Below are 58,973 nucleotides of genomic sequence, written 5' to 3'. Positions count from 1 at the left end.
AGTCACACACTACTACAACAAATGCAATACATACTACAGCTTGGAATACCAGAATGCTGAATAGGTCAACTGGCAGTGGAATAGCTGGAATGTAATTAACATATACATGCATGTATACATCAGAAATGGCAAGATTGGGAGACTTGTTACAGTCCCAGTCAGAATGACTTCCGAGTCACAGAGGTTATTTGGCAACTGAAAACAACTCAAGTTGAACAATCATCGATATGATTATAGTCCTATGTACAATCCATTGCTTTTTATATCATCACACACTACTACAACAAGTACAAAAACTGAGTCTGGAATGCTAACGCCGAGTAGGTTGGATTTGAAATACTGCAGCTGGAATGCCAGCATCACCACTGCCTCGACACGCAAATGACTGTCCATCTTCTTGCCATTCGCCGAGCCTTTGGCTTCGCCCTCATCATCTGATTTTCTGCCTGGACGTGGTTGACACTGTCACTCAAATAACGATGTAAACAGGAACAAACACCACAATAACAATACTCTGCAATTCATTTTCGAAACTTTCAAAGTGCAATTCTTATAGCAAGCGAGCGGAAGACGGAAAGAACTGGCTGATAACGTACTCAAAACCACGGATGGTGTGTGAGCAGACGACAGAAAGAACTGGCCTATAAACTTATCCAAAACCACAGGTGGCGCTCTATATGCGAGACACATTTTCAGAAGCCTACTGTTCCGCCCTATACGATACTGGGTGTTGTCTCGCAGGCATGTAGGTCACGATGTGATGGCACCTGCTGCTTGCGCGTTTATGAGAGTAAATTTTGGTCACGACAGAGCGGTCTGTGAGGTGTGTCGCGACGGGCAAAGTGCAAGTTGTCTTTTGCGGGGATGTGCAGTCGAGTCCGTTAACGATTACAGCGTGCAAACCGCAAAGAACGCCTCGGATGCAGTAGTGAGTAGTTTATAGTATATACTAGCAAAGAATAATTGGTAGGGCCTACTATGTGAACTACTAGACTAGAGTAAGTAGTACTAGTACATGTAGTACCTCACTGGCCTCAGTCTCAGCAAGGAGGTGGGAAGAGTCGAGAGCGACTACCGTGAAGGGGCAGGGTGTGTCGTACGCGTACGTGGGACGAGGCGACGAAGTACACACGGGGGACCGGATCCAGCATTACAGGTGTGCCTGGAGATGATGCAGATGGGAGTGCAAATACTTGTAGATTTTCCGTTGTTTAGACTCAAATTAGAGTGTGAGACATGCAGTGATGGAGAAACAGTACTCTATGTAATCTATTTGTTTACTGCATGAGAATACTGAATAGACATTCGTATAAACCGAAAATAATTCCGTTGATTTGATGCAAAGTGATGAATTAAAGAAGCTAGGTGAAAGAGCAAACTGGCCAGTTCAAGAGCCCAGCACTTTCACTGACACTGGCCACTGCATCAGTGGCTGGTAAAATACAGGGGCCGCGGAACGTTTTTCAGTGTGTGTGTGTGTGTGTGAGGGGGGGGGGGGGGGGGGGGGGACTGCGAGACCCCATGACCTAAAATTCTGCAACCTGCTGCAAACTTTTGGTGCAATACTTTGAATTTTTCAATCTCCCCCCCCCCCAAAAAAAATAATAATGGAAATAATTAGGTTTTTTTTTTCAGGGAAGTGTTAATAGCAAAATCACGGCATTTAGCTCTTATAGAATCTATATGTTCCGCGTGTGCATCATCTGTGTGTATGTTTAATGAGGTAGAGGGGGAGGATGTGGGAGGGGGATGCCCCCTCCCGCTCGATGGAGCTTTTGCATTTTTAGAATTGAAATAAAGCGATCTGAAGCAAACTTTTTGTGGGAAATTCGGAAATTGTCATTCCTCAAAGTGTACTATGTCTGTGGCAAGATACCCCTCCCATATTCGAGGGAGCTTTTTTCATTTTAAGAACTGAAATTCAACAATCTGGTACACATTTCTGTTGGAATATCTGGACATTTTTCAATCACAAAAGTGCAAGTCTGTGGAAGGAGACATAGCAGGATGATGTGGGAGCTAGGGGATAAGCGCTATTCTCCCTCCTACATGAGGCAGATTCTGTATTTTCTGATTGCAGTTAAACGTTTTTGTGCACACTTTTGTGGCATATATTTGGAAAACTCTGTGAAAGTGTAGCCATTGTCTAATATACTTGTATATATGCGGGGGGGGGGGGGGGGGGGGTGGGGGCGAACAGGGAGAAATTGTAGGAAAGTGCTATCCCCAACCTTCCCGTACGAGGGAGCTTTTGCCTTTTTAAAGTTGAAATTGAGATAACTTGTATACGCATATTTTTGATGGAACATTTGGGAAATTATATTGAAAAAAATGATCGGGGGAACTGAGTGAGGAAAGGGTTGATTAAAAGGGGATATTCCCCTTGTATATGAGGGAACTATTGATTTTTCGGAATGTAAGTGATAAGTCTTGTGCACTCGGAATTATTCAGAATCTTAAGGGGGGCGACCGCCTCCATCTCCCCCCCCCCCCCCCCCCCCTTTTGCTACGCCGGTGCTTAGACGGGAGCTTTATGTAAGGGCGGAATCTTCTGGAAATTCAAATTCCTGTGCGTTGCGATTTTTCCCCAATTTTTCCCCCTTTTTTTCTTTCTTTCTTTTCTTATTTTTTTTTTCACGAACCAAAAGTGTGGGGGGGGGGGGGGGGCTGCAGCCCCCCCAGTTCCGCGGCCCCTGAAATAGGATATCACAAGCTGTGATTAGTCAGGATGTGGCCAATAATCAATATACTGTAAAAGTGGAAATTTTTGTGTTGTTGAAATTGTATGTGCATTTCGCACAACCAGCAACTAGGGTGAAAATAAAAGCATGCAAATATTTTGCTTACCATATGTTCTGGTTGATATCTTGATTTTGTGGAATTAAAAACAAGCAAAACTCCTCTTAGCTGGCTGAGCGCAAAATATTACTTGCACAGAAATATTCGCTTTTTACACAACATGAGACATGCACAGGGCACATTATACCATTTCAGGTGATCAGATGTGAACTTTTGCACCAAGTTGGTCTTTACAGTGATTTTTTTCATGTTTGCATCATTTTTGTGTGGGATATGATTTTTAAATTTATGTGGTGTGTCATTGATATAAATTAATATCAAGTCTACCATATAATGATATGATGTCTCAATAGAATATGTATGATGTCTTTTAAAAGTACATTTTTTAAATTAACTTTTTAACTTATTTTTTCTTTTATCAGGTTGCCTTCTGTTTGTAGTGCAGCAGAACTGAGGAAGATCATCATGGAAAGGTCATATGTTTTTTGCTTATTTACCATCTTATGTTGGATGTTCAAAGGGAGTGTTGCCACAAACAATGCAGGTACATTTGCATGGGTTTTGTATCTTTGTAAATGACATGTTTATCACTGATCATGTTCACGGTTGACTTTGATAAATAGATGATGTAGTGTAATTTCCACTAAAATCAGTTGGCTGAATGGTCGAGTTTTCATCATATGAAGAAATGAGTGGAAAAATAATTTGGATCTTTGAATGTTCAAATGCTTTTAACAAAGGAATGTTAGTCTCAATCCCTATTAGTATTAAGTATATTCAGATTTGAGGAAGGGATGATTGATGTTATCAGTAATCACATAATAAGTTATCCAGTGACTTGTACATGAATTTTCAGTGAAATGTTGTGGTTAATACCGGGTACTAAATGCATAAAATAAGAATTGTATTGTTGTTGTTGTTGTTGTTTTGTGTTTAGTGGCGTTTTCCATTCTCTTTAGAATATTTACGCCAAACACTTATCTATAAATTTCTTTTCCTTTTATCATTTTTTTTTTCAAAAGAAAATTGTAATGAGTATCCTTGGTCAGCTGTCGGTACGTCTATTTGCCTGCTTAAAATATTGTACCCTAGTTGCCTTGTAGTCTTGCAAAAGCCTTTATAAGGTAACATTTCAGGGGACTGGGGTAGTTTTGTTGTAGATGCTTACTGGTAGTTCTCAAATGTTTCGTTTTGTTTTTTACAATATTTTGTGTAAATCAAAATAATAAACTTGATATATAATCTCCTGACAAAGATGACTTTACTGTTTCTTCCAATATGTGTGATATGTGTAGGTGGTTGCAACTACTGTCACTATTTGTTTGAAACTTGGAAATTTTGAGGATTCCATGATTCCCACATTTTATTTTTGAATAGATGAAAGATATACCAGTCTGATATCCGATATATGTATTATAAAGTCAATTGAGCATGTTACGGATTGATCACTTTAGAGGCGTAGCATCAAATAAAGGAGAAATATCATCTTGAAAGCTGAAGTACGGCATACAGTGTAGCTTAATTAGCAGAGTATCCTCAATCTTGTTAGAGAGGATTGTTGACTTATAATCTCTTCAGTATTTTTTGAACTACTGTAAAACCAGAAATATTCATGTGCATTTAATTTTGCAAATTTGTGAGAGCCAATATTCACAAAATTGAAATGCATGTGAATATGATTGTCTGCACTATAAATGCCAGTGGCTATTCGCGAAAATTTCATACCGAGAACAAGGCAGTTCACAGATCAATTTTGCGAAAATGTTATGCTTTACAGAAAAAGATCAACCTGTTTACTGTGATGATTGTTTCCCCAGTTTTATTATGCTGTAGATTCTAATTTTACATTATTAATATTGATCAATAATTATCAAACTATAAAGAATTGCTCACAGTTTATTATCTATTTATAAGCATATATAGACTTTGTCCAACAACACAGTTCCTGCTATAGCTGAAGCTGCTCAAGTGTTACATTAAATTTCCACGGCTGTCCAGTGTTTCCATAAACAGAGATATTGCATTTTGAGAGTCTGTGTGCCAACCTGACTACCAATATATTCCATATATGTATACACACACATGTACTATCAGTGTATTTTTTTTTTTTCTTGGGGGGGGGGGGGGATTTGCTATTCTCCATTTCTGTATCAAAAACAGTTTTCTTATTGCATCAAATCACTATTAATTTGCTAATATTGTGGGTGACCTCTTTTTGTTTTTTTACTTAAACATGTTCTCAGTGTTTGAGCTCTTGATGTTCATGTCCATGGCTAAAAGGCAGTTCTGCATTGTTGACTCCAACTCTTGCATAGTACAATGGCCTGTACGTCTCGTTGGTGGCATCATGAACTCAACTGGTCGAGTTGAAGTTTTAGTAGCTGACTCCTGGGGTACAATCTGTGACCGCCAGTGGGATATCCGTGATGCTCACGTGGTCTGCAGACAGCTGGGCTACATCGCAGCCGATCAGGCGCTGGTCAATGGGATGCATGGGGAAGAACAAGGCCCGGTGCTGCTCGACAATGTGCAGTGCTCTGGCTTGGAGAATGAACTATCGGAATGTCCACACACCAACACAACACAATGCCCAAGATCTCGGATCGCCAGTGTTATGTGCATGTACAAAGGTAGATACTTGCCATATATATGCATATGATACAATACAGGGAATATTTTTTCCAACTCGACTTTGATGAGCAATTTCAGCCTATGAATGACGTTTCAAATGGTATCCTGTACATTTCTATGGCAGAAAATGACTGCTGCACATAACGAAAGATAGTTTGTGTGGCAGTGTTATAAACAATGCATAGGAAATTTGTGAAGCAATACCAGGAAAATTATTCCCTGATATTACTCCAATTTCATTTAGTTTGTTATTATGTAAACAACCGTTACATGTGCTGAGATGTGCCAATTTTATGTCATGTTTGTGACAGACAGAAATCAATGGGACCAAACAAAATGTAAAATGTGTGTCATTTTGCATTTCAATTTCATTCATTGCTTCTGCATTTTATCAAGACTAAAGGTAAATCTTACAATTCACTTTCTTTAAACATTAAAATTTTTTTTTGAAAGAACATGATCTGAGAAGATCAAAGTAGAGCAAATTCATCGATTTGATACTTTCATGAAACCATCTTGAAAAGAGAAAGTAGTACCCAACATAGCATAGACACATAATACCATTAAAAATGAAAGGTAGTTAAGGCAACATGAGCAAGTATAAATTTCACCTGTGGCATGAGACATCAGGAAAAAGAAAAGCAAGCTTCTTCAAAAAGAGAAGAATATTGGAAGTGGTAATGCCCTCGTCAGAATTGCATTCTGCGGGAAACACAGTAGGACCTTCAATTTGCCAGCACACAAATTGCAGATGAAAAAACAGGAGGCCTGTGGATAAGGTCCCATTACCTAGGATGCACCTGTATTGACTTTCTCCTTTGATTGCTTGATTTAGTTTACTTATCTAGTTAGGTGATACGCTATCAGCGTATCACCTATTGTGATTGTCAAAATTTCTCTTTTTTTTATTCTTCTTTCTTTCTGCCACATTTTGTGTCGTCAATATCTCAACAATGACATTACGGAATAACATAACATTTTCAGTCAACATGTCTCATAACAATATCTAGTCACAATAAGGTTTTCATGACAGTAACATATCTATGACGTCATCTAGGCGCCATTTTGTGATTTTCGGACCTTGTCACATGATCGATCATAACTTCATAACTAGATATCATTTCTGTATCATTTTCGGTGGACATAAAGTTCAGGTCAGGCTCTATCTTACGTTTTAACGCTAGTTACCAAGGTCATCATTACACGCGCGTTTGCGCGCGTCAAAATTTTAAAAGGCTCAAAACGACTTCCCAATGGGAAATCTCGAAGTTTCAGACAATTCTAAGCGTTTCAAACATTTTCTCGCGTGCGCGTCCGTCCGCGCAATTTCGCGCGCAGAGGGCGTAACCAACATGAAAATGCAATTTTTTTGACTGATTTGGATTTCTGATACTTTGAGTAACAATATCCATTGATTTCCGATCGATTTTGACCTATAACAAAGGAATGCACTGGTGTCAAAGTTGAAATTCTGTGCGCGCGTCTTTCTGCAAATATAGTGAAAAAACATGTTTTTGTTTATGTCGCCATAGCTCTTTAAATCGTCCATTGACCCTATATTTCTATTGCATATTACAAAAGCATATGAATTGGAAATAACGTTTCAAGTACCAATATTGCCAGGAAAACTCATGACGTCATCATATCATCATCTGAAATCAAAAAAGTGGAATTAATTTTTTTGAGGTACTCTTTCTGACATTCATTTACTCGTATCTCTATTGTTTAAGCTTAATATCACCCCAAATTCAGATATGTTTTACTTTGAACATTTGCCTTTCAAGTCCATGTCATGGTTTTGAAATTTGATGACGTCATCATACTTTAAATTGTGATTAAAGGTAAAGACGCAAAATCGGACAAGTTTACGTGTTATGTCTATGGGAGGTGATTTTTTTAAAAACCATACATTGACTTGACAACGTTTAAGCACCTTTATCTCAGATGATTTTGCTTCATTTCCTCTGAAAATTAAGTATGTTGTAGCTGTGACAATAAGCTGCAGTAATCATGCATTTTATTCTTTGAAATCTCCTCATCAGGTTGACAATTTTGCAATTTAAAACTGAAAATGAGAATGGAATGCGGACGAAACGATTCCTGATTCATCTTTCACGTACATAAGTTTACGTTCCTCTAATTTTCTCGTCGAGACGTATGGCCGAGTGGTTAGAGGTGTCGTCACAGAAACGTGAGGTTGCACACGTACGGGTTCGAACCTCACAAGAGCACGAAAGAAAATAATATTTTTTTTTTTACTTTTTTTCTTCAATGGAGTACTACACCTTCGTCCATGTAGAAGTCACGTTCGCATGTAAACACACCTATACCCACACACTCACACAGTATCCCTTTGTTTATCGTTGGAGACTGCATTGCTTCGACTGCTGCAAAATATTGCAGGCTGGGCTTTTCAAGCTGATCATGGTATATTGTAACAAAATGAAATTTGTTCATATCAATTCAGTAACACAATGTAGTCGTGGTTACTTTGTGCTGATTTTATACATGTAAGAAGCTATACATTGTAAAAAAAGGTATTTGAATTGTTCCTTTAAGTCAGTCTTCTGTATTGATGATTATTTGTCAATTAGTGGTTTTTGTGGAGTTTCAGATAATGATAAAAAGTATGTATGATAAGTGCAGCGATACTTTCTACAGTTAGTTCAAAGTTGTGTTACAGAGGTTTGATACATACATTTAGCATTGTGTTTGTGTGTCCACGTGTGTATACAGGTTGGCCATATGACACATTCTAGACAATAAATCTTAATTAATTAGCAAACGCGATCAGCTATGGAACTGAATATGGTATTAATGTATGATGTTCATGATTCTCATTAAACTGTGACGAGTTTAAAGAGATAGCTTAACTGTGTGTAAAAATAAAGCAATAATAAGGAAATTTTAAGGGAATTTGATAACCATGCCTATAATAATTTCATACAGGTACTAATAGCTGCCTCATATTCGTGCAATTGATTGTCATGTCAATAGCAAACTGACAACGTACAATTAATATATTATACATTAAACAACTGTCTTTCAAATCCATATCGATGTTTTCTAGTTTGATGACGTCATCATACTTTAAATTGTGATAAAAGTAAAGACACAAAATCGGACAAGTTTACGTGTTATGTCTATGGGAGGTGATTTTTTTTAAAACCATGCATTGACTTGACAACGTTTAAGCACCTCTATCTCAGCTGATTTTGCTTCATTTCCTCTGAAACTTTAGTATGTTGTAGCTGAGACAATAAGCTGCAGTAATCATGCATTTTATTCTTTGAAATCTCCTCATCAGATTGACAATTTTGCAGTTTAAAACTGAAAATGAAAATGGAATGTGGACAAAACGATTCCTCTTGTATCTTTCACATACATAAGTTTACGTTCCCCATATTTTCTCGTCGAGACGTATGGCCGAGTGGCTAAAGGCGACGTCTCAGAGACGTAAGGTTGCGGGTTGGAACCCCACAAGATCACGAAACAAAATACTTAGCTATTTTACTTTTTTTTCTTCAATTTTGTATTACATATTCGTCCATGTAGAAATCACGTACGTATATAAACGCACCTATACACACACACAGACACACACACACACGCCATATCCCTCTTTTTTGTGTGTTGGAGACCACATTGCTTCGACTGCAGCACAATTTTGCAGGTTGACTTTGTCAAACCGATCATAGTATGTAATGACGACGACTGAGGTGTTGTACTTTGAACAATTGTCTTTCAAGACGATGTCATTGTTTTGTAATTTGATGACGTCATTACACTGAAAATTGTGATTAAAGGCAAGGTATCAAAACCAGCCGATTATAGGTTTTATGTCTGCGGGACGTATTTTTCCCAAGTTGCCAGAAATGGCATAGCGACCTCAGTCGTTACAAGGCCGCTTTTCCGTCTAGCAATGCAAAAGATGTTCACACGGCCACGTTGGTTGAGTGGGCATTGACTTTCCCCCTGTTATATCTATACATTGTTTTTTTTGTCTTACCATTTCCGTGGATGACCCGTGGCCGAGTGGTTACAGAAACGGTTTCGCATGTACGCTCAATATAACTTCAAGGTGCCTATATCACATTCTTTTCTTTGTCGATCACAGATGACTGTCATCTGATGACCACAAGCGTATCACCTAACTCGTCCTCAATGTGACGAGTTTTCATGTCTCGTTATTATTCTAGTTTATCTATGATTTTCAATTTGCCCTCACAGCAAGTTTACGATTGGTAAATGGCACATCAGATGGACAGGGCCGTCTGGAAATCATGGATAGCTCTGGTGAATGGGGCACTGTGTGTGGGGTCTCCCTGCATCGTCAAGATGCAAGAGTCGCTTGCCGTCAGCTCGGCTACCCTGATGTCCAGGCAGTCTATACCAGTGACTATCACTCGCCTCTCCTCCCAAACTTTGCTCCTGGGACTGGCATCATTACACTCAATGGGATCATTCGCTGCAGTGGCAATGAGCGTTTCCTCATGCAGTGCCCCCTCGACGACACTTATTCCTGTTCTCATCAAGATGATGCAGGAATAATATGCAAAGAGAAATGTAAGGATTTCATTATACAAAATATGTCCACTCATTGTTTGGTGTTTTATTTTTTTTTCTAATTGTCAAAGTTCTAGATGTGTAATGATTTTGATTTGGTATTATTGGATTTTCACTTAAGTTCTTATTGCCCAATGTGCTTTGTACTCTTTTTAAGCCTTGTTCATTGTCATTTTCTAAGCTGTCAATTTTATGTTTCATTGTTTGCTAAATTAATTCACAGTAGAGTTAGGTTCTCATTAGTTTAAGATATATGTTGTGTGTAATATCAGTTGTTTTGTGATCAATTCTCAACTTTTGGAATGCATGATTAAGATTTCAGATTATTTCAAAATTGATAAAAATTTACTAAAAATTATATGCTGATATGGCCCTAAATTGTTCAGTCAATGAGTCTTTTTTTTTCAGGATTAGTTTAGAATATTTAGAATGTAAAGAGTAACACGCTTGTAGATAAAGAAGGGTATCTGTGATGTATGAATAAGATAAAGTCACCTTTAATAAATTGCAATCAATGTTATGATGCCAAACCAATGATCAAGGTGAAGAATATGGTGAAAAACTTTCCATGACTGACATAATCAATGTTTTTATTTTCTTAACATGTCTGTGGTAATGCTGCAGTTGTCATTGCTGTGAGAAAAGTGAAATTCATTGTTACCATGATTAGGACATTTGTTGAAGAATTTGTAAACTTTCTTTTGTCAATCTGTTTTCAAATGTTTAACCTGGTGTGTTTTACATATACAGTTATTCGCCTGGTAGGTGGGATATATGCTGGTGAGGGGCGAGTAGAGGTGTACCGGGGTGGGCAGTGGGGGCGTGTCTGCCCCAATGAGTGGGATCTACAGGATGCTACTGTGGCCTGCAGGCAGCTAGGCTACCCACAAGGAGCTCTGTCTGCAGAAAAGGTGCCAAAGGGTGATGGACCCGTGCTACTGGATGGGTTACTGTGTGATGGAAGTGAGAGCAGTCTCTTCGACTGTCCCCTGACAGCTGCTAACGACTTGAGCTGCACTACAAATCCAGAATTATCTGCCAGAGTAGTGTGTGATGGTAACACAGATATTTTCTAGCCTCTTCATAGTTATCTTGAAATCGTTCAAATTATGTATACTGTATACACCATAAATTTTGCGAGTCTAAATTTTCACAAATCGTGAATTCCCAACCATTTCGCGAGTGGTTAAATTCGCGATCGTGGAGTCCCGTACTGAATGGAGAAGTGTACGCCAGACATCACATTAACATCGGGATCAGAGTCAATATTTTCGCTCGCATTTAATTTCGCGAATAGCACCTGACTCGCGAAATTTGCAAAAATAAAAACCTCGTGAAATATTTAGCGTATACAGTACCTGGTAATGAGAAGACATAGTAGGGATTTATACGTTGTAATAATGGTCAACCTGAGTTATTCGCTAAACTGTGATTTATTTTTATCAGGCATGAATTATTCAGTTTCTATTGAAATGAAAAATAAATGCATTGTTGAAAAAAAAAAGAAATGAAGAAGCAACGCCACAAAGGCTGTGTCAATGGCAATGAGGGAAGAGAAACAACAAGGAAATAGCCAGTCTTGAAGAAAGAGTGATATTGCAAAACTTGTAGGACCTTCAGTGAAAAAAATTAATAAAAAGTAATAAAGAGCCTATGTTTATGTCATTTTTTTTTTGGTGTGTGTGAATCTTGTGTAAACCCACAGTGCCTGCAGCTCTGATAAACTTACTGAGTGGATCAAGTAGTCTGGAAGGAGTGGTGAGCTACCGAGACGGTCATACTGTAGGGGTCATCTGTGATGCGGATTGGGGAGACCAGGAGGCAGCAGTGGTCTGCAGACAGCTTGGTTACCCACTGGGTAACAGCTCCAAGCCAGTTAACCTTGATCAGGTGTCAGGGACTGTGTGGTATAGGGATTACCAATGCAGTGGGGCTGAAGCTCAGCTGGAGGAGTGTAATTTTGTCGAATCAAGTGCCACACAGTGTGATCCACATCATATTGCCCAGGTCATCTGTGGACCCCCACAAGGTAACGTGGCTGGGTACATCCAGTGATTTATGTATAGTCTTGTTTTCTTTTGCACTTTATATCATTCATCTTACTTTTATATTGATTTGTGTTTCATAGTAATTCATGTTTCAGATTAATTCAGTATTCAATTCTATATTCATTATCCTATGTGTTTATGTTTATATGACAGCGTACATAAACTTACAAAAAAGCTCAGAAATTTGCAGATAATCAGGGCAGAGTGGGGGGGGGGGGGACCCAACTTTCTGGTTTTCATATTCCTCTTGAAAATGCATGGTCAAAGTTTCACCAAACTTGGCAAGAGTATTTGCTAGGAAGACAGAATATATACTTAAGGGGTCCCCAGGAGGTGGCCCAGAAACCCCCCCACCTTTTTTTAGGAATCTTTGAAAGAATTGTCTCCTGTAAACCCAGAATTACTCTTGTTATAAGTGAATACATGCTGTAAAGTTTGCTTATGGCAGATTCAGGGGTGATTGAATACAAATGGACATCATGCCCTTGTGGAGATCCCCCAAAGTTTCCTAAGTTTGCTATGTTCTCCTAGGGTAATAGTATGCAAGAATGTGTAGAAGGCCAACTTGCAGTACTTGGGTGAGCATGGGACCCTCTCTTGTTTGTAAAAATAACACACAAAACCCATTTAGACATGCAAACTCAATGAAATTCCTTCTGCACATGCTGAGATAATTAAGAAGGATTAATGTGTTAGTCCATGATGGAATGATTAGATGTACACTCCAACTATTGAGTATTTCAGTATGAAAGGGAACACCTCCATTTTGTATGTCTCCTCCAGACTATGATCTACGGATGGCAGGCAGTGAGTCCTCGGAGCAGGGTCGTCTGGATGTTTTTCTTGATGGTGAATGGGGAGCAGTAGGGAATTCGCTTTTCACCTTTCAGAGCGGTGATGTCGCTTGTCGCCAGATGGGCTATGCAAAGAGCACTCCTATCCTCTCTAATCAGATGGAGAATTTCGTCTCTCGTGGGAATGGGGAAATCATCCTTAACAGAGTTCTTTGCATTGGCAGTGAATTCAGAATCACAGAATGTGAGTCAACTCACGTCTTTGACGACACTTCATCGGCCAGACAAGCAGACCCGGTGGGCCTTATCTGCAGTCCGTATGGTAAGCTTAACATTTGAATGCTGGTCGTCAAATATAATTAATCAAGGTATGTTTGTTTAGGGTCATAACTCATTTCTTGGCTCCTAAGATGTGATGAAATCAGTCAAGATCAGCCCCATTGATACAAGCAAAGATTCACAATGGTCAATGACCTTTCAATATCTTTTACATATGTACACTTTCCAATATGATTACATGCATGTTTTGTTTCCATGTGTATTCGTATGTTTTTATTGAATGGTTGAATAAAAAGTTGAATTGAAGAAAAAAAAAGAGCAATTATAACCTTATAGTAAGTGGAAGAGAAATGTGAGAAAGATGTGGACAGAAAATAATTTTATTAGTGGAAATTTGAGCAAAGAAAATGGGATTCCATCGGGATTCTAAAATAATTTTATGTAAATTGTGCAGACATATTTTATGTTTAATGATTGGGTTGTTATAAGGAAAGGGGAGATGTATTGTGAGATAAAGAAATGATGCAGGGGAAGAAACATTGATTGTGTGGTTGTGTAGTCACAGAAAAAATTCAAAGAAAGCAGCAGACAAGAAGGACATATTTGATATGGGTTGTCAATTTCCAGATGTTTCCAAAAGATATTTTGATGTAATGGCTTTGATTGCCAAAGTTCACATATAGACAGTTAATTATTGTTTGATACAGTGGGTTTATCTACCTGTCTGGGAGACAGAAGATTATGTTCCCATGCTTATCAGTTTGACAGGTCTGATCATAGAAAGATGTTCATGACTTTAAATACATTCACAAATTTTTCTCCAGCAAACATTTTGACAAGTTCATTTTAACCTGTTGAGGACGGGCTGAATTTGCTTCAACACACATTTCCCATAGACGCCTTCCTGAGAATACTTGGGACTTGTCTTCAACGAGTCAAGAATACCGAACATGTGAAGAAATTGCACCAACTGTCCTAGCAATAAATATTCAAAAATCTGCAATGAAAAGTAGGTATTGCCTTTTGAAAATGGCTAAGTGTTCTTCAAATAATCTTAATTTCATGTGTGTGATCTGTTTATTCATAGAATGTCTTCCCATATGTTGTGTTCTTGTGCAGAACTAGTTGCTAACCACCCTGTACGACTGGTGACAGAGACTGGAGAAGTTAACTCTAGATATGGCATGGTGCAGATTCTTCACGATGGGATCTGGGGAGCTATTTGCAATATCCACTTTGATCAGGCCCGTGTAAGTTTTACAAAGTTGTATTCCATTCATGCCATTTAGATTCACATTAACAGTAAGTCTTCTTTGTTTTGGTCTGCTATTTTCTTAATTTGCCATTTTTATGCCTCCGCAACGAAGTGGCCGGAGGCATTATGTTTTCGGGTCGTCCGTCCGTCCGTACGTCCGTCCGTACGTCCGTCCGTCCCGTTTTGTTTTTGTCGATATCTCAAGAACCGTGTGGTGGTTTTACATCAAACTTGGTATGAGGGTATATCCTTCGGGGATAATACTTTGTGTGGATTTTAGGGTCACAGGGTCAAAGGTCAAAGGTCACAGGTTATTTTGTGAAAAAAACAATTGAAATTTCATGTTTTTCTCCATATCTCGCAAATGGTTCAAGGTATCTTCATGGAACTTAGTATATATGCTTATACCGATGGGCAATGATTATCTAGAGAAGTTGGGGGTCATGGGTCAAAGGTCAGGGGGTCAAAGGTCAAGGTCAACTTCTCAAAATATCACTACTTACCTTATATTTATGCAATGAATGAAGGGTTTTTTTTTTTTTTAACTTGATGTATACATGTATTACCCAATATATATTCTGTGGGAGGTTTCTTGCCAAAAGGTCAAAGGTCAAGTGAAAGTGCTGAATTGCACTTTTTCCTCCATATCTCAAAAGTAACTCAAGGTATCATCATGAAACTTACATATTTATGCATGTTCAACCTAACAGTGATTCTCTTTGGAACTGTGAGGTCAAAGGTCAAAGGCCAGGTTTAGATAATGCTATTTTCCCATTTGATACTGAAATTATACTTTTTCTCAATACCTTGAAAAATTACTCAATGCATAAACTTATAAAAGGGTCAAAAGTCAAGTAAAAATCATCAGTTCCCCAAATACCTGCACTCTGACATTTTAATCATTCATCCAATTGAACCTAGTTCTAGGAAAGTGAACATTCAGCACATTTGTGTCAAACCTGTCATTTTAATATTTTGCCAATTGTTTGAAACTGTCATCACACATTGTCAAGACATTGTACTATAGACCTATTAGGAGAACCATGCATTATGGCGGAGGCATATCAGTCGCCGTAGCGATATATCTAGTTATCTTTAATTTTTTCCTATTCATTTTCACTTATCATACAATTGAAGAGAAAACTGCACAGGCCATTAAATAACTAATGCCTGGAATATTCTTTGAGTTCAAACTTTTCTTTGTGACCCAAACTGCTTTCCATGCAACTGGAAACTTTGTACAGTTGACACATGGTTAGATCTCTAGTTCCTCTTTTTCCTCAAACAAACTTGTTGCATATTCACAGTGGAACACATGCATATAATAATGGATATAATACAGGCACTGCTCTTGTTTAATAGACTAACTTCTTCTGCATGTTGGAAGTCTATCACTTTCAAAGAGCATTTACCTGTAACTGCTACAGAGCACTATTATAGTTGCGTATTAAAGTGAAAACATAGTTTTGGTAAGGGTTTGAAAACCTGTATGGCACCATTTCATATTTGCTTGCAATATATCGAAAGAGTCTATTAAGAAACTTACCTGGCGATTTGCCAGGATGATGAGTCGTATTTTGAGAGTATTTTGAGGATCCAAAACTGATAAAACAATTTACATGTCAGTGTGCTGAGATGCGCTGTCTTTGAAGTTTTGCGCTGTCTTTGAAGTGTTGTTTTTATCAAGCGTCTTTGATTGTTTTTAGAGGTGCTTGATAAGCGCACACTAATTTTGCATGGGCGCCAAAGAGGTTTTTTGATGTGCGCGTTTTAACAACTCGGACCATTACATACTGCGAGTAGCCAGAACGCGAAGTGCTAGTTTATACAGGCCGCTCCATGCCCATAGTACAACACTGTACAATTCAGAGGGACAACCAATACAACTCAGCCCGCCATCAAAGCGAGGCTGAGTTATCCCCGAGTCCGAGTTTAGCCTGACCTGTTCGGGTAAGTTCTGAGACTGAACCTTTTTGGTTAATATTTCGCATTTTCGTCGTTACCCATCGAATATCTTGTTATTACAGCGTTATTCCGCACATTTCCTAGGCATACGTTCACATTTGGGAGCGAAATTTGACAAGTTTTGCAGGCGTACCAGAACTATGTTTGGGCTTTAAGAACAGTGTATGACTGAATGCTGTGGGCATGCTAATACCAGTTCCTGATGAAGTAGCTGTCTCTGCTAAATTTGGTACTGCCAGCTGTGGAGATCGTACAATTCTCATTAGTCCCTCAAATTATATGTAGAGAATAAATTGTTTTTTCCATAATATACTTTTATATGATTACGTTGTATATATTTCAGTTTTATTGTCCCCACCGAACGAGTTCGAGCAGGGGACTATGAAACGGGCTCCGTACGTGTGTGTGTCCGTGTGTCCGTCCGTCCGTCCGTGTGTGCGTCCGTGTGTGCGTCCGTGTGTGATCAAAATGTTCAAAATGCTACTCCTTCGCCATTTCTAAACCGATTTTGATTCTGTTGCTTTATATGATAGCTCTACATGGGAGCTTTGAAACTTCTATACAGAATTTCAATTGTGACCTTTGACCTTGACCTTTGACCTATATTGTACATTTTGCTTCAAAATGCTACTCCTTCGCCATTTCTAACCCGATTTCAATTCCGTTTGCTTTAAGTGATGGCACTAGGTGAGGGCTTCAAAACTTCTACACAGAATTTTGACCTTTGACTTCTTTGACCTTTGACCTTGATTTTTGACCTATATTGTACATTTTGCTACAAAATGCTACTCCTTCGCCATTTGTAACCCGATTTCAATTCCGTTTGCTTTAAGTGATGGCACTAGGTGAGGGCTTCAAAACTGCTACACAGAATTTTGACCTTTGACTTCTTTGACCTTTGACCTTGATTTTTTTACCTATATTGTACATTGGCTACAAAATGCTACTCCTTCGCCATTTCTAACCCGATTTTGATTCCGTTTGCTTTATATGATGGCACTAGGTGAGGGCTTCAAAACTTCTACACAGAATGTTGACCTTTGACTTCTTTGACCTTTGACCTTGATTTTTGACCTATATTGTACATTTTGCTACAAAATGCTACTCCTTCTCCATTTGTAACCCGATTTCAATTCCGTTTGCTTTAAGTGATGGCACTAGGTGAGGGCTTCAAAACTTCTACACAGAATTTTGACCTTTGACTTCTTTGACCTTTGACCTTGATTTTTGACCTATATTGTACATTGCCTACAAAATGCTACTCCTTCGCCATTTCTAACCCGATTTTGATTCCGTTTGCTTTATATGATGGCACTAGGTGAGGGCTTCAAAATTTCTACACAGAATTTTGACCTTTGACTTCTTTGACCTTTGACCTTGATTTTTGACCTATATTGTACATTTTGCTACAAAATGCTACTCCTTCGCCATTTGTAACCCGATTTCAATTCCGTTTGCTTTAAGTGATGGCACTAGGTGAGGGCTTCAAAACTTCTTCACAGAATTTTGACCTTTGACCTCTTTGACCTTTGACCTTGATTTTTTTACCTATATTGTACATTGGCTACAAAATGCTACTCCTTCGCCATTTCTAACCCAATTTCGATTCCGTTTGCTTGATGTGATGGCACTAGATGAGGGCTTCAAAACTTCTACATAGAATTTTGACCTTTGACTTCTTTGACCTTTGACCTTCATCTTTTTACCTATATTGTACATTTTGCTACTAAATGCTACTTCCGGCGGGGACATATATTACGCACCGCGTAATTTCTACTTTTCCTTGTTACTTTTGTTACAACCTAGGTCTCTGATCTCATGCATGATTATTTGTCAATTGTTTGCAGTGTATTTCATTGTACAATCTTAAATGTGGATATTATTTAAAGTTACGAGCAGTTGAGCCTCTGGCCTATTATATATGACTTGAATGAATAAACCTTCCAATACATGAAAAATATATAAGTTTCTCAGAAGAACTTACAAGTAGCCTATAATGCATTGTCTTCACACATCAGGGCATCTGCACAGAACTTGGTCACACTGACATGGATCTGGCCAGAAGTCTATACTCGCAGGATTTCACTGTCACCTGGCCGACTCCTCCACTTTGGTCCGACTTCCCCTGCTTCCCAGGAGATAACACCGACAGAAGCCAGTTTAGATTCTACAAATGCCACCGGGGGCCATGGATTAGGAGGGAGAATTGTTCCAGTGAGCGAGCACTCATCTCTTGTGTTGGCAAGAATGTTGGCTTATCCATGGTCACAGGTAAAGTGAAGATATGCAGGTGCTTTAATTTATATCACAATTATGTATTCTGTACGATGGGGAATGGGGAGAGAATATGAACACACAGAAGTGTGTAGCATAGGGGTCATAGATATGTATGTATGGGCCTAGAAGGGCCTAAGACTTTCATGTTTGTTAAAAAAAAAACAAACAATGATGGTATGATGATTATATCATATGAAAGATCTTTCAAAACTCTTAATTGAATCGTGTCACAAACCAAAATTTGATTTTTCAATCAACATTTCATGCTAGAGCCTTTCTTGGTTTATATTATAAAGTGTGCATTGTTTTTCCAGATAATTATGTAGTTATCTGTCTGCGTATGTATTGTATTATATTTTATGATTTTTTTTTTAAAGTTGCTCAATTCATGAACTGATACATGTATAAATTCATGTATTGATTCTGTTGATGATTGAAATAAATTGAATGGAATTGAATTGAACTGAACTGAAATGAGGCGATGAAACAATTGTATATTCTGATGTTAAACAAAGAAGAGAAGGTGCTGTAGGGATGGAGTGAATATTAGAGGCAAGTATAGGCCTACATGAACTTGCAGACATTCAAGATGCAGCTTATTACCAAACATAATTGGCTAAATTGTATTGTAAGTCATCTCTCAAAGAGAATAATAAAGGAAAATGAAGTTATTACATGAACACCACTGTAGATGTTGTTGACATCTCATTCGTATTTCTCCTTGCAGGGACTCCATCTCATACTACTCCTGGTGACCCCCAAGATGGTCCATCTGGCATGAAAACATGGCATATTGTCCTCATAGTACTTGCAGTTTTGGGGCTTGTGATTCTGCTGGTGGGATGTTTACTGCAGAAAAAACTTTGTGGAGATGGTAATGCCAATAAAGCACATGGAGATTCTACAGTCTACAAACCTGTAACCCAGTCCACAACAAACGTATGAATAGCATACCAATTCACACACTTGTGCGTGTATGTATGCATAGAGTGTCAAACCTGTTTTAGCAGCACCTTCATTATGCAGCCACTGCAAACCACCCAGTGACTGGTAAATTATGCCATGAAGTTCCAGTATGTAGTGGGTACCTGCCGTGTCTCTCATGGTCATTATTTCACATTTAGCGGCCGCAGACCCCAGGTTCAGCAATATCTAATGATGTGCTCCTTTAATGTACATTTGCCAAAGTTTCTGCATCTCCTATAACAGCTTTTGTAAGGACCATCCATAGTGCTGATACATATGAAGGGTTTGTTTGCAAAACCGATAAGTCCATTTTTGAAGATTTTGAAATACGATCTCAGTCATAAAGTACAAAATAATACCTTTTAAATGATATATTGGTCACTGCATATAAAGGTATATATTTTAAGTTATGGTCAAAAGAAGCAAAATTTTTCTTATTATTCTCTTTATTTTTCTTGACCTTTAAAGGGGAAGGCTAGTAACTGATCAGTGGGAATCAGTGGAAATGCTGGGAGATGACAGTTCCAATCCTTATGGGATTCATTCAAGAGTTCATTGTATATCTATTGTTGTGTGAAAATGATTTGCTTCAGAATGGTCTCATATTCAAGTAATGTGCAGTTTAATGCTCCCGGGTTAGCGTCCCTGGTCAGTGACGGAGCATTAATCTGCACATTACTTGAATATGAGACCGTTCTGAAGCAAATCATTTTCACACAACATTAGATATACAATGAACTCTTGAATGAATCCCATAAGGATTGGAACAATCATCTCCCAGCATTTCCACTGATTCCCACTGATCAGTTACTAGCCTTCCCCTTTAATCGCAAATATCTCCATTTGGCAAATATGGACTTATCGGTTTTTGCAAACAAACTCTTCATATAGTTTAAACAAGACTAAAATCTAAACATTTCTGTTATTTTGTTTGTTTGTTTGTTTGTTTGCACAGTCTTTAAGATGAGACAGTATGAAAATAAGACATTTAGAGTGCTCACGTTCGTACATGTATGAGAAATGTATACATGATAAGCTGCCAACCTGTCTATACTGGCCACCTGGTTTAAGCTGCCTGTAAATAAAGGCTGCCTCCCCTCTATCTCTTCAGTAGTTGCCATATAAGAGACTGCATCACAAACCCAGCAAAAAGCTGCCAGATATTTATTTCTTCTTTTTTTAAGATTAGGTTGGGACAGATTTTAAAAGAAGGGATTTTAATCTGGTAATGATAAAAAGTTATCAAAATTTGGTCTACCCAACCTACTGATACAAGTTACAAATATCCAAATTCCCATGCCATTTTTGGAAAAACAGCTTTGAAGCTATTTGTCAATAGACTATTGAAGTGCAATGACTTATTCTATACTATGTATACACAAAACTGGTATTCAAAACTTTATAGCAAGAGCTATGACGGGATTTGCTAAATTTTCCTGAAACCTCGGCAAGCACATTAATTACTTCATCCAAATACAGTGCACTCCCGTTATAACGAAATGCTCAGGACCGGCAGTTTTCTTTCGTTATGACGAAATTTCATTATAAACGAACAAATACAATACATATAACGAAAACAAGGAAACCACGCATATATCCATATTCTGTTTGTTGAATATTCATCATACACTGGAAAGCTATGTGAAATGAGATAGTACCTTTTTGATTTCGTTTTCATTTGAATAAAGTTGTTTGTATTTTCACGCATGTATAGAAAATGACAGTTTAGGATTCGGTTACAGTTCGCTATTCCAAAGGTTCGATTCGTACTAAAGTTCATTACTCCGAAGGCTCCTTATTCCGAAGTTTTGGCATTCCCAGGATTCCGAAGGTTTCTTCATTTGAAGCTTCACTCTTCCGAATATTCGTTATTCCGAAAGTTCATAATTTAGATACAAATATATTAATCTTTTTTTTTTGAAGGTTCGTTGATTGGAAAATGAAATAAGGTCTGTCATACCGAAGGTTTGTAAATCAAGAAATGAGATGGATCACTATTCCGAAGGTTCTATGGTTTTTTAATCCGAAAATGAAATAAAGTTTGTTATTCTGAAGAAGGTTTGTTAATTTAAAAAAAATGAGAAAGGTTAGATACTTCGAAGATTCGGTTATCTTAAAACGATTATAAGGTTTGCAATTCCTAAGTTTGTTAGTAAACTCACCTTTTCACTTTTGGATTAACGAAACCTTTAATGTTCTGATAAATAATTGTTTGGAATACCTATCATTTTCGGACTAACGAACCGTCATAATAAGAACCATATTTCTTTGTGGGAGTAACGAACCTTATTATAACGAACCTTTGGAATAACGCCAGAATGTTCATAATAACAGATGCTATTTCATAATACGAACTAATGGACATTTAGGTGTATCAGAATCTGAATGATTTGTAATAAAGAACCTTCGGAACAATAAAATGAACCTTATTTAATTTCAGATTATTGTATTACAATAACACAAGTTCCTCTCAGAAACTGAGCGTAACACACGGAGCGAACATACAGTGATGTGAAGCGTTCGCCCATGCAGAGACGCTGTAAAATAATGCTTGTTCCGCTCCGTATTTTCATAAGTGATCCGTATTTTGTTCTAATGGAGCACATTTCTTTTGTTTTTCTTTGTCAGTGGTGCTCAGAAAAGACTTTGTTATAATGAAAATTTCGTCATATCCGTGTTCGTTATAAGCGAATTTTGTACCATAGACTTTCATAGCGATAATTTTGGGACCAGAAGTTTTACTTTGTTATAATGAAATTTCGTTATAACCGTGCTCGTTGTAACGGGAGTGCACTGTTTCAATGCTAAGTCTTACTGTGTTGAAAAGTTTATTTCAGGGTTTTCATGTACACTTTAGTGTGCCTAAAAAATGGAATATGGTGAGAAGCCATGTCAATAGTTGGGTTATGAGTCTACAGTGACTGCTATTGTGAAAAGCATTTCTTTCACTAAATTTTTGGCTTACAAACTTGAGAGTTAGATACATTAGTTGTATTACTCTTAGGCATACAGAAAATTTGAAAATCAATATTGATGATTTGAAATATATTTTCTAGGGTGGAGAAATTTATTTGTGTGTTCCATTAACGGCTTTGTGATGCATGTTGAACATGAAGGTTTGAAGACATATATGTACACATATATGCATTCATGTATGTAGTACTCAAAAGTACTTGTTAAATAGAAAATTAATAGCAAAGCTGCCAGCTAGTACACTTTTGCCATGTTTAGTGTTTGCTTCAGCCAGAATATGAAAGTATGGTTTTAGAATTAGTTGTATATATTTCTCAAGTTGAATACAGAATTATTATGTAATATGTGAAAATTTTCATCATTTCCAAACCAAAATGCCCATATCTTGCTAAATGTGCAAATGCTTGCTAAAGTCTGAAACTCTTGCACAAGTATGGGAAAGCATGTCTGCAGTGTTTATTGTCAGTGAACAGAATGATGAGTCTTCTGTTTTCATGACAAAGACACAATGATCTTTCTTAGCTATGTCATGTAAGATACTGAAATATAAACCACTTGTAATGTCAGTGATGTGTCATAAGGGTGTGATAAAACTGTAAACATAAACAGGTCTGTTCTATACACCATACATCACAGATGTGTGACATAGTTTAGGTGTATGACATAGTTTTGGTGTGTGATATTAGCTGTTTGTATGTTTACAAGTCATGATATGACAGACTTGTATTAAATATCATTTCATAAATCAGATGATGTATAGTAAAGAGGGTGAGAGGGAGAGAGTGGAATGTGGCAATGTTTTGTAGTGCTCATCCTGAGTTCTAAAATGTACATATCTTATTTTACTCATCATCAGCCTGTAATAGTTTGTTGACCCTTAATTGTCAAGCTTACCAGAATATTTTTAAGTGCTTTATAGATGTATTCGTACACATGATGGGACATGAATGCATATACATGTGTGTAGACAATTCTTTGATTGTGTGATAAAGTAATCCTTGATGTAATCATTGTGATATTCATACTTGTATATTTTCCTATGAGTAGACTTTAGTACCTGTAAATAGTTTGAATAGTTCATTTCAATGAAAATTCATTATTGATAGAATGCAATCTGCCAGCTTCCTTTCAGATTTGTAGCTGTAGTATTCTTTTTGATATTTGGACTACATTATAGTATTAAGGATTCATAGACCTGCCTATTGCTCATCTTAATTGTCACAAAACATATATCTGACCATGGTACACCATCACCTTTTCATTTAGTGTCCCTATTTCTTTTTATAGCAATACCCTTTTCCTCTTTACTTGTGGCATGTGACCACAACCTTCAGAAAAGTTTTGTTGAAAAGTGTTATGGCAAACCTCACTGAAATATTTTCTAGTCTCCAGAGTTTGCCAGCATTGTATTTCAGTACTGTTGCATTGCTTTATTATTTGTTTATCATCAATATTCAGTAATGTCTAGTTCTTCAGTATTATGGTTTATATTTGGTAAAGCTATCAATGAATTGACTGATAGATTACTGCAAAATAAATCTGGAAGTACCATGCCATGCCATAATGGTGTCAATAGTCTGAAGAACTTACCCTTTCACATCCAAGGGCAACATGTTAATGAACAACATCAATAGTATGTTGGCTCAGTGGTGAAGGAGAGGATTATGGATAGTGTGTCCCTTTAACTGTGTCAGTGTTACTTTTCATGGGATATAGTGCACTCCTGATATAACAAACACGGTCATAATAAAATTCTTGTTACAACAAAGTAAAAAATAAAGTCCTGAAATTACTATGTATGTCTTTTAGTATACTTTATTGTTTGGCTAGAACAAAATTTATATAAAAACAAAAAAAAATGTCTTTTATTATACTCCATTGTTTGGCTAGAACGAAATTTATATAAAACAAAAGAAAATGCCAGTTCAGAGAACTTCCATTAGAGCGGGAGTCGCCTGTAGCATATGACCTGAAGTCGGAACACTGCATTTGATTGCTTTTATCATCAGAAATCCCCTCTGATCTGTCTAAATCTTGTTTGGACTTCATCTCAGCTCAGTATGGATTTATATTGACCAGCAAAGTGTTCATCTTGTCACCTGTGAAAACCATCCCTCAGACTCTGATGGCGTCTTCATTCGTAGTCTTGGCACAAACTCTTCTTTCACTCCTTGGTCATAAATGCATACTGGCTGATGGACAAGAGAAGTGCCAGCTAGCATGTCCTTTTGGTATTTATTTTTTCTGATGAAATATAAGAACATACCTGTGTATTATATATTTCTTTAATATGGAGAAAATGTTTCTTTCTGAAATTTGATTACCATATTTGCCAGTGATAAGGCTGCACTATTTTTAACAAAAATAAAGCAGTAAAGTCGGGGTGAGGCCTGTACGCCAGCACAAACAAATTACTGTATTGTCTCTCCAGCTCAAGAGAATTCCCTGTCTAACCGACACACATAATCATGTCTGGGACTATACAATGTGCCGATTGTTATTGTTATTGCTAGGAAATGTGTGGAAACACATAGAAATAACAAAGTTTCTTTAATATGAAGAAAAATAACATAGAAAAGGAATGAAGTTTTGATCAAAACAAAATCTCTCTGATTTTTTTTCTTCTATTTTTTTCATCACCAATGTCGGAATACGACTTATCCAGCATTGGGGCCTTATCGCTGGCAAATATGGTATACATGCTTAATATGTGCAATTTTCCTATGTTTTGCAAATGAAATATATTTGCTTAGAAAATATATTTGTCTGTCTTGCATCAGTATGTTCTTTGATCTGTAGAGTTTAGCAAAGAGGGATTCTTTTGCAGAAACACCTCTGTCATATGTACCCTTTCAGTAAGTTTCTGGTTTTACCTGCAAATCTTTGTATGCAAGTTCTGTACCTTAAAAAAACAAAAATTTGTGACCTCATCAGATAGAGTTATCTGATCTGAGTAAAAAATGAAATGTTTAAGGCAGAACCTATCAAATTATGTCAAAAACAAGAAATAGAGCTTTAAGTTGTTTATGTGAAATAATGTAGTTTTTATATGTTAGTAACAGGTGCATTTGATATGAGTATATGTGAGTCATTGGATGATGGAAGTCTAGGTACTTATTCGAATGTGACATACTTCCCTTAAATTCAACTGTGCCTTTTTCATTTGTAATTTCCTAATGGCAAGTACCATATAGTGAGTGACCGGAACTTCTTCAGTTTCTCAAACTTCATATCCTGTTTGACATTGCACCTTGCAGTGTTTCATTTCAGAGAGTACTTGCAAAATGTATCATAGAGTGCAGTGGTGAGGGAAAACAGTTTATGCAATATGTTTTGTGTTTTCAGCCTGACAGTTAAACAGTATGTGAATAAATGCAAACAGAGGGAAACTTACCAGAAATGAATATAATTTATTTGTGGAAAAATGAGCAAAGAAAATGGGATCCCTATGAAATCCCATTTTCTTTGCTCATTTTTCCAGTATGTGAGTAGTTAGAAAGAAGACTGGCACCTGTGGACATTACTGTATATAAAGTCTTGCCATTTTTTGTTGTTGTGAAGTTCTGTTCAGATATTCATCATCTAGTGTATTTTTTTTTGCAACCATGATTTTAATGACATTTCAGCAAATTCTTATCATGGAATAAATAATGTTTGATATTTAGATTCCAAGAAGTTGTCATTGGTAAATCTTATCATTTGGCTGCAGGTTGAAATTACAAAGCACTCAACAAGAGAAAAAAAAAAAAAAACATGTGGGATTGATATCATGGCTGTGGTCTTGATACCCTTGTGTGTTGGTATAAAATGGATAATTTTGTGGTGCCATTAAACAATTTCTTTGGTCGGAGCTATTAGACAGACAAGGGGAACACTTTCAAAGATCATTACCCAACAGTTTGCTGTCATATAATAATTTAAAAAAAACCAAGCATGCAAGTATGTCTCATTTTTGCATGGGTTGCTCTGGATGTTTACAATTATCCTGCCTGTGTAGGCTGAATGTCGGGAGCATTAGGATTTTTGTCCTGAATGTGTATACATTAAGGTACAAAGTACACTAAAAATACAAATTTGCATATTGTAGCTTTGTCTTATGGTCTCTCTCCATCTCTGAAGATTTTTTTTTTTTATATTCACAAGTTAACTATTAACCTGAACATAGACAAACGCGAAAAAATGTCAAAAGTTACATTACACTATCGAGAGGTTGACTGTGTGCTCTTACCATGTGTGAAGAATTATTTCCTATTTTTAAATCTTAGTTTTAAACAGTGAAGACAAGTCAAACTTTGTCTTTTAATGCTAGAACTCACAAATTCATCTTTGAAGTAAACTAAGAGATACATGTACTATGTTTGTGTTAATAAATGATATTTTACTGTGTGAATTGTTGAGTATTCATGTATTTCTTACATTTGTTGCCTGTCAGTGCATTTGTGCTCGGACATTCTGAAATAAACTGACATCCAAAAACTCAACTGTACAAATATTTTGTTGGATTCTTTTCATGAGAGATTGCTATGTGTACTAAGTATGAGTGTAGTTTTGTTCAGTAGTTATAATTTATATTCATTTATTCTTTCTATTACGTTGAGTTACTAGGAACATCAAACAGATGGATGTCAAAGTATTCTTTACTGCTGTTCTCACAATCAAGGGATAAAGTGGTATTATGTACTGACAAAGTTTCTGATGGGAATTGACTTGACCCATGTTTAAAGTAATTGCAATAAAAAAATCAAACTTTTCAATTTATGAACCAGAACTTAGTATTTCATGGTTTATGTCAGCCAAAGTGGTATCTATTTACAGAAAGTCTAACAAGGTTTAATGACCATTTAATGTCCATTTTCTCACATAAATCATTGACTGAAAAAGTATGGACATAATATGCATAATATTTTTTTTTTGTAGGAATCGTTATTAAGGTGTTTGCCCAGGGACAGAGGTAGATAGTATTGCCGTAAATGATTCGAAGTAAGCACACCCAAGTGCGTAGACATACAAGTAAAAGGATATTAAAGGACAAGTCCACCTTCATATACATAAGGATTGAGAGAATGCAGCAATATTAGTAGAACATATCAGTGAAAGTTTGAGAAAAATTGGACAATCCGTTCAAAAGTTACGAATATTTGAAGTATCTGCGCAGTCACTGCTGGAAGAGAAATCTACTACATTGTATGATGTCATATGCGTACAACTATATAAGGAAAATAAAAAGAGAATTTCACAAAACTTTACTTTTTGAATAAAGTGCACATTTCTTCGACTTGCTACTGACGTATGTTAAGGGTAATATTATTCCCTCTGCCTTCTGAAAGAGAGAAGTCGAGTGTTCTTTTGTTATGCAAGAAAAATGGAAATATGTTGAATTTTCTTTATTCTTTCTTTATATCGTTGTACTCATGTGACATCACAAGCTATAGTAGTCTTTTCATCCAGCCGTGAGTGAGCAGAAACTTCAAAAATTCATAACTTTTTAACGATTTTGCTCAAACTCTCACTGATGAGTTCTACTAATATTGCTGCATTCACTCAACCCACATGTCTATGAAGGTGAACTTGTCCTTTAAACATAATTCTGAGATCAAGGCATTTTTCCTAAGCCTTTCCCTTGATTTTAACTTCAAACTTTCATTGTTATCTTGACTGATACTTCAACTGTCATGTATGGATTATGCAAAGCTTCCATATACACGTGTATGTAATTCCACTTCATTTTGCAGAAGAAATGTATGTGTGGTTTTCTTTTTCTGCAGAGCTCAAAAGCCCCAATAATTTAGAAGAAAAGTTTATACATGTACTTCATCTTATTCTGGAATACTTGACTGAAAACATATATATTAATTACTACTAGGGTACAATTAGTTGTTAGAATTCAAGAATCACAAAAAGGGGGTGTTGCCGGTTCTGCCAGCCCTGTATAATGACCACTTTTTTTGGGTCTCCCTTTGGTGGCCACTTGCACATGTTTGACTTGATATACATGTATGAAAAAACAAAACAAAAACCCAACTATAAGTAAAAGTGCATAATAATTACCGGTACCCTAAAACATGGCAACACCTCAGTGACTGTCACCAATGAGATTAAATTTACAGTGTGCATGTGCCACCTATTTTTTAAAAACGGTACGGGGCCTAATGGGCTAGTAATACAATGACTGTAGTTCTCTTCTTTTTTTTTTCACAGTAAAAACAAATAAACCTTGATGCCTTTCTTCATATTGGAGTACAAATGACACAAAATGTGCCTGATCAGCACAAGATCTGTTAGTCAGTCAGTTTTGGTGTGCACATGGTACATGGTATTGTTTACTGTCTGGATTGAAGCATAGGTAACCCCTAGCAGAGGTCATATCGACTCATAGACCACTTCCAAGGGTGATAGGGTCAACCATACAGGGCTTCCATATGTGATACACATTACTCGTACCAGGAAGGAGGACGCACGTCATGCACTCACCTGGGACTCTTCAATATTGTGCGAGTATCATGCTCAGATAGCGATATGGTCTTGAGCAAAGGCTAGCTGTAAACACAGGTGCACGCACTTTATTTACGAGAAATACGATGCCGTGTCGTGTGTGTGTCTGCTACTGATCGTGTGCAGATGCACTGCGAAATCGTGACGCTTGTCTAGCTTTACGTAATCAACCATACAAAAGGAGACCGTCTTTTCACTATTTCCCCCGAGCGCTGAAGTTGGAAACTGGGCTTGTTATCGAAATCTATATCCTCTGTAGCTCGTGACCAGTGGAGTAGTTTGGACACATTGTTGCAATCGAGGAGAGTTCACGAGAAATTTTGCTTGAAGAACCTATCAAGAATGGCTTCCAGTCCCCGCGCAGCTCCGGATAACGCCCCCGACATCCACGGGAAGAGAAGCCTGTACGATGTAGTGGTCGTGGGGGCAGGCGTGCAAGGGTCAGCGACTGCATATCAATGTGCGAAGGAAGGTTTGAAAACTGTCCTCCTGGAGCAGGTTAGTAGCCTGGACCTTGTTTCTCTTATCTTCTGTTTGCCATGTCTTCATATTCTTAATGACAAGCTAGAAGTAGGCGGGGCGGGGAGATCGGAGCGGAGAGCGAGAGAAACTGAATTGAATCCTCAAAGCTCAAAGTTACTAAAACCTGTGAAAGGCCTAACAATCATGTTAAGCCTAAGCAATATGCATTCTTCTGGTAAAATAATAGTTTCATATAGATCTAGTGACGCAGTCAAAGACATTTTATATGCACAGTCACATATAATCGTGTTATTATATAATCATGTTATAATCATAAATTATCATCCTTCGGCCTTCTTCAAAGCGGTCGAGGGGTTGGTCCTGAGTCTATACCCATTGAAAATTTTCTGACCAGAACAAGACCTAAAAGAAATATCAAAATTAAACAGTTCAAAGATTACAAAACTCAGAATATTCTTGAAAGGCAAGTGATAAACAACGACAAAGGGTTTAAAGTTCATCATTGTAACACAGAGCAATATAAATAATCATTTTCTGTGAGCACTGGCCCCCCTTGCCTGGAATCACCTCCCAGCAACAGTAATCAACAGCCCATCTCCAGAAGTCTTCAGAAGCAAGATAGAAAAAAGCCACCTTCGTTACGATTAATTTAGTTCGCACCCTCTCTCCCCGCTGCACTATACCACCCAGTCTGGCAGCGTATTGATCCAGATCCAGATGTTGGAGATGGTGATGATGTAATCTCCATAAGCTTCTCATTTTCACAATATTTATGTGTTTTGATCTGTTAAATTATGAAGAAACTGTCTATGGGTACTTCTGTGCTTAATAGTCAGTAGCTACCAATGATCTTAACTTTGATCATAATATGTTATAGCCCTGTCATTTCTGTGGTATATAATTGCAGAGCCAGAGGTGTCAAGTTTCTCAACTGTCTTGAGTATATAAAGTCTGCATTTAATTAGTGGGCTTCCCACCCGATGTTTATCATTGATCTATGCAATGTTTGTTTTGTTTTGTTTAAAGTTTTTTTTTGTCTAATTTTTTTTCCTAGGAGGCATGAGAAAGTGATTGCTGGGTTGGGGAGCATGAGTTGGGTTACTGGAGAGTGAGACTTTGTAGGTCTGATAGTGGTCATGTGCTTGACTTTTTTTTTTCTCAAAATCTACAAATTCTTTGTAGATATCTGTGGCAGTGTTTTTTCTTTTATTTTTCTAGAGTAACTATGCAGATCCAGACATTCGTATATTATGAAATCCTGCTTGCAGTACAATAGCTAGCAGTTTCTTGTGGCTACTTAAACTTTTGAAAGTGATTCAGTTTGATGCAAGCATCGATACATCATAAATGCAAATTTATCTGTTTAATCTGATAGAAAAAAACCCAAACAAGTAAACATGCATGTACACTTATCCAAACGTTACATTTCTTTGGCACATGAGTATCTTTTACTTTTTGCTCCTGTAGTTCTCACTGCCCCACACTCGAGGCAGCTCCCATGGCCAGTCCCGGATCATCCGATATGCTTATGATCAGCCTCACTATGCAGAGATGATGCTGGAAGCATTTCCGATGTGGGCTCAACTGGAGAAGGAGACGAACACTGTTCTATACAAGTAAATAATTAGGGCTGATTGTTGTTAAAGAACACAGAAGCTTTGATAGTCATGCTCCTCGATCCTCTCTTTTCAAATCTGTTCTTATGATGTGGGGTTTGTTGTTGAGAGTATAAATGATACTACTGTAGATGTCTAGTACATGTACTTAATTTGCTTTATTTTGCTTCCCATGCAATGGAGAGCAGATTTTTAAATCTCATCGTTACAAGCTTGAATCATCCACAAACACTTAATGGTTTAAGGTATTAGCATGTTCAATACAAGGATTGATAATCATAGTTTCCCTTGATTAGTGCTTCTCCAATATTAATGATTGGCTAAACTTGGCAATTGAAAAAGAGAAAGATGACTTTTATAAGTTTTTAGTTTTAGTTCACTCTATGCATCATTGTGCAATGTTGCAATTCTATCTCTCATTTTGCATGTTGTCAGTTGTATTTGATTTAAAAAGATTGAATTCTCTTTCACTCATGGAGCATATTATGCAGTCCTAGGGCCTTATTTTGCCAATATGTATATCCTGTATATTTGCTGGAGTATATGGGGGTATATAGACATCTAAAACAGATATCTAAATTGAGATTAACCTAAGATAAGATTTGCACTCAATTATCATATTTTCCTAGATTCTGGAAATGAAACGGAGAGTTAACTCCAATCTGCTTGTATTCTCTCCTGGTTGTGTATAGTCTTCAAACCTTTCCTGTCAAGAAAATATCATATCAGGGTTGAAATGAAAGCTACATGATAGAAATATACTGTTTTATGTCTCTGGAATGTGTACATATCAATGACTAACAGTTTCACATGAAGATTAGAATGTGAAAAAAACACACAAGTGCACAAGATGGTAATGATACAGTGACAGATGAAGTATTGCAGGACCACATGCTACACTGTTCTCATGTACAGAGGTCTATGGTTTATTACAGTTATCTACCCCAGAAGTCTTGTGGTTGGGGTAGGGGAGGGGGAGGAGACTTAATGAACAAAAGGATCAGATTTAGTCGTCACTGATATTAAATGATTCTCAAATAACACTGCAATAGAATGATTAATTTTCATTTTATTGCAGTCAATAGTTATATTTACATTAGACTGATAAAACCAAATCAACTTGTTAAAGTAGAACATTTATCTCTGATTATCCTTTTATAGTGACCTTTGTCATGTGCATGTGCATTGCACACACATCATTTTAGCTCCATAGATGTACTTGGTCTAGACTAGAATATGAATATGATGGACCACTGTTTCTTCCAAAAGAGACAATTATATTTGAAGTATGATGAAGCCATAATATGATTATTTAAATATCAGTGTAGAATGCTGAATGTAGTTGTCATTTATCTTAAAGACTGTAGTTTCTTATTAGTAGGATACATGCTGATCCTCCTTAGTGTTGGCTGAAATTATCTAGCTGATGTTATGAATTGATTCAATGAAAAATATCCTTGTCCTCACCCTTTAACGCATGTTCTATGCAATACAATGTCTTTTTAAGTTCAATTCTTTGCAATGGTCCAGTCATTTGGTGTGACTGTGTGTCAAGGTCAGTGTATTCTCAGACAGATTTGTTGTTGTTGTTGTTGTTGTAATATATGATTATTCATCTTTCTGGTGCTTTGCAGGAAAACAGGACTTCTCACAGTGTCTATGCATCCCACTGGAGCTCTCTTTCACAAGTCTCTCAAGCAGATGCGGAAGTACAATCGTGGCCACAAGGTTTTGGACCACAAGACGCTGAAACGAGATTATCCCCAGCTTAGCCTGCCTCAAACAGCCTTGGCCTTCCTAGACTATGACGGAGGCACTCTGAGAGCCGACAAGGCATTGAGGGCATTACAGGTAGTGATCCATTCTGACCCCATTCACACTCCAAAAGCAGGGCAGTTCATGTAGGATGACCCCAAATGACAGCTTATCATCGTGACTTCATGAGAAACCATTCAGCCAGAGTGACCTCTTTTGGATGAGGTGGTTGAGGAAACCAGCTTGGAAGCCCTCAGTCTGACCTTTGTTCAAATCTATTTTGTCTTAAATTCCTTTAATGTCCTATTGTAGGTAGATGCAACTGGAGGCTGAGGAAGTATGATGTTAGCGTGGTCTTCTTGATATGTGCATTTTTTGGAAAAAAGGGTTTTGTGAGAGAAAACTAAGACATTACATTGTATCTTATCCACCTTTCATTCCCAGCGTTCATTGGAACCTTAAGTAATGCAATGACTTTTGTTAAATTATTGATTTTGCAGGGCTGTACACTAACCCGATTTTTCTACTGTTCCACCAGACAGGTTGGACCAGCAGGTACCCAATTTTTCCATGTTTTACTGGTCCATTTGTAAAAAAGATACTGGTCTAACAGGGATTTTTACTGGTGAAGGACCATTGGACCAGTGCCAATGTGCAGCGTTGGATTTAGACATCTATGCTATTTTGAAGAAAAGAGATGGAAAAGTCAATTTCTCATATTTGGGGAAAAAAGAAACACTTAATATCACTGGTTGCCAAAACAGGACAAAAATAACATGCAGTTGCAACATATTCTAAGATAGAATATCAAAGGGAACAAACCTTACCGTCTTACTACCACTCTCACATCTATAAACAACAAATTCAAAATGTGGTGAAAGAAAAAAAAAATGTGGCCAAATTATTCCCCTTGATTATTCATCCTCAGACATTTATCTGTGTGCAATATGCATATATGCGTGATTAAGGGTTCCAGTTCATTATTCAGAAGTTTCATTATTGTGAAGGTTTGTTAATCCGCTAGGTTCATTATTGTGAATGTTTGTTCATCCAAAAATTAAAAAAAAAAAAGTTTAGTTGTTATTCCAAAGGTTCATTAATCCAAGAATAAAAGGAATGTGTGCACTAATGAACCTTCAGAATAATGAACTTTGAACAAAATTTACAATCCTGAAGGTTCATTAGTGTGCAATAGCTTCTTAAATTGCTGTGTATGTAGTATGTTTGATCTTTAATTATATTTTCTGTGTAGAAATGGTTGGTCGTATGCACACAAACAAGAATATGTGATATAGGTATATTTTGACACCATGAATCAGGGAGGAAAGCTTTCTTTTTAAATAGATTTTTAGTACCAAACCAACACCAACACTTCAATGTGATTCACTCAACAGACGGACTATTTGATTACTGAGAGTATTCCAGTAAATAATTGCTGATATTGCATGCCTACCTCATGTTTACTTACAAGATGTGTTCAATGTGGAAGGGGGCGTATATATGTCATTTGATGTCATGCAAACAGATCCATGCATGCAGAAGTGCACATGATTTTTATCTCTGGATGATTTGGAAAGCATGTTATGAACGTTAACACAGATAACAGCTGATCCCTGAACCCCAGGGTACAGACAAAGGAAGTAGGCTTAAATGCAATTGGCTCATCTGCTCCATACAATAAAAGTGCTGACACTGCAGTGTTTGTTTTAATCCAACCTATAGCTATTGCACTAGATATAGACAGCACACACATCCTCAACATATAGTGTATACCTTGCCCTGGTTCATAGAGTGCAAATGGGTGTCTATAATATATGATGTCACTGCTATTATGTGTTTACATTAGCTGCTTTTTCTTTATGGATGTAGAGTGAGATTTTATGATCAGATATCACATGAAATAGCAGTGTGCCACAAAAGTCTATAATGACTACGAAAGGTAGATGTAAATGGCACAGTATGGGGTCCAAACAGGATTTGCTGGAATGCATGAAGTTTTATTTTATTCAAATAATTCCTTCACAGTGTAGTATCAACTGCACTTCTCAACCATTTTCTATCTGAGGCCCACTTTGGCTCCTACACATTGATCAATACTTGAGGCCCATAGTTAGTTTCAACATGAATCTTTTTCATTTCAGTTTTTATTGGCATTGCGGCCCCCCTGTGAGAGCTTTGAGACCCACCAGAAGTACAATTACAAGGATTTGGAGTTTGTCCTCCAGAAACATAGGCCTGTCGGATACAAAATTTGGGCTTTGTTGGTACTGAAAGAAATACTGCCAATTTCAAATGTGGATGAAAGCTGAACATGACACTGGTCACCTGTCTCCCAGGGATTAACATATCAAAGGGGGATTTACCCCAAATATATATTTTCAGATTCAGTGAAAGCAGAAATATTGGTAGTTCACATCAGAAAAATTTGAGGAAAGTAGATAATCCATCTAAGAGCTAGGAATTGTTAAAGTTTGGTTAGATTTATGTGCTGTCTGTGCTTGAAAGAAGACTACAACACTTTCTGATGTAACAGTTGGGAATATGAAGAGAATTCCACAGAATTTCATCTGGTGTGATGGTCTCTGACATATATCAAGGGGGATATCATTTCCTCTTCCTTCTGAAAGAGGTCAAGTCAAGTGTTTATTCTTAAACTAGACAGAATGAAAATATGTTGAATTCTCTTTCAATATCTTCTTTCTATTTTTGCCCTGCTCTGACATCACAAATTGTTGTCACCCGACATGGATTCAGCCAAACAAACAAACATCTTCACTTCATAAATAGTTGATGTTATTCAACTTCACTTCTGATTTTTGTGGGCATTCCATGAATCCTCATAATTGGCATACATTCCCCTCTAATTGGTGAGAGCCGACACAATTATACTTGAAGATCTTAAACTGCTGTAGTACATCATGAAATGCTTTCAAATGGAAATTCCCTATTGATATACCGGTAACTATCTTTTTTTAAGTTCAAAGTCAACTTTAAAAAGTCAATGTTCCAACATTGCCCAACCTTTTACACCATTAAGCAGAACTTATCACTTAGTTTCTTAAAATATGCAGTTCTTTCAGCATGGCTCGACACTAACTTTTTTGTTTGGTGGCCCGATGGGGCCACCAAAATCCTAGATTTCAAATTTTTGGTGGCCCGAGAGAAAAATTTGGTGTCCCGAATAAAAAAACAATAAAAAACATTAAAAGTCCTTTTTTTTTAAAATGAGTCAAATATTTAAGATTTATGATACTAAGAATTAGAAGTTGGACATAAAAATTATCTACTCATAAATAAACTTCAACAAACTTGCAACACTCACTCTCAGGCATTCATTCAGTCCTTTTCATCCATCCTTTGAACAAATTTAACTGCTAATTTCCGGTGCAAAAAGTTACGAATTTATTGACATACTTTTCAAAATATTTTGATGGCCCGAGGCGGGCCACCAAATTTGCCCTTTTTTGAAATTTGGTGGCCCAACTTTCATTTTTGGTGGCCCCGGGCCACCGGGCCACCGTTAGTGTCGAGCCCTGCTTTCAGTGTACTGCTTGTTGACACAAATCAACATTGTGAGGAAGTGCAAGATGCAAAGGCTTCAGGCTCGTGATAAGTCTTTATTAACCCATTGAGGATGGACTGATTTTGCTACAACACGCATTTCCGATAGACACTTGCCCGAGTATACTCGGGACTCGTCCTCAACGGGTTAAAGGCCACCCGCTCTTGATAGCTGTTCCATTATTTATTGCAATGTCAACTGATATCTAGTTCACTCTACCAATTTTTTGCTTCTTTTTTGTTTTGTTTTGTTTTGTTTTGTTTTGTTTTGTTTTGTTTTTGTAATCACTGTGTTTTTTCAAGGATGAAATAGATAAAATTGAATTAGTGCCCAATAACAGTTGATAAACTTGTGGCAAGGTATTTGTTGCCGACAAGTGTTGTGACCACTCGGAAAGAAGATAAAATCTCCAGTCAAGGCCATGTACCATTTGTATTTGATTGTTTTCTTTTGTTTTTGGTTTTTCTGATACAGCTTGACTTTGTGTACCTTTTCTTATGTTCAATCTGCTTTATTTGACCTCTGTTTAGTGAGGAAATTTTTATGGATTTTATGAAGGATTTTCGATATTTTGGCAAGTAGGGTCAATGAACGTAAGAGTTCAAGCTGTGCATTTTTTAGGTTTTCATACCTGCGTTATTGAAGTGCGTGCTCTTGTTTCTGCTAGGGCAAGGCGCACTGCGCAGCTTTAAGTTGATGACGTAACAAAAGGCTTCTATATTGGGAAGTTGGGCAATTTTCAGCATGCATACGTATAGGTGGAAATCACCGATCTCTATGGAAGAACAAGATCTGTGGTGGAAATGAGCTGCTTGGTGGAGGTCTGCGCTCTCAGAGCACTTCTCTAGTTATGGAATTAGATCATTTAAATTGCTGTCTCTTCCCTCACCGACATTCCCACCTGCACATGACATGAGATATTTGATTGTGAATACAAGCCAAGTGTTGACGTGCTTTTGTTTGTGAAAAAAAAGTTCAAAGCAGTAAACCTATAACGCTCAATGTGCATGAGAAAGATAGGATGTTGTCTTGTTTTCCAGGATTTTTTAAAGTTGCATATTTCATTGCCATTTAACTGCAACTTGAGAATCTATATAAGTTGTATTGTGTTTTCATACAGAGTTGACACAGCATTGGCTGTTGCTGAGATTCACATATTCCAGGGTTCAGCAGTCCAGTTAACCTTGCTGAAGTTGAATTTATGTGGACTGAAGAAATTGCTTTGACTTTCCAAATACAACTTATGAGGGAATAAAATGAACAGAATATAAAGAGTAGAGGACTTGAAAAAACCTTCAACATAATGATTATTTGACATAGGTGTGGTTGACTTAAGCAAGGTTGACTGTTTATTTGTTTGTTGGTTTTTTTATGCCTGTTCTTTCAAATGAATAAGAAATTCTTATCAAATATAAAGTTCTAATGATTTCTCCTCTTACCTCTTGTTTCCACAGACTGCATTTGTGGACCATGGAGGAATGCTGTACGACTGTCAGAAAGTAGTTCAGATCATTCCAGGCACCACAGTCAGGGTTGTAACAGAGGACAGGGAATTTTGTGGCAAGAGTCTGGTCCTGACACCCGGTGCATGGGCCAGCCCACTCCTCAAGCCACTTGGATTAGATCCACCACTAGAAGTAAGTACTGTACAAAGTATATTGCCACATCTTTAGTTATTTCTTCTTCTTTACTACAGAGTTTGCTAATTTTTGTAATTTTCACCCATGGATATTATTTTGCCAGTCATTCAGACTTGCCATTTATGTGTGCTGAGACACCGCAGTAATGGCGCTGCCCATGCCAAAAATACACATAGCGCGTCACAGAATCGGTCTATAGCATTGTGTGCTGAAAGTTGCCAGATTTCCCAATATAGAAGCCTTTGTTACGTCATAAACACTCAGCTGCACGACGCGCCTCACCCCAGCAGAAACTAGAGCACGCACTTTAGTGGGCGCAGGCAAATCTCAAATACGCGCAGCCTGAACTCCCAAGTACATTGACCCTACCTGCCAAAATGTCCAAAAATCCTTCATAAATTCCCCAAAAATTCTCGGATCACTACCAAAAGTTAATCGTTTGGTACTTGTGTCATTCTCAAACTTTCCTGCTAGTTTCATCCCAATCCGTTCACTACTTTTTGAGTTATTTTGCACACGGACAAACTAACTAACTTACTAACTAACGAACTAACTAAGGAACAAACCAACGGTAACGAAAACATAACCTTCTCCCTTGGCGGAGGTAACAAGCCCTCTGTGGATTTTCTTGACAGCTAGTGCAGGTGTGCTACATGAAGTATAAATGTGCTAGTACAATTGTAGGCAAAATCCTCAAGGTGAAGATATGATATCATAGAGGTCTAATAACATCCTCCAACCTTGACTTCTAACAAGGAATTGTCAGTGCTGATATAATGTTGAAATAATATGAATGAATGGAAAAATCAGTCAAATGTTCTTATTAAGCAGGGAAATTCTGATACTTTACAGGGGAAAACCAGAGAAACTTATTTTATTCTTTTGTTATGAGATACCAATTCAGTGATGAAATCATAAATCATTCTTCACAGCATATCATATTTTGCAATTTCAAAATCTTATATACAAGCTGTACATTCTTTATCTCTCTGTGATGCCCGTGTATTTGCTCTCACAGGTCTGGCGTATCAATGTGCCATACTGGAGGGAGAAAGAATGTGGAGGAATGAAAACATTTCCAAATGTCATCATAGAGTCAGAGGAAACTGGAAGTCACATTTACAGCATTCAATCACTGGAGTATCCAGGCATGACAAAGGTACATTAGAAGAGTTTTAATTTCTTGACAATATATGCAGTAGACTGTGGAAAAGATAAACAAATAAATGCCCTAATAGATATCATAAAACTATACTAGTTAGCAGATACAAACTATTCCATCTATTCTATTCCATCTTACTTAAAGGACTCAGCAGCAAGTTCAAAGTTTAATTCCATACTGAAAACATTTATTTCAAAATAATTGCAAATGAGTTAATTGGATATATGCATTTAACCACATGTTTTCTTCGAAATCTTGTGGAGTGAACAACTTCCACAGTTTTTAAGCAATTGAAATCAAATGTGGTAGGCATTATGGCCTTGAGGCATAGATGTGGAACACATAATTTTTGTGTTTGTCGGACAAAGAGTTGCCATGGTAACCATAATTTTACCAAAACCTTGTGGATTGAATAACTTCCACATCATTCGAACAATTAAGGTCAAATTTAGTATGTATGATGATCGGGAGGTGTAGTTATGCAAGACACCAATGTGTTAATATATGAAAAATGTGTTGCCATGGTAACCACTCATTTTTATGCCTCCGCCACGAAGTGGTGCTGGAGGCATTATGTTTTCGGGTTGTCCGTCCGTCCGTACGTCCGTCCGCTTTCGTTTACGCGATAACTTGAGTAATATTTACTGGAATTTTACCAAATTTGGTCCAAGTATGAAGTATGATGGGGCAATTATCTGATTAGATTTTGGGTGAAATCGGCTAAAGGTCAAAGGTCAAAGGTCAAGGTCAAATCATGAAATTGTATCCGTTTACGCGATAACTCAAGTCTGGATAGAGCAAATTTCACCAAACTTTGTTGGAGGATGATGTATGATGGGACAATTACTTGATTAGTTTTTCAGTGAAATCGGACAGAGGTCAAAGGTCAAGGTCAAATCCTAATATTTATCTGTTTACGTGATAACTCAAAACTGGATGAAGCATCTTTCACCAAACTTGGTCCAAGGATGATGTATGATAGGACAATTAGTTGAGTAGATTTTAGTGACATTGGCAAGAGGTCAAAGGTCAAAAGGTCAAGGTCAAATGCTACAAATGCTGCAATTTCCCCCATATCTATGCAATGCCCAAAATTATCTTCTTGAAACTTGGTATGGACATGTACTACTGCATAAAGATTCTCCAGAGAGTTTCATGTCATAAGGTCAAAGGTCAAAAGGTCAAAAGTTAGGTGAAAATGTCGCAATATCACTTTTCTCGCAAATGGTTCAATGTATCTTTATGGAACTTGGTACATACGCATGTACTGACTGGCAGGGATTATCTAGGGAATTTAGGGGTCATGGGTCAATAGTCAGGGGGTCAAAGGTCAAGGTCATCTCCTCAAAATTTTACTATTTCCCTCATATACTAGTATATGCAATGCTTGCATTATTAGTTTCAAAACTTAATACATGCATTACCTAATGGAGATTCTCTGGGAAATTTCCAGCCAGAAGGTCAAAGGTCAATGGTTAAGGGTCAAAGGCCAGGTTTCAATGGCCCCCCTCAAAAAAAAAAATCCATTTTGTACCGTCATTACACTCTTTCTTCATACCTTGGAAATTACTCAATGCATAAACTTATAAAAAGGTCTGTCAGAATTCAAGTAAAAATTCTCAATTCCCCAAATATGTGTACCTGCACTCTTTAAAGCAAACCCAGTTCAAGACATTTCTTACAAACCTGTCATTTCAATATTTTGCCAGTTATGTGAAACTGTCATGGATCATACATTGTGAAAACATTGTACTATACGCCTATTGGGAGAATCATGCATTATGGCGGAGGCATCAGTCGCCATAGCGACATTTCTAGTTTTAAATCAAATTGAACCGTTTAATCTATGAAGGTGAAATTTGGTGTGTAAGATGCTCTGTAAGTGTAGTTTTGCAAAATGTCCTTTGTATTTGTATCGGACAATGCGTTGCCATGGTAACCGCATGTTGGTTTTTTTTAATCCTGTGGAGTGAACTTCTTCCACAGTTTTCAAGCAATTGAAACCAAATTTGGTAGGCATTATGGCCCTGAGGTATAGATGTGGAACACATAATTTTTGTGTTTGTCACACAAACCGTTGCCATGGTAACTACAATTTTACCAAAACCTTGCAGATCAAATAACTTTTCCATCATTTATATTAAAGTCAAATTTAGTATGTATCATGATCTAGAAGTGTAGTTTTGCAAGACACCAATGTGTTAGTTTAAGGAAAACGTGTTGCCATGGTAACCACTCATTTTTGTATCAAAATAAACTATTCAACCTATGAAGGTCAAATTTGGTGTGTATGATGGTCTTTAAGTGTAGTGGTCTTGGGGGAAAGCATGTTTCCATTTGCTGTAAGTTTTATACTCAGTGTCAACTCTGTAATTGTACAGTAAACTAAAATTATTCTGTTTCCAATTCGACAAGTGCACAAACTTGGTATTAACGTCATTGCCCTCATGACATCACATACTATAAAGCAACACTAGGGGGGTATTAATCACCTTCAGTGATAATTCTAGGTTTTTTTTGCTCATGGAGATTGGAGTATTATTAAATGAAGAGGAAAGGGAGATATACTATGAAATCTGTTGTCAAAAATGGTAATGTGTGAAAGTGAAATTTTTATGGCTTGTATCTTTCTGTTTCTTGTGTGTGTTACGACCAAAATCACTCTGAGAATGATCGCACAAAAGAAACAATTAACTAATGTCCAGGCGGTTTATTAACAGTGATATTGTGGGTACAGACTCGTAATCGGTTCTCACATCAGTACAATAATGATCAATAGAAACAGTTACAAATCAGTAATAAAATCACTTACACTTATTACATGCAATATCCCTGGAAATGTCCAAATACGATGCTCGATGCACAAAGGAATGATCCACGATGCACCGATGAATAATACCTTCGACGTAAATCCAGAGGTGCAGGTTACGATAGTCCAAGGTATAGATCCGGGGTAAAATCCAAGTTATGTGTCCACAGCAAAACGTGCAGAATCCAAACGTTATGACGATCACGTTCAGTTGATGTGTTGAATGATGATTCACTTTATAATGTCCAGCGAGGAATCCAGCCCGTCACAGCTTTGCCGTAACAATGTCCGTTGACACTAAAATGTGGAGTCTATCTCCAATGTAGGCAAATTAATTCTCTGCAGGCAAAATGTCTCTCAGGCCTTATCTCCACAAACTCAGTTTGTATAGCAGGTCAGCAGGTAACACAGGACTGACTATAACAAGTCGCTTCAGAGCCAGAAGTGACGTAACTCTCAGAGCAGAGGTGTTAGGTACTCTGCCTACTGCAGAATTTCTCTGGCTTATATACTATCCATTCACCCCCTTCTAGCACATTCTATAACTCTCTCCAACCTACTAGCCAGTCCAAGTTCCAGGAAACCTGGATGACTCACTGCCTAACTATGTACAAAACATCATTACCAAGAATAACTACCAATCACATTGGGCTACAGGGACAGTGCCTCACTCAGCCAAATATGTTAGCACTTCCCAGAACATTCTGGAATGGGTGGAATCAATCTAGATTGAGTGAGCTATAATGTATTTCCTGTTACATGCATGTACTGTATAGCTACATTATATACCACCTAGAAAATTCTCCTCTGATCTGGTCAGCCTGTATGTACTATATCTATACCATATAGAATGTTCTCCATGAATCTGGACAACCTGTGTACATACACATTAAAACAATCATGCATGCAGTACATCATACCTGTACATAACTACTAGTGTGTACATTTGTGACACCATCCCCCATGGGAAAAAGAAAGCCTTGCCGTAGCAAGGGTTTCTTTTACCTTCACAATTTCTCATTATTATTTACAATGAATGTGAGGTAAAATCCAAGTCAAGCTACAATAATCACATACTATCACATGCCTTTTGGATAGCTGTATTAATTCCATGTTCTCTTTTCATGGATACCATTTACAATGATTTTGCTTGGATTTTCGGAGCTTATACAATCATATCAAACTGTTTTGCACACATTAATGAATATGCTAAACACATACACTGGAAATGATATGCGGTGGAACCTTTTCACCTTTGAATTCTACTGTGCTATCCACTACTATGTCACACCAACTGACTTTCTGTCATAGCACTCTTTCAGCATGTTGACATGACACATTTTCTGTGCTTCGCCTCTGTCTGGTGTACTGACTACGTAATTCACATCATTGAATTTCTTTTTCACACAGTATGGGCCACTGAACTTGGCTTTCAGTGGTTCACCTTGTATGGGCAGCAGTACAAGAACTTTGTCACCTGGGTTGAAAGTTCGGGCTTTGGCATTTTTGTCTGCCTTTCTCTTCATAGAGTCTTGTGACACTTTCACGTGTTCCCTAGCTACCTCACGAGCCTTTGAAAGCCTTTCACGAAACTTTGACACATAGTCAAGTAGGTGGACCTCATCATCCTCAGTCATGAATTTCTCTTTGATGAGCTTCAGTGGGCCCCTAATTTCATGACCGTACACCAACTCAACTGGGCTGAAACCCGTCGACTCATGTGGGGAGTCCCTTGTTGCAAATAGCAGGAAAGGGATGCCCTTATCCCAATCCTCGGGATACTCCTCACAAAATGCCCTAATCATTGTCTTTAGGGTCTGGTGGTAGCGCTCCAACGCACCTTGGGATTGGGGATGATAAGCTGACGACTTCAGCTGCTTCACACCCAAACGATACATCACCTCTTGAAATATGCCTGACATGAAATTTGACCCTTGGTCAGACTGCACTTCCTTGGGCAACCCATACCTAGTGAAAAACTGCACTAGAGCATCTACCACAGTCTTAGCAGTAATGTTTCGCAATGGGATAGCCTCTGGAAACCGTGTAGACATATCCATGATTGTCAAGAGGTACTTGTGACCCGACCTTGTCCTAGGCAAAGGTCCAACACAGTCAACTAAAACTCGACTGAATGGTTCTTCAAACGCAGGTATCGGAATCAATGGCGCCGGCTTCACTGAATGCTGTGGTTTACCAGCCACCTGACATGTGTGACAAGTCTTACAAAACTCAGCCACATCCACATTCAACCCTGGCCAATAGAAATGCCTCATGATCCGATCCTTTGTCTTTCTGACGCCTAAATGGCCGCCGACAGGTAACTCGTGAGCAATCCTCAAGATCTCACCGCGGTAACAGGGAGGGACAACAACTTGACGGACCACCGTCCAATCCTCATCAGCTGGCCTATGGGGAGGTCTCCACTTCCTCATCAACATGCCATCTTTGACATAATAGCACTCAGGGACCTTTTCAGCCTCAGCCTCAGAACACGCCGTCTGAGACAAGCCTTTCAACTCAGAGTCTGCCTGCTGTGCTTCAACCAAGGAAGACTTGCTAAACAGCCCATCACTGTTAGCCTTGGAGCCTAATACAGCAACCCCATCATTCAAATCCTTGAAAAAGGTTTCTGCCAACCAAACACCGGAATTCTCCTCCACATCAACAGAATCCGCATCATCTTGAACAGCTCTACGAGCCTGAGACCTAGTCACAACACAATCTGGGAAAATCCCAGGAAATTCCTCCTGCAACTGCTCAGTTTCAGCAACCACCACTGGTTTATCCGAAACAACTGGAGACGCAACCACCTTGTCCCCAGCCAAGTCATTCCCCAACAGGAAGTCAATGCCTGCCATGGGCAACTCAGGAACAACTCCAACAGTAACAGGACCAGAAACTAGGTCACACTTCAAATCCACTCTATACAGTGGCACTGACATATAACTGCCATCAACAGTCTGAATCAAGACTTTTGCATTCACTGCACTATCTGGTGGAAAAGTCATACCACCATCCACCATCAACGACTGAGAGGCCCCCGTATCCCGCAGGATGACTACTGGCTTACCTGCCTCACCAGAAGTACATGGGGTCACCTCACCATCAAACAAAAAGCTACGATAGCTCTCATCCACCTGCTTCAGCCTATCTTTGAATTTGGGAAATTGACTTTCAATGGCCTGTGTTTCACTGAACGGGACACTGTTTTCGGGTAGGACACTTTTTGACATGACAAATCCCAAGTCCTTCTTTGTTTTGTTTTGCAACTTCCAACACTGTGACTTTACATGCCCTGTCTTGTTACAGTGAAAACATTTGATGACATTTGCACTTGTACTGGACCCTTTGTCAGATTGAGGCTTTGGTGCCGATGAAGTTTCAGAACTCGTGCCTTTTTCAGAACCAGCATTCTTTGGATTGCTGGACTGATTTTTGTCTCTCTTGTTTCCAGAGAAATTCCTGAAAGGTGGTCTGTTGTCATTTCTGTGGGTCAGCTCATACTCATCAGCCATCAAGGCTGCTTTATGCAATCTTGTCACTTTGTGATCATCCAAATGCGACCTCACACTGAAAGCAACACTCTTTTTGAATTCTTCCAAGAGAACAACCTCACGTAGGTTTTCAAAATCCTGATCCACTTTCAGGGATCTGTACCACCTATCAAACATCATTTCTTTTTCACGAGCAAACTCAACATGTGTCTGGCCTGGTCTGCGGTACGAATTTCTGAACTTGTGTCTATATGCCTCTGGCACCAACTCATAAGCATTCAACACTGCTTTCTTGACTGTAGCATAGTCACGTGATTGCTCTTCAGAGAGAGATGAGTACACATCGGCTGCTTTGCCGACAAACACACTTTGAAGGAGCAAGGGCCAAAATTCCTGTGGCCAGTTCAAACTGTTAGCCACCTTCTCAAATGACACAAAATATGCATCAACTCTGTTTTCTTCAAACTTTGGCACCAATCGAATGTTCTTGGCTAAATCAAATTCAGAGGGAGCCCTTTCACGATTTCCAACAGTCTGTGCATGAGTCAATTCCATCTCACGCAATTTCACTTGCTGCTCCACTTCAAATTTCTTCTGTTCCATTTCAAGTTTCTTTATTTCCAGTTCTTTTTGTTCTTTCTCCCTCTCTCTTTCCAATCTCATCTTCTCTTTCTCCATTTCCATTTCTTTCTCCTTCATTTGCAATTTAGCAAGCTCAAGCCGTGTCTGATCTGAAATTTGAGCTTGATCAGGAGTAACAATTTCTTCTTTGAGCTCCATGTGACCAGCTACTAAGTCAAGAATTTCTGCCTTTCTTACACCTTGTGGAACATCAACATTTAAATGCTGTGCAACAGCGGTCAAATCACATTTGCGTAACCTTTGCAAATCTTTGAGGGACAAATCTGTCCTCTGAACAAATGCCTGAACATCCATTGTACTGATTGACATTGTCACACTGTATTACACACAATATACAATTGAACAACTAACTCAACTGGTATTATGTCTGTACCAATATTCTGGCTTCCGGAACGTTCCAAATTCTAAGTTTTGGCTTTAAATTCACTTCTCGGACACAAGCCCCCAATTTTGTTACTACCAAAATCACTCTGAGAATGATCGCACAAAAGAAACAATTAACTAATGTCCAGGCGGTTTATTAACAGTGATATTGTGGGTACAGACTCGTAATCGGTTCTCACATCAGTACAATAATGATCAATAGAAACAGTTACAAATCAGTAAAAAAATCACTTACACTTATTACATGCAATATCCCTGGAAATGTCCAAATACGATGCTCGATGCACAAAGGAATGATCCACGATGCACCGATGAATAATACCTTCGACGTAAATCCAGAGGTGCAGGTTACGATAGTCCAAGGTATAGATCCGGGGTAAAATCCAAGTTATGTGTCCACAGCAAAACGTGCAGAATCCAAACGTTATGACGATCACGTTCAGTTGATGTGTTGAATGATGATTCACTTTATAATGTCCAGCGAGGAATCCAGCCCGTCACAGCTTTGCCGTAACAATGTCCGTTGACACTAAAATGTGGAGTCTATCTCCAATGTAGGCAAATTAATTCTCTGCAGGCAAAATGTCTCTCAGGCCTTATCTCCACAAACTCAGTTTGTATAGCAGGTCAGCAGGTAACACAGGACTGACTATAACAAGTCGCTTCAGAGCCAGAAGTGACGTAACTCTCAGAGCAGAGGTGTTAGGTACTCTGCCTACTGCAGAATTTCTCTGGCTTATATACTATCCATTCACCCCCTTCTAGCACATTCTATAACTCTCTCCAACCTACTAGCCAGTCCAAGTTCCAGGAAACCTGGATGACTCACTGCCTAACTATGTACAAAACATCATTACCAAGAATAACTACCAATCACATTGGGCTACAGGGACAGTGCCTCACTCAGCCAAATATGTTAGCACTTCCCAGAACATTCTGGAATGGGTGGAATCAATCTAGATTGAGTGAGCTATAATGTATTTCCTGTTACATGCATGTACTGTATAGCTACATTATATACCACCTAGAAAATTCTCCTCTGATCTGGTCAGCCTGTATGTACTATATCTATACCATATAGAATGTTCTCCATGAATCTGGACAACCTGTGTACATACACATTAAAACAATCATGCATGCAGTACATCATACCTGTACATAACTACTAGTGTGTACATTTGTGACATGTGTCATGTTCTCTTAGGTTGCTTACCATGGCGGTAGTGATTGTGTGGATCCAGACTGCAGGGATGATGTGCCTCCGGGAAAAAAAGAGGAAGTAGAGTATCTCAAACGATCGGTCTCCAAATACTACTCTGCCTTGGAGAGTGAACCCAGCATCATAGAGACATGCATGTACACGGTAGGTCAAAGGTCGTTAGTGAAGAGAGCTGTTCCTGATAGGTGGGGAAGGGTGGAGTGAGGGGGTGATTTGTACTCTTTGTGCTGGATCTAGGGTGTTGTATGCATGTTTCGTCATGAGTGTTAATTGGTTAGGTGATGCGGTGTATCATTCTATGTGCTTAACTGTATGCTGATAAATTGACTAGTGTGTTAGAATGACATACTGTACATAGATCCTATTCATTCAGATTCACTCTGGATCAAACCATGCTTGAAACCTGCCTTGTGCTGTTGAATGTTATAATCATTAAATCCAGGAATTCACTTCTCTATCACATCTACTTTTAATTCTAAATAACAGTAGCCCTATGGATGTAGCATTTAAATGTGATCATGTTCTATAACATGCCACCGTTGCCAGTAAAATTCAAATATCATCTGACTTTGTATTAAGTTTTCTTTTGACTGCCATAATTTCAAATCAGATTTATTCAAAGTTTGCTGTCTGGAGCTACTTTTTATTTTTTCAGTCATAAGATTGATTTCTGTGTTTATATTGTTGCTCTTGATTATTTGATCTCAGCTGTGTGGAGTTGTACTGAATAAAGAAACATGATGTACCAACGCTGACTGTATACACACTAATAAAAATTTAGCTTTTTAGCTGCAGTTTGCCAACATTTATCAAGATAAGGGTAAGAGCTGTGATCTTGGCAGATCTTAGATAACAACTAATATAATATGAACAATTTCTTAGATCCTTTTCGATTTTTTTTTGTGTGTGTGTGTTGTCCTTTATTCCTCTTCACCAGAATACACCTGATGATGAGCTGATTATTGACAGACATCCAGTGTACCCCAACATTGCTGTGTGCTGTGGATGCTCAGGTAAACAAACAAGATAAGATTGTCACCCATCACTGGGGAAGCATGATAGATTTGCCAAACACTGATTTCCGGAATGTGGTCTTACTTATTTTTCCAGCCAGAAGCCAGAGTTTCCAGCAACATATCATTTGTCCTACTTAAAAAACCAACAACAAACAAAGATACAAGAAAACAAACAAGAAAACAAACCCAGCAGACAAACATGGCTCTGAGAATATCAGCTTTGGGATTACGACGCGCGCAAGATTTTTATGTTATTGAAATTGATGAGAGCATGGTGCAGAATTGCACTTTAAACACATTACATTGTACATAAATTCAAAATAAAAAAGTAAAATGCTTTGTATTAAAACATCAGCAGTTTCTGATTTCAAAGCATTCTCTGGACTGAAACATTCAGACAGGGTGTATTTAAGATATAAAACTTTTCTTTTTCAACACATCAATCTTTTTTTATGTACTTTAGCCAAATCACCTGATGTTTTCAGTTTTCCTGGCTTTCATGTTTCTGATGACTTTGAGCAAATATTGTTTTGATGGATCACACTCGTCTAGAAACAAACCCAGGGGGCAGACTGACTGCTAATTATTTGTATTAATATCATTTCTTTTTCAACATTTATTCCACAGAGTTGTTGATATAAAAGAACAGATATTTAAAAAAAAATCAAAAATTTCTCTGACATTTTGTGTTGGAAAATGTGCCTATTTTCATGTTGAACTTATATCAGTGATACAACATTGTCAAAACATGAACTGTATTTTACTGGGTTTCCTATCTCATCAATTGACAAACCAACCTACATTACATTCTCTTTGATTTTAAAATGTCTTTAACATGGTTTATAGACAATTCAAAATTGATATAAAGATGAATTAACTTTCAACATTACTTCCTATACTCACAAAGAAAAAGAGAGATAACCAAAACAAGAATTACAAACCCTTGAAATTTTGGAAATTTGTAATTCAGGTCTTTTTCTTATTTTATTGATATCAAGGCGAGTTCTATAGAGGCCTTGCAACAAAGTCAATACTATACTTGATGAATCTTTTTTGCAGGTCATGGTTTCAAGCTAGCGCCCTCTGTTGGGAAGATCCTGTGTCATCTGGCGATGGGCAAAGAGCCTCATATCAACATTGCAGCCTTAAGTTTCAAGAGGTTCAAGAACTCATGTATGACCCACTCTTCTAAACTGTAGATTTCAACAAGACTTATCCCTTTTTTTAACACCTCCAAGGTCATTTTAGCAATGTCATCATTACGGCCCAATATGTGTACTGAAATAATGACCAATTGTTGAACTTACCTTTTGTAATGCCATTAAGTTTACTCTTAGAGGGCACTGGACCTGACAATGTATTATATCATTGATATTTCCAACCTCCAGTAACTCTGTGTCCTTTATTCATGATGAACAGCGTAATCATTGCATATGAATTAGAGTGTAAAGGATGTGCATCACGCTATTACACTGAAATTCAAAAAAGTGAGAAGCTTTAAAGCTCTACAGTACTTGGTGTAAGCTTGGTGCATCATTGTTTTTATTGTTGGAATGGGATATATTTTTTTTTTTGTGTCTGTGGTAGAGAGATGAGAAAGTTCATTTCTACTTTTATCACCATTTTAGGATTTGCAATTTCTGAAGCATGAATATAAGAAATTCTGAATTGAAGATCAATTTACCATCTGAATGTTTTCTTTTGTTTCTCCGTTTTTCCAACTGTGATGCAAAAATTGTTAATGTCTCAAGCAAGATTTTAACACCATTTCACAGTATTAAAATCTGATTCAAGTGCCTTTAATTGTAAATGGAGCAATAGAAGTGATAATGATATATCCATGTGCAACTTTATGATGATACCAGGACACACTGCTAAAGTTTGAATTTTTGTTATTCAGAATTGGTGAATCACCATACAACTATACATTTTTTTTTTTTTGTACAAGAACCAAATTTATTGCAATGATAGTATTAAAGTGATCTTCTTGTATACCTAATTTTTTTTCACCAGTTCAAAGACTTCAGCATGAAGTATTATCCAATGCACTCATCAGTATTTGAAGTTTTTAAATTCACCAATTAATATGCAAATAATGAAATAACATGACTTGCGAATGCTGAGATTTGTAAAGACTAACACTGTTTATTTAATCCTCTGTGTTTAAAGTCACCATAAGCTGAAACTCCTATGTGTTATGAATGCCATTGTTTCAACTGACTTGTATGTATACAGCGGGTGTGTGCAGTACTTGGTTTTTTCCTTATTACAGAGCATCAGATTGCTCAGTAGAGCTGATGTCCATGCTGATAACATGTTGGGGTGTAGCATGAAGTGACTCAAATTCATTCATGGCTGTCATAGTGCAGAGGGAATGAAGAGCTGTACATGTTATATGTGACATTCTTTTGTTGCTGTCATTGTACATTTAGAAACACTTTTCTACTCTACTGTAATCATTAAAAATCAGCAAAAGGTTGTAATTTTGTATCATGAAGCATGGATATGAATTTGCTATGATTGTAACATAGCTTGATATGAATTAGATTGTCAAAAAATCTCTGGGTAGAAATATAAAATTAGTATCACAAATGTTAATTGGAAATTCCCTCAGGTACAGTATCATGAATTCAATGTGATTTTGTTAACCAAAGGTGTTGTCTGTGTGTATGAGTGAATTTCCTGTATATTGACAATGTTGTACCATTGAATTATTAAATTCAAGAATGAGTTCCAATATTCTATGCACCCATTTGATTCCATTACACAGAGCTCAATTTAGAAATGCCTCCATGGGTTCTTACATTCTGATCCCAGAATGCAAACTTATAATACGATGTCATTCTTTGGGAAGTTCGGAAATACTGCGTGAAACTTCAAACAGCTGCAAAAATTGACTTATGCATATTTTTTTTTATCATGAATGCACTTTCAAAGAGCTTCCTTCTGAACAGCACATGTATACACCATTTTCGTACTGCCAGTGTGGGAAACATGGGTGATCTGATTGAATAGGTCTTTATTCACTGCCCAGCGGGGTACATTTGATGCCATGAATGGTGCTCATCAGCCATGTGTCAGCGAATAATTGTTATGTGCATCAAAGTGCACACACTACTCCTGTCAAGATTCTTCTGCTGTGTGTATACTTAACATTGAGATCAGTTATGAAGCTGTACACAGTTTGTTAAAGGGACTCTCAAATATAATCAAACTGGCCCACCTTCCAACTCCATAAATTCCCATGCTACAGAGGTCTTTAACCCGTTGTGGACGAGTCGACTAGGCAAAAACAGGTCCAGGGCCAACACTGTGATATAATGTCCTTCTCATGGGCCTTTATCGTCTAGTGTTGGATTCATGGGCCCTATTTGCTTAGTGTCAAGCTGGTAGATGGTACAGCTCATGAGCTTATTTTATGTAATGTCAAGCTCATGGGCCTTGTTCATTTAGTGTCTAGCTCATGGGCTGTATGATTCATGGAGAGTGGACTTGCGATGTGATGTTTAATCGACAAAAAGGCAAATAAAGTCATAGGTATTAGCTGGGAAGGAAAATGTCATCTTTCAGCCTTATCTTTTCCATTGATGGATTTGATGGTAATATACCAGCAATGATAGATAAAAAAACATGAAGAAGGGATATTTCAATCAGCTGCCACCTCCCCGATCCCATGGAAAGAAAAAATAACAAAAACACCAGGAACAACATCATGTACTTCATATGTTCAAGTAGAATATTCTATGTGTATATCTGGAGATTTGAAAAGTCATACTATGAAAAAGTTGATACATTTCTATGATTGAGACTTTGTTAACTCAGTTACATGGCACTGAACTAATAAGAGCTTTCAAGTCAAGGTTGTTAGAAAAGATTATATGAAATTATCCAGTATTTTGATAGATATGAAATGATGTACATTCAGTATCTTAATCATAAATATTATGCATATCATAATGTACAAAAAGAAAATTTTAAAAGTAACAGAAGACTACTGATGAATACACATTTCATTTAAAATTTGCACGTATGCATATTTCATCCGATACTGCCACTTCATTTAATTGGATCATGTTCTTTTCCTCTTACAGATATTGAGGAATTAAATGTGGATTTCATAAAATTCATTACGATTGAATAATTATTATGCATGTCTACTGTCTCTGAAAGTATGGAATGAGTGATGTACAGGAAATGGGAACTCACAAAAATAGAGAGCTTATTTCTGAATATTTGAAAGGAAATTTACCATGAAATTACTTTTTTTTTCTTTGTAACACATGGGCATGCAGAGTTAACTTTTTGCTTCTTCTGTCTTTGAAAGTATGGAGTGAGTGATGTGTTGGAAATTTGAACCCTCAAAAAATATACCCAGTCGACTGAGTAGTGCTCATATGTGAATGCTTGAAACGATTTTTCCTTGTGTTGCACATGAGCATGCAGTGTTCACTTTTTTTTTAATACTTTGGATAAATTGAGCAATACAAAATACCTTTACACCATTCCACCCTAATTGGAGGTCAAAATACATATGAAGAGTTTGTTCGTAAAAACCGATAAGTCCATTTTTGATGATTTTGAAATACGGTCTGTGTCATAAAGTACAAAATAATACCTTTTAAATGATACATTGGTCACTACATATAAAGGTAAATTTTTGAAGTTATGGTCAAAAGAAGCAAAATTTTTCTTATTATTCTCTTTATTTTCTTGACCTTTAATAGCAAATATCTCTATTTGGCAAATATGGACTTATCGGTTTTTGCGAACAAACTCTTCATAGGCATGAAAAATAATGTGTAACTGCAGTTACATAATGTATTTTTATAAAGTTTGTAGTCTAGTATGAAAGATATTCAATATGTATAAACAGAGTGTGCAAACTGTAAATTACTGGACATCATACTTTAATCACAGCATTATAAAGTATACATACGTATATCTTTTATTTTGAATTATACCGTCTTCAAAATAAAATCTGCCATTGACTTGGGGCAAAAATTTGTTAAAACAACATCTTTCATGGAGTTTCCTTAGTTACTACTGTTGTGAACCAATATATTTTTTTTTATTCAATGTTTTATATATATATATATATATATATATATATATATATATAAGCATGTATATGTATATGTATTATGAGAGATCTCTGCATTATCAACGACTTACCTCGTTTTATGCAAGTTTTGTCATCTTTTCCTATATTTAAAAAGCAGAGTAGAATTTTATCTCTCAAGTTTAAACCCTATTGTGATAGGAAGAACAGAGTGCAATACATATATGTTTATTTCTCTGACACCAGGAACTGACATATCATTTGTTTTTTTTGTTGTTGCTATAGTTGTTTGTTAACTCGCGTTTTATATTCTCTCGGTTTCTTTCATTCTTATTCATGCTGTATTTTTATCATAGTATAATTTTGTAACACATCCTTTTTTTTGTTTTTTTTGCTATCTGGTTGATATGTTTACGTTTGTTTTGATTGATTGTAACATTGTGCATTTGAATATATGTTTTATGTATCTTTTTATTGTGCAGGGCCCCTTGGTAGAGCAGTTTTTAACTGAAAGGGCTACCCTGTTGAAATAAAACGGAAATAAATGAATAAAAATGTATACATATAATACATATAAAAACAATATAACATTTGTGCATAAATTTTCCCTTTTTATTAGCCTACCAGGTTGATGGCCAATTATAATTACCTTTATTATAGTATATAGATACATTTATGCTCAGTCAAATATTCCATGAGAAATATGAACCTGACAAAGTGCACTTCCTTTTTTCCTGAGTGTATATACAAATGTATAAAGATTTTCATTATTTTATCATTTCTATTTCACATGAGAAGCATAGATTTTCATTATTTTATCATCTTTATTTTATATGAGAAGCATTCATATTTGTCATATTTGCTCATGCATCAAATAACTGTCTTTCAAAATCGTTTTTAGCTTTTCGTTCAGGTTGACTTACCAGTATTTGGCTACCGATTTCTCATTTGAGCATTTTATAATATTCATGGAATGCACGTACATTTTCGACACCGGTTATTAAACTTCGTCTCTACCTGTCGCCGGCTATTTCCGAGTATTCAGATTCGCACATGAGCGAACAAGTTCATAAAAGGATCATTCAAATCAAATCTCTGTAGGCCTGTACGATGTCCGTTAAAAAGTACATTTCTTGTTCTGCGTTTTTGAATGCCCTGCCACACCTTACGCGGGCTTGTTGCATGTATAGATTTTTCAGCTCGCAGGATAATTTATCCGGGCAGACAAGGATTTTGGACGAGTTTCGCGTGCGTCTGATCTGCTGGACGTGTGCTAAATAACGTTAGTGCTCACGTTCTAGTTATGTTCAAGTTGCGTGTGAGTTGCCTGCGAGGTGCTAACGCTATTCTACTGGTGTTCTGCGTGGACCTCTGTGGGCAATCCCCACGACTCACCCAGAGCAAGTTTGAGCAGGGAGGTGGGAGGTGGGAATTTCCCACCACCCTGGTTTGAGCATGCAAGCTCAAGGGCCCGTCACACCTTCCCGGGGAAGCCTTGCTTATTACTTGCGGGGAACAAATTTTGCTACTCGGAGGTGTGTCAGGGCCTTTACTGAATGTTAAAAACGCCCACCATGTGGATCACACATGATGATCTTAGTGAAAATAAAGATGTGGATTAGAGATAAAGAAAGCCTTGTGATGATGACATTACGAAATGAGGATTTTTTTTTTTAATTGAAGTTGACTGAACATGTTTAGCAAAGGAGAAAAATATGGAAGCTCACATGAATGAACAAAATAATGCTGGTCATGATGTAAAGTAAAAGTCTCATCAAATGATTAGCTGCATGGACATAATTACTCTTACTTAATTTTATTTAAGTATTAGTGCATTACGAAATTGAATAATCATTTGTAAATATTCCTTACTCAAAAACAAAATTTAAAGTGCTTTCAAGTGCTTATGGAGCCCATCGCGCTAATTCAAATGCAACCCCCCCCCCAAAAAAAAAAAAAAACCAACAACAACAACTTGGAAATCCATGCCCAAACACGAAATTGAATGCTTACATCCGAAATTAAACTTGTGACCAATAATATGGGTAAAGCGAATTTGAAAGCATTAGACGTGAAATCGTTGGACCAAATTCTGTGCGCCGCTACAAACATTCGAATTTTGATACACATGTGATGGAAATGAATGGCAATTCTATGAGATTGGCACGGAAAACCTGTATTATATATATATATATATATATATATATATATATATATATATATATATATATATTCAGTGCGAGAAGGTGAAGTGTTCAACGGACGTATAGCTAAATAAACTAGAGAAGCACTCTAAGAGCGCAGACATCCGCCAAGCATGCAGCTCATTTCCATCACTAAACAAGCAAGCAAACAAACAAAACAAATAAATAAACAAACAAACAAACAAACGTAAAAACGTAAAAACACCCATGTATTTCCCAAAGGTTCAGTTCTTCCTCAGATTAATGATAGGAAAAAGGGGGTGGTGGCTGTAATCCCTGACTATGATTTAATAATTGTAAATAATGTATTATAGATTATAACTATAGAGAGAATTGGTGGAGGAGTCGGCATTTACTTACCAAAGAAATATAATTGCTTAGTTCATCAAAGACTTAACTATGTGAATAATATATATTTGAATCAGTTGTCACATAACTTATAATCCCAAATGGTAAAAATATTTTGATTGTTGTTATATACAAACCTCCGAATTCAAGCGTCAATGAGTTCATGATTTATTTGCAGGATCTAAAATGATCTAATATTTGTAAATAAAGATTCGTACTTGGTTGGTGATTTCAATATTGATTTGATGAAGTGCAACTCTTCGTATATATCACAAGAATTTATTGAATTATTAATGTCCGTCTCTTTTATGCCTATTATCTCAAAACCCACCCGAAACACAGAATTTAGTGCCACTTTAATTGACAATATTTTTACTAATAAAATTTCTCCTCCGGAATCGGCTGGTATTGTGTTATCAGATATATCCGATCATTATCTCATATTTGTATTTTCTGTTATAAAGAAGAGATCAAACAATTCCGAAAAACTATTGAAGTAAACTTATATTTTTTGAGGAAAATGTTTTAGAATTTTCAAAATAGTTAAAAAATATTGACTGGTCTTCTGTTTATCAAACTGAAGATCCAAATTTATCATTTAATAATTCTATGCAAATAATAGATATGAATTTAGATATTCGTAAGATGAAAAAAGGATAACAATTTCCAGACTTCCTTTTATTACAAATGAATTTTAAGATCGATTGACTGATTTTTTTTAAATAAGTTTCATACTGGCCCGAGGTTCTGGAAAAGTCTAAACAATACCCTAAAGGATGCTCTGACTTTTCCTTCTTTTAAATCAAAACTGAAAAAAAAAATATGTTTGTCATCCTCACGAACACAAACAAAATAGATAGAAAATGTTCTTTTTAAATTTCCATAACAATTAGTAAATAGATAAATTAATGATAGGTATTTTTTTGAATGATTAAGAGTTTGTGTTTTAAGCCAAATTTGTATAGAATCTTAAATTCGTACTCATGCCCTGGTGACCTTTCCAGATAGCTAAATGTAATTATCTTCTCTTGTTTCTCTCCCTTTCTTTGTCATGCCTATCTTTAGTTTTATTTTCTGTCTGTTCCGTCCCTGCTTTCGTTCTTGTCCTTGTCGTAGTCCTTTTTTTTTTCAATTTTCTGATTATTTCGTCTGACATCAGGATATCAAAATTTTCATTCATGCAGTCCTCGACGGATCTTGAGATGCCCTCACCTTCTAGAGTAATTCACAAATTTTACAAACTATGCTTTTCTTGTGAATTCCTCTTTTCCAAGTAGAGCTTAAGAGTTACTAATTAAGATTGTATTGCTTACTTGTTTATTTATCAAAACCAATAAAGTTGATATCATGTTGCATTCATGTTTTGTTGAAACTTGTATTATGTACTCATGCTCGCGTTATGCATATTACTTTGTATAACTTTATATGGAGATAAAATCATTTTGAATTGCATTGAATTGAAATGAATCATAGTACTGACCAATAGCCTGAGCTGGGTATTCCCCACGACTACACGGTCACCACACCAACGGGTATTCCCAACGGGTATTCCCCCACAGTATTCCTCCATGACCCAGATGCCATTTTTATGACCTCTTGCGTGCGCGCAGTTAGCTAGCTCGTATAATACAGCTCTATGGCTAGCGCTCAGCACTTCTGCGCAGCAGACAAGGGTACATTCCGTAGGCCATACAGGCGGTATGCACGTTAGGACGTGCTTTGCGCTTCGTGGGGGTGTGATGCTTTTGTGCCGTCGAACTTCCTGCCTGATTTCTCTACAAGTCTTCGATTCTCCTCCGTTCTTCCTACTAGCCCCTATATGGCGGCCTTGTGCTTGCAGCTGGTACACCATTCCATCCACGGGTCACGTCGCCGTGTGTCATGACCTTGTCCGGAACTCTGAGTGTAAGTGAAAAGACTGTTTCAGAGGGTCGGACAGAATTATCGAATTATCACGGGTTTTGGTCTTTCATTTGGTGGTGCGCTGGAGTGTTAGAGTTAGACACGGAACCGTTCGAACGAGATATTAGATAACTAGAAACAGCAGCCCAGTGAGTGTCCCAGTCGCTGTGATTCGCACAGCGTCTGGTCGGACTAGGAACGAGAATAAATACCATGTAAAGCTAGGCTGACACTTGCACGATTTTGTGGCACGCATTGGCACGACTCGAGTCGTGCCAGTGCGCAAACTAGTCGTAAACAGGCGTGAAGTGTGCGTAAACCCGTCGTGACTGCGTGCCATGTCGGGACGAGAATTTTGAAATGTTCAAAATTTTGGTCACGACAAAATTTCGCGACCGGGTCGTGAACTATGCGCAAACTGTTCGTGAACTCGTGAACTCGTCGGGATGATGCGGGAGGATGCGTGCCAATGCGTGGCAGTGCGCGCCATGCCACGACTGTCACGAATAGTTCATGAACAGATCATGATGATCGAGTTCACGAGTACATGTAACGACATGTTCAAGAATTGGTGCGCGTCGCAGCGTGGCCGCGGAAGCCTTGGAAACCTAATCAGATATGTTACTTAAA

The 58,973-nt window shown here is 37.4% G+C and overlaps 2 protein-coding genes across 3 annotated transcripts; both read left to right on the top strand.

Moving 5' to 3' along the window:
• Window positions 1-805: 805 nt before the first annotated feature.
• On the top strand, window positions 806-19,919 carry LOC139744197 (scavenger receptor cysteine-rich domain superfamily protein-like). Of its 2 annotated transcripts, none has more exons than XM_071654647.1 (10): window positions 806-928; window positions 3,222-3,343; window positions 5,115-5,429; window positions 9,661-9,996; window positions 10,747-11,052; window positions 11,702-12,025; window positions 12,828-13,160; window positions 14,237-14,367; window positions 18,356-18,608; window positions 19,342-19,919. In XM_071654647.1, exons 2-10 carry the CDS (start codon window positions 3,265-3,267, stop codon window positions 19,557-19,559), a joined length of 2,295 nt encoding a protein of 764 aa, XP_071510748.1. In that variant the 5' UTR covers window positions 806-928; window positions 3,222-3,264; the 3' UTR covers window positions 19,560-19,919. The 2 variants fall into 2 exon arrangements, with proteins under 2 accessions (XP_071510748.1, XP_071510747.1); XM_071654646.1 differs by having other exon boundaries at window positions 811-1,156.
• A 9,277-nt stretch (window positions 19,920-29,196) lies between these two features.
• On the top strand, window positions 29,197-50,382 carry LOC139744208 (peroxisomal sarcosine oxidase-like). Its single transcript, XM_071654659.1, has 8 exons — window positions 29,197-29,543; window positions 30,996-31,144; window positions 32,779-32,995; window positions 37,916-38,098; window positions 39,120-39,260; window positions 47,800-47,958; window positions 48,752-48,827; window positions 49,890-50,382. Exons 1-8 carry the CDS (start codon window positions 29,388-29,390, stop codon window positions 50,027-50,029), a joined length of 1,221 nt encoding a protein of 406 aa, XP_071510760.1. The 5' UTR covers window positions 29,197-29,387; the 3' UTR covers window positions 50,030-50,382.
• The last annotated feature ends 8,591 nt before the right edge of the window (window positions 50,383-58,973 follow it).

This window comes from Diadema antillarum, unplaced genomic scaffold (genome assembly GCF_040938485.1).
Source record: "Diadema antillarum isolate AM-2024a unplaced genomic scaffold, OU_Dant_1.0 seq00001146_RagTag, whole genome shotgun sequence".
Lineage (NCBI taxonomy): Eukaryota > Metazoa > Echinodermata > Echinoidea > Diadematoida > Diadematidae > Diadema > Diadema antillarum.
Note: the sequence above shows the minus strand (reverse complement) of the source record. Positions and strands in the feature narration are given on the sequence as shown.

What these genes read in the sequence shown, in the direction of transcription:
- LOC139744197 (XM_071654647.1), top strand. Translation starts at nt 3,265, where the DNA reads ATGGAAAGGTCATATGTTTTTTGCTTATTTACCATCTTATGTTGGATG. An exon ending in AATAATATGCAAAGAGAAAT is followed by an intron (nt 9,997 to 10,746) that starts GTAAGGATTTCA and finishes TTACATATACAG; the next exon opens with TTATTCGCCTGGTAGGTGGG. An exon ending in TGGCTTATCCATGGTCACAG is followed by an intron (nt 18,609 to 19,341) that starts GTAAAGTGAAGA and finishes TTCTCCTTGCAG; the next exon opens with GGACTCCATCTCATACTACT.
- LOC139744208 (XM_071654659.1), top strand. Translation starts at nt 29,388, where the DNA reads ATGGCTTCCAGTCCCCGCGCAGCTCCGGATAACGCCCCCGACATCCAC. An exon ending in AAACTGTCCTCCTGGAGCAG is followed by an intron (nt 29,544 to 30,995) that starts GTTAGTAGCCTG and finishes TTGCTCCTGTAG; the next exon opens with TTCTCACTGCCCCACACTCG. An exon ending in GATTAGATCCACCACTAGAA is followed by an intron (nt 38,099 to 39,119) that starts GTAAGTACTGTA and finishes TTGCTCTCACAG; the next exon opens with GTCTGGCGTATCAATGTGCC.